Source organism: Triticum aestivum, chromosome 7B (assembly GCF_018294505.1).
Source record: "Triticum aestivum cultivar Chinese Spring chromosome 7B, IWGSC CS RefSeq v2.1, whole genome shotgun sequence".
Lineage (NCBI taxonomy): Eukaryota > Viridiplantae > Streptophyta > Magnoliopsida > Poales > Poaceae > Triticum > Triticum aestivum.
The window spans coordinates 663,107,423-663,179,511 of NC_057813.1; the positions used below are offsets into that span (position 1 = coordinate 663,107,423).

The following is a 72,089-nucleotide window of genomic DNA, read 5'->3' on the forward strand; positions in this document are numbered from 1 at the left end:
GTTGGATATCATGGAGCATACTGCCTCTGAGCCGGCGCTCCAATTTGATGTGCAATTATACTGATAGTGTCGATGACCCACTCCGACACACTAAAATCCAACTCCCTGATGACGAAGTCACAGAATCTGTGAAAAAGATGCTGAATGAACCGGAGCACCTCTGTGCTCAAACCGGTCTGCCTCCTTACTGCACCACCAACAAACCGCCAGCGGTAATATTTTAATTGCTCTATTGTTGAACCGGTTACTGCTTTATATGTTTAACATTTAATTACTGCTGATCCAGGGCGATAATCCGTTTTGGAGCAAGAAACTTCCTCAAGACAAAACGGAGAAGGCCGGACGGCCAACCCGACCCAAGACCAAGGTTATCAAGAAACCAGCTCAGAAGAGAAAAACCACCGCTTCATTCGACCCAGCCATTGATGATGATGTGGGTAATCCGGATCTTGAGGTAGAACTTGATTCACTTGGCTTGCTTTTTACACGCCTTATTGATGATGATGCTTGTCAGGATGACACTGAAGCCAGCAATGCGGGTTTCGTTGAGGTAACCATTCTCTCTTCCGATTCAGAAATCTTGCCTTTGCCAAAATTTCGCCGGGCAAACCGGAAAGTTAAATTTTCTCATCCTCTTGCTTATCTGGATTCCCAATTTCTTATGAAGACCCAGCAACACGAAGCTCGCCGCACAACCCGGCACAGTGGCCAGGTAGTTACCTCTACCGGTTTACCAAACAGTCCGGTTCGAAAACGCCGCTCCGAGGTCTCTGACCTTTTTATTGATTTAAATCGTAAAGCGGGTTTCTTCCGTCAACCTCTTAATCCATCCGACTCCGATTATCAGGTCACTTCTCATTCATCGTCTGGTGAATCGTCAGCCACTCAGCTACCACCTTTGAAAACAGTTGCTAGGTAAGTTAAACTGAACATATGCTTCCAGTATACCGCATAATGGCTTATGCTTTTTCTTGACTTTTTGTATTTCTTTCAGGGCTAAACCGAAACCAAGCAAGAAGGCCCGCCTGGATAAAGCGGCTGAAGAAGATGTGGCCCCAGAACATGACCAAGCGCCGGATCGTGAAATCTTTACTTCTGAAGATATCCCCAATGATCCTCCTTTGCAAGACGACGTTATTCCCGAAGAAGAGCTTGTTAATACTCCAGCCTCTGCCGATCCGCCTGCCAGATCCATCCAGATTGAGAAATCCCACACTCCTGCTGACCAAACGGCCGCACCAACACAAACTGGCGAGTCCAAAGATGATGATGTTGTGATTACCGGTGTGGGCCGCTCTGAACCCGGGAATCCTGTCAGCCTTACCAAGCATACCATCAAAGAGTATTTTTCCGCTTTGAACAAAGAAAAATGGGATGTTGAACTAGAGACATATGCTGCCCTGAGTGCCCGAGACCTTCACTTCGGCTATTTAAAACGGCTTTACACTAGCCGTGACTGTGAAGCTGGCCTGGTCAAAATGATGAGGGATAAATTTGAGGTAACTTACTTCTTTCCTTGCTGCCATTACCTTCATCCTTCTAGCCCCAAGGGCCGGTTTGTAACGTTGGTCAAACCGGGACTTGATCCTGAACATTCTTGAAACCGATCGGTATAGCCCGCAAGAACCGGTCTAACTTAGCATAAGTAAATCGGGGCTCCAATAGAGAACTGTCCTTAGAACATAACTTGATCAAATAGCCATTAGCCCCCAAGTGCCAAGTTGAATACTTGTATTGAGCTTGGGACTTTGTGATTGAGTAATATATAAAAATTGAAGGTGCATTAGCCCCCAAGTGTCAGGCATATAACTTTGTTATGTGGTTGATACTTCAACTCCTTGGATCGCCTGTGCAAAGCTTAAACGCTGTCTGTGTGCAGGCTGAGGTGAAAATCAAGGAGGACCGAGTTGCCGATTTGCAGGAGGCCTTGAAAACCCAGTAGGCTGAAACAGACAAGGCAAAGCAAGAATTAACCAGCGCTTTGAGCACTGCTGAATGACTGAAAGAAGGCTTCAAGAAAGAGCGGGCTGACTGGGCCACTGAGAAGGCTGGTTTAACCAAAAGAGCGGAAAACGCTGAAGCTGCCCTTAAACCGGTGGTGGATGAACTGACGGCCGTACAGCGGCAAATACACTCCATGACTGCTGCAATCTTTGGTAAGCTCCTTGTAACTTCTGTGATAATTTAAACCTGCTGTAGCATAAATCCGGTTTGAGACCATTCCAATATTGTTGTAGGCACACATATTGGGCACTTAGGAAATGATCTGCGGAAGAAATTGAAAGCTGCCTACACCTTGGTGGAACAATTGTATACCGTAGCCCAACGGATCATCACCACAGCTTCTCACAACAACCCGGCACCCTCGTTAATCCAGGACACTCTTAGCAAGTTGTCAATGCTTCCAGCCCGGATTGAGGAGCTGAAAAAATCCGCTGCCCGAACCGGAGCCATCAATGCCTTAATCCGGGCAAAGGCATGGGTGCCAGATTTTTATCTTGCGGAAGCAGCTCAAGGCTATCCCAGCCTGAAATAAGATGGCTCTGAATTCAATGAAGAGGATTTAAGGGCAATAAACCGTGCAGTGCGCCCTCTGGCTTGCCAACTAGCTGAAGAGGCAGATTTGACGCATTATCAAGCGCAATATAACGAGCAAAACAAGCGAGTGCCTGCCCCAACTGTTGAAGCGGAGAATCTGATCCCTCCAATCCGTAAGAACACTTATGCCCCTGATATTGAACCGTCTTCCCTGATCCATGAAGAGGCTGTTTTCCAAGCTTTAATGGGAATCGACTAGACCACTGTTGATTTCCAGCCAATGGGTAGAGACGAGGAAGCTGAAGCGGCGGAGGATGAGGAGCAGGCTTGAACCAGAAACTGGTTTGGAAAGCTGTTTGTGACATCTTCCGAAAAGAACAATGATCTTATTTGAGTACCGTGCTGCTCTGTAATAGGATAGTTAATGCTTCTAACTGGAATATGCCTTCGTGCATAAGTACTGAAGCTTTCGTTTGAAGAACTCCAATTCATATTTCCTGCAATCAGAAAAATTTGAACTTCGGTGGCGGTTATACCGCCAGCCAGTTTATGATCCTGATATGTGTATCAGTAATATAACAAATATATGATACATAAATACCTGCCATGTTTGGGTATGAAGCTGGCTTAGCCAAGCCTGAAGCGGCGGTTTTATAAACCATTACCGTCGAAAGAAAAAGGGTGGGAGAAAATAGCTCCCATATAAATCGTACTGAATCAATATGAGCCCCCTTGTTACTCCATGATTTTAACAGGAAAATGGTAAACCGGGCATACTCCTCCGGATTAAAGGGGAATCAAACCCATCGGCTGAATCGGAAAAAAGGTGTTTGTCGACATAAAAGAAATCCGACAAAAACAAAAGAAAAAACAAACCATGAAAATAACATGGAAGCAAAGGGAATGATAAAAAACCATTTGCAAAAATATGCTGTACTGAGCTGATCAGATGGTATTACCATGGTCGGACAGGATCAAGGCCCCCAATAGGAGTGACAATTATTCAAGTCACCCAGGTCCCGAAATGATTCGTGGCATATATGCCAGATCAAGAGGCGTGGCAATGGTTCGGGTTCGACCATGCCCCCAAGTGATTTTGTGGCCTTAGGCCGACCAAGAGGCGTGACTGGTTCAGACTTGACCATGTCCCCAAATGATCTGGTGGTTGTCGCCTATCAAAGGGTGTTCGTTGGTTTGGACACGACCAAGGCCCCCAGTGATATATAAAAAACAAATGTCAAGGGGTAAACCGGAGGCCGCTTTAAACAGAACCACTCCGTGTAACCTCGCATGATGAGAAAGACAGAGACCCCGCTTTGGCTGAGGCTTTGGTTTGATATATCAAAGATAATCTATACATTGTCATGATATGTACATAGATAGAGCCGATGGCTCAAGTATAGTAAGGACGAAGATGAGCTATATTCCACGGCCTGTTGGTCTCCTCCTCTGATGTACGTGAGTCTTGATGCCCTCGAATATCAATCAGATAGTACGACCCGTTGTGCAAATTCTTGCTGACCATGAAAGGTCCCTCCCAAGGTGGGGATAACTTGTGCATATCCGTTTGATATTGGATGAGTCGAAGCACCAAATCTCCTTCTTGAAAAGTTCTGGTTCTAACCCGGCGACTGTGATAGCGACGAAGATCTTGCTGGTAAATCGCTGAACGGGCAGCCGCTATATCATGCTCCTCATCCAATAGGTCCAAAGCGTCTTGCCGTGCTGTCTCATTGTCTGCTTCAACATAAGCTGCCACACGAGGCGAATCGTGCCGGATGTCACTAGGGAGAACTGCCTCTGCTCCATAGACCATGAAAAATGGCATGTATCCTGTGGACCGGTTTGGCGTAGTATTGATACTCCATAATACAGATGGTAGCTCTTCAACCCAACATCCTGGTGTTCTTTGCAATGGGACCATAAGCCGGGGTTTGATGCCTCGCAGTATTTCCTGATTAGCTCGTTCTTCCTGTCCATTGGACTGGGGGTGTACCACTGACGACACGTCAAGTCGGATGTGCTCATGTTCACAGAACTCCTTCATAGCGCCCTTGGATAAATTGGTACCATTGTCAGTAATGATACTGTGTGGAAAACCAAACCGGAAAATCACCTTCTTGATGAACTGCACCGCTGTTGCTGCATCACACTTGCTGACAGGCTCCGCTTCAACCCACTTGGTAAATTTGTCAACTGCCACCAAAAGGTGGGTTTTCTTATCCTTAGATCTTTTAAAAGGCCCAACCATATCCAGCCCCCAAGTTGCAAACGGCCATGTTATTGGGATCATCCTCAATTCTTGAGCCGGCACATGAGCACGCCTTGAAAATTTCTGACATCCATCACACCGTTTAACCAAATCCTCCGCGTTAGCATGCGCTGTCAACCAGTAGAACCCGTGACGAAACGCCTTTGCCAACAGAGACTTTGAACCGGCGTGGTGTCCACAATCCCCTTCATGGATTTCTCTTAAGATTTCACAGCCTTCCTCAGGAGAAACACAACATTGAAACGCCCCTGATACACTGCAATGATGTAATTCAGCATTGACAATCGTCATAGACTTGGATCGCCGGACTATCTGCCTGGCCAGAATCTCATCCTCTGGTAACTCCCCCCGGTTCATGTACGCAAGATAAGGAACTGTCCAATCCGGAATAACATGCAGGGCTGCCACCAATTGAGCCTCCGGATCAGGGATAGCCAAATCCACCTCACCTGGGAGCTTGACTGACGGGTTGTGCAACACGTCCAAAAAGACGTTAGGCGGGACCGGTTTACGCTGAGAGCCCAACCGGCTTAAAGCATCCGCTGCTTCATTCTTCCGACGGTCCACATGATCCACTTGATAACCCTTGAAACAACCTGCAATATTATGCACTTCCCGACGATATGCATCCATGAGCGGATCCTTAGAATCCCAAGTGCCAGACACCTGTTGAGCCACTAGGTCCGAGTCACCAAAGCACTTAACCCGGCTTAAATTCATCTCTTTAGCCATCCGGAGACCATGGAGCAAGGCTTCGTACTCAGCTGCATTATTAGTACAAGGGAACATTAAGCGGAGAACATAACAAAACTTATCACCTCATGGGGAAGTTAATACGACTCCAGCCCCCGAGCCTTCCAATTGCCTGGATCCGTCAAAATGAATAGTCCAATATGTGTGATCCGGCTTCTCCTCTGGTGCTTGTAACTCCGTCCAGTCATTGATGAAATCAACAAGTGCTTGAGACTTCACTGCCGTCCGAGGCACGTACTTCAGTCCGTGTGGCCCAAGCTCTATAGCCCACTTGGCAATCCGGCCAGTCGCCTCCCGGTTCTGTATAATATCACCCAAGGGAGCTGAACTGACCACTGTGATGGGGTGCCCTTGAAAATACTTCTTCAACTTCTGACTGGCCATAAAAACACCATAGACCAGCTTCTGCCAATGCGGATACCTTTGCTTGGATTCAATAAGCACCTCGCTGATATAAATAAACCGGCCGCTGAACCGGATATTCCTTGCCTGCCTCTTTGCGTTCCACCACAATAGCCACGCTAACTGCCCGAGCATTGGCCGCTACGTATAATAATAGTGGCTCCTTGTCGACCGGAGCTGCAAGAAGAGGCGGATTGGCTAACTGCCGCTTCAGGTCCTCAAATGCTTCATCAGCAGCCGGACTCCAAATGAAATGGTCTGTCTTCCTCAGCATTTGGTACAAAGGAATGGCCTTCTCTCCGAGGCGGCTGATAAACCGGCTTAGTGCAGCGATCCGGCCCGCCAAACACTGAACATCGTTGATACATTTTGGTTTAGCTAGGGATGTAATAGCCGTAATCTTCTCCTGGTTAGCCTTGATTCCTCTGTTAGACACCAGGAAACCCAGTAACTTTCCTGCCGGAACACCAAAGACACACTTGGCCGGATTAAGCATCATCTTGTAAACTCGCAAGTTGTCAAAGGTCTCCTTCAAATCATCCACCAGCGTCTCCTTCTGTCTTGACTTCACTACAATATCATCCACATAGGCGTGCACATTGCGGCCGATCTGTTTATGCAGGCAATTCTGTATACACCGTTGATAGGTGGCTTGGGCACTCTTGAGCCCGAAGGGCATAGATACATAGCAGAAGGCTCCAAAGGGAGTAATAAATGTTGTTTTCTCCTGGTCCTTAACCGCCATCTTGATCTGATGATATCCAGAGTATGCATCCAAAAAACTCAAACACTCACAACCCGCCGTGGCATCAATGATCTGGTCAATACGGGGGAGGGCAAAAGGATCTGCCGGACAGGCTTTGTTAAGATCTGTGTAATCCACACACATACGCCAAGTGCCGTTTTTCTTAAGAACCAGCACCGGATTAGCAAGCCACTCTGGATGGAACACCTCTATAATAAAACCAGCTGCTAAAAGCCTGGCCACTTCCTCTCCAATGGCTTTGCGTCTTTCTTCGTTAAACCGGCGAAGGAACTGTTTCACCGGTTTATACTTAGGATCCACATTAAGAGTGTGCTCAGCGAGTTCCCTCGGTACGTCTGGCATGTCAGACGGCTTCCATGAAAAAATGTCCCGATTCTCACGGATGAACTCGATGAGCGCGCTTTCCTATTTGGGATCCAGGTTGGCACTGATAGTGAACTGCTTGGACGAATCGCCGGGCACGAAGTCAACAAGCTTGGTCTCAGCTGCCGATTTGAACTTCAGATCTGAATCATGCTCTGTAGTTGGCTTCTTTAAAGGGCTCATATCCGCCGGATCAACATTGTCCTTATAATACTTCAACTCCTCCGTGGCACAGACTGACTCTGCATAAGCCGCATCACCTTCCTCACATTCCAAAGCGACCCTACGGCTCCCATGAACCGTTATGGTCCCCTTGTAACCCGGCATCTTGAGCTGCAAGTAGATATAACAAGGCCGCACCATGAACTTGGCGTAAGCCGGCCGGCCAAACAAGGCGTGATACGGGCTCCGGATCTTCACCACCTCAAATGTTAGTTTTTCCGACCGGGAGTCGTGCTCGTCCCCAAAGGCCACATCCAGGGCTATCTTACCAACAGGATATGCAGATTTGCCAGGCACCACACCATGGAACACCGTATTCGACGGTCTGAGATCTTTGTCTGTTAAACCCATGCGGCGGAATGTCTCATAGTACAATATGTTAATACTGCTTCCTCCATCCATGAGTACCTTGGTGAATTTATAACCCCCCACCTGAGGGTCTACCACTAATGCTAGCTGGCCCGGATTATCAACCCGGGGCGGGTGATCCTCTCTGCTCCACACGATAGGCTGCTCCGACCAGCGCAAGTAACATGGTAAGGCCGGTTCAACAGAATTCACCGCTCGCCTGTGGAGTTTTCGGTCGCGTTTATCCAAACTTGTTGTGAAAACATGATACTGCCCATTGTTCAACTATTTTGGCTAGCTCCGATAACCCGACTGCTGCTGCTGCTGCTGGCTGTTCTAATTATTCTGGTGATTGTGACCGCCCTAATTGCGACCTGAACCGGAAGCTCCATCATGATCCGGCCCGTGGAAACCGGATCCTGAACCGCCACCTGATCCGTGATCATACCGGAAAGCATTAGAGTTTTTGAACTCCTGCATGATATAACAATCTTTCCAAAGATGGTTAGCCGGCGCCTCCTTCGTCCCGTGCTTCGGGCAAGGCTGATTCAACAAATAGTTCAAACGGCTTGCGTTAGGATTGGGAGCCCCATTACAATTTGCCGCTTTACCTCTGCGCCGCTGCCCCCTGTCCTGTGCATTAGTGTTGGCCACAAAGTCCATGCTGCCATCCGCCTTGCGCTTGCCTCCGTTTCCATGACCCGCTAGTTTGTACTGCTGCTGTTTGGAGTTGCTATTCTTCTTTCCCTTCCCTGCTTCATCATCATTAGGCTCGGGATCCTTGGTACTGTCCGAATCGGCATACTTCACTAAAGCGGCCATGAGGGTTCCCATGTCATTACAGAACCGCTTCATGCGTCCTAACTTCAATTTTAGAGGCTCAAACCGGCAGTTGCCTTCCAGAGTTAAGATCGCAGAGTCAACATTAATCCTGTCAGACGAGTGCAAAATTTCCGAAACGCGGCGCACCCAACGGGTCGTTGATTCTCCTTCCTCCTGGACACAAGCCGCCAGGTCTACTATGGACTTGGGCTGCTTACATGTATCCTTGAAATTCTGTATAAACCGGGCCCGCAACTGGGCCCATGAGCTGATAGAATTGGGTGGTAGGCTCTTTAACCAAGTACGAGCCGTGCCCTCAAGCATCATGGTGAAGTATTTTGCACATGCGGCCTCATCCACGTCCAGCATTTCCATGGCCATCTCATAACTCTCTACCCATGCTTCAGGGGGTAAATCAGCGGTGTAATTCGGCACCTTGCGTGGACCCTTGAAATCTTTGGGCAGGCGCACATTACGTAAAGCAGGGATCAAGCAAGGCACTCCCAAAGCGGATGTGACTCCTAGTCCGGCGAAGGTGGTAGAACGAACCGGCGTAAGTTGACCCGCATTATCCTGGGCTGCTAACTCGGCCTCCCTTTGTGCTCGGGCCCGGTCCACCACATCCTGCGCGTCGCGGACACCGCCTGTTGGGCTATCGCCACAGGCTGCTTCACGGCCTCGCGCATTGCTCGATACGGCGGTTCATTCAAGCGCCTGCTATAACTCTGGCTTGGACGGGGTGTAGAGTGGATCCGATCACGGCTGTATGAATATGCTTCCTGCTGAATCAGCGCAGTCCGGAGAAGCTCCTTAACCCGGCGCGTCTCTATCGCTTGCGGAGAATCCCCTTCAACTGGGATGGCCTCTAACCGTGTAGCGGCCGCAACAAGGTTGTCCATAGGATTCGAATAATGACCCGGGGGCGTCTGGACCGGCGGAGGAACCACAATGTTTTGGTGAGGAGGTTCCATCAGGCGAGGTTGGACCGTCGCCCCTGGTCCTGGTGCCTCAATCCGGTTTGTCTCCGGGTACTGCGGCGGATTACTGGGTCCAGCTCCTGGAGTGTGAAAGAGATTTCAGGGGTCAAACCCTAACGGCAGGCGTGATCTGTGCTTTCGCTTCAAAACCTCATGTGATGCGTTCTGGTCAAGCATGAGTTTATAGGCCTAGGCGTCCAAAGCGGCCCGCTCTGCAGCCATCCGGTCTTTTTCTGCTGCCAGATCCGCTTTGGCTTGCATGATCTGCTCTCTCACCTTTGCAATTTCTGCATTATGGGCCTCCTGATCCGCCGGATTGTCCTCTGCCATAAGCGCGGCTAGTGCATCAAACAGCTCAGATAGAACTTGAATCGGCGGGCGCATAAAGCCTCCTGACCCTGCTGCTGCTGCCGCTGCTAATCCGGAGAGCATTGCTGCGGCGGTCGAAGAGTGATTCGCCGCCTGTGTGCCGGCCATGAATATTCCAACCCAGTTGACCTGGCCCGGGGGGTCCGGAATACTATCGCCATCGGAACAGCCCCTAATCTGGTCGTCTTGCAACTGGTACAGCGATTCGGTCTCTCCGGTCGAGGACTCGTCATCGGAATAGACGACGGTCTCGCTATCGTGTTCTGATTCGTCCTCACGCTCTCCTTCGTGGACGACTCCAACGAAGACACGCTTCACGGCCGGTTTAGCCCAGGTAGATCTCGCACGCTGAGCCGTCTCGATGAGGTAGGTGCAGATGTCCGGCTCTGGCCCAGGCTCACCGATTTTGCCAATGAAAACGTGTATGCCACCAAAGGGGACCCGGTACCCGTACTCGATCGAATCGGCCTCGGGACCCCATCCTGCGTCGTCGATGTAGATCCTGCCCCGACGACTCTTGGTCATCCGGCCCACAACATAGCCTTCGAGTCCCTTGAGCTTGCCCTCCAAGATCGTCAAACCATCATGCGATAGCCCCACGGTGGGCGCCAACTGTCGTGGATTTGTCACGGCAGATGTCCTAGTGAAAGGACTTAGTCGTGGAGCCATCGCCACGGGTTTACTTGAAGGGGTTAAAGCGGACACAAAGACACGAGGGTTTTATACTAGTTCGGCCCCTTCGATGAAGGTAAAAGCCTACGTCTAGTTGTGATGGAATTGATATGATCTCGATGGCTAGGGAGCAAACAAGCTTCGCCTAGGCTCGAGTTGTGGTTGTCCCTGAACCGCCGCCGGGTCGTACCCTTATATACACGGGTGACGCCTGTCGGTCCATAGAGTCCCGACCGGTTCATACTCGTATCCCGGTTGGTATCTTTCTATTCCTAACTTACAATACAAGTCACACATCAGGTCGGTTTACGGCTACAGATTCTAAACCGACTATAGGCCTTGGGCCTTCATCTGCTTATACCATTAATGAAATTAACCCGGCCCAAGTAGGCCGGTTTATGCCTAGTGGTAATATCCCCAACAGTAACCTATCTTGTTGTCAGTCAAGGTGATCATGGATGTCCACACGGGACCACGAATATATATATATATAGGCTTGTCACCAATAACCATGTGAGGGAGTGTACCATTCATAGACAACCACTACATGCATAGGTATAGAGGTGATGCGTGCATGCATGTTTGAATACATTTTCACAACATTGATGTGGCTCGTGCGTCGAAAATCGTACACTCTCCCCACAAAGAGTGAGATCAGTTCATCACGTGTCATTGTACTAGCCACTTCGACTCGATGGGAGGGATTCATGCATACACATGCATGCGATATATGTACCGTATTTACAAGCAAAATAATAACCCCCTCCTAATTAAGTCAAATTAACCACTCTTGTTGTTAGGTAAAAAGTAGTGATGGACCAAGTGGGCCCACAAATGGAAAGCATTGATATCGCTGATAACCGCTTAAGTGGGTGTGAGAGGACAACCACCATCGCTTTGCAAGTGGGACAAACATATGTTGAACATAATACATAAAATGCACAACTTTGATGTGCCACACATGTCTCAAAAACCGTAAACCATGCACCCACACAGAGCGAGTTTCATGAAGCGTACTACATATTATGGTGCCCTTCCCCCTATTCGACGCATACTATATGCTGCTACCATAATACAACCCAAAAAGAATCCTCATCAATGCTGAAATTAATAACCTCTCCCGATGTAGCTAGGTGAAAGTGATACACATATGCATCGACGATGGCCTCATGGGCCCATAGATGGAAGCGCCACAAGTGAGTGTCCTAGGTAGGATAACCACCACCTGCATGCATGTGGCACAAAGAGGTGTTTTGTGATGTTTGAATAGCCATTTTATCAATTTTGATGTGGCACGTGCCTCGGAAACCGAAAAGTCCTGACACTGAGTGAGGTGTACTTGCTCACGGACGCGCATGTATAGTGTATATAGTATATATATATATACACACACATATATGCTAGTCCCCTCCTACCTCTTCGATCAAATTAACCTCACTACCGGTTGTTCGTCAAAGTGATGGATGACGACCTTGCAGGCCCACAGAAAGCGTCATACGTGAGTATCGATTGTCATGTAGGACAACCATCGACTGCATGTGGCCAAAACATGTATGTATGAAAGGGTTGTGTAATGTTTTAAATTATGAGTTCACGACTCTGATGTGGCACCGACCTGCCTAAGAAAACGGCCAACCCACCCGATGGCTCACAACTTGTAGTGTACTGCGAGCCACTCGCCACCCCCAGACGCACACACCCACACACACACCACGAATCCACTGCAACTACGGTGCATGTTAAATTAATTATCATGCGGTGGACATATATATGTTACCAAAGGAGGGACATTTTAATTTAAAAAAAACAGAGATCATTAAGATGTTTTAGTACATTAATTGGTTGATTTGCTATGCGTATAATGTGCAAAAATCAAATTCGAGCTACATGCACACGTGACAGTGCACCTAAATGGATTGCAAAAACACATGTGTCTCACTGAGTGCATGTTTACTCCCCGTGCAACAAATTTCAAACAATGAGAATCTTGATTTTTAAATTCTAGTACATCCAAAACTTATTTGAAGTTCATGGAACCTATCGTGTTGTCATATGGACACCAATGCAAAGTTGCATTGTACTTTTTTGGTCAAATTTGAGACCAGTTTTCATGTAATCTTTATCTAATTTAAAACAGGAGATTATTAATAATTGGGAACCAATATCCCAAATGGACTATTTATTAGAACCGTGAGTCAACAATGGATACATGTCATTCTTCGGTTAAGCCAAAAATAAAGCGGCATCATTAATCATCCAAATAGAAAAACAATATACGTGCCACCACGCGCCCCGTGTACCATGCGAGCAGACGTGAGTTGACGGGATGCATGCGAGCAGTCCGCCATGCGGGTAGACCGGGAGGCGTGCGTGCAGGTGTGTGAATTGACGGAGGCATGCTCGCTGCGCAGTTTCATCAGGAGGCGTGCGAGTAGTTGTGTGAAACGACGGTAGGCATGCCAGCAGTCCGGTGTGCAAGCTCATCAGGACGCGAGCCAGCAGTTTGACCGCGGCCCGCCTCTCTCCCACTACTCCATATTAATGGTGCACCCGAGTGGCTGCAACCCCCATCCTCGCCGCACACATAATACCCTCTCTCCGCTTGCATGCTCGACGCCGCTCTCAGTCATCAAAGCCATCAGTGTATGAGGATGCCGCCAAAGCGCCCCATCGGAGGGAGTGGCGACGTTGGGGCTGCTAAAGGACCGGAGCATGGCGTGGAGATTGAGACAGAGGTTGCCGTCGTAGACGGCTCGAGCTTCCACAGCCGGAGGCGGAGTTCCACACCGGCTCTGATGACAACTCGGGCAACGACTCTGACGACCACTCCAGCGACGACGGATAACTGGTTAGGCATCTATACCAATTTATGTGTCAAATAGATCCTAGGGTTTCTCTGGTTACTCCTGCCTCCCCCTTTTTCGAATAGAAATCCTATGGTTATGTTCTCCCAATCCATGAAATCTGAGTAAGTTTCGTTAGATCCATGTAGTGTATTGATTGTTTGAATGGTACAAGTGATAAGTGATTAGTTGTTTCATCTATGGAAATGATTTCTGCTAGTAATCCGACTAGGGTTAGTGTTCGTGCTAATAATTCCTAGCCAGGACTTGACAATTGATTTTGAATGACCTAAATATGTTTGTGCCATTATTTTCTTCAAGATTGGTTTGTACATAGACGAATACGCTTAAAAATTTAACCATAATCTCTCGATATGTATAAATAAATAGCCATAAATTCCTAGTCCTACTTCACGGCATGTAATCGTTGATTTGATGCCAATTTTTGGCAACTGCCAAATGTTCGCTAGAGATTAGTTTGTAACCATTAATTTGACGCCATATATTTTTAACTATTTTTATAGGCGCTGTCTGACGATGTGGACAGCGAGGATGCAGATGTCCATAGGAGGTACAAGAGGCAAATCTTGAGGGAGCTTTATGCGGGAATGCATAATAGGCATATTAGGACCTGGAACGGCGGCTATCGATGCCCATTCTGCAACCACAAGCTTGATGACGTGTATCAAAGTGTTGTGGCGCATGCAAGAGGGCGGGCCGTTGGCACCTTCAAAAAGACACTACAAGAAATATGTCAACTAGTGACCTTCTGTCAGTGACCCTGGAAGAATTGGTCATAGATCTATGACCATTTGAGACCAATTGGTCAAAAGCTGTTCAGGGGGCTCCAAACCCTAAACCATTGTGACCATTTTGGTCAGAAAGGTCATAATTTCCTTACATGAAATGGTCATAAAGCAAACAGCGTTGGTTCGCTGCCTTATTTCTAGTTGTTAACGACCAATATAGATGGTCATAGCCTTGTAAATTGTGGTGGGTTGTGATGACTAGGCGCCATCTCGTCAGTTTTGCCTATGTGTCATGTCCATGTATCAATTTTTGCCCTAGGTTGTGAAGCAACCTATATTTCAATTATTCCAAAAATTCCCAAAAAAGTCTTATAAATTGTTTGGATCATATCTTCATCAAATATGTCAAAAACCTTCCTTGCCTAGTTCAAAATATTTCAACAATATTCATGTTCCTATTTTGTTCAAAGCAGCACTTTGTGAAGGAAGTGTTATTTATATACTCTTGATTTCCCTAAAAATTTGTGAAGACATTCTTCTTAGTATATGATCATCCTCAGCCAAAACTCACGCCCGTTGGCCATGTGCATTTCCCGTACCGCTAATCAAACACTTGGCTGCTAATTCATCTTTGAGCATAGTTCGGTCTCCTCATGAGAATCTTATGTTGTAATTTTGTTCCTAGCACCTACCTGGGGAGTGCCCAACCCACTAGACATGCCTAGGCCGCCCAGAACGCATGGCAACGCCACGGTCACGCGGTGACCATGCGGCGGGCATGCGAGCTTATGCGCTCTAGAGTTGGGGCCCTCGGCCACCGTCCAAACCTCGATGTCTCATCATCAAACCATGTATTTATGATTAAATAGATACTTATTTACCTAGAAATGGTTTTTGGAAAAAATGAAGACCAAACTATGAGGCAGCTGTAGTTCAAATTTGACCCGCTTCCTACTGAATCAGCAGGAATTTGTCTTTTTCACCAGAGGTGGATCAAAACTTTTGACACCCAACCATTTTGTCAATTGTGCATTAAATATGGCCTAGTATTTTATAAAATTGATTAGGTCCAATTTTGCAACAAATATATGGTAGGTCCTTCACAAAAAAACTCATTTCAGGCACTCGGAAAATGGAAAATGTATTTTCCGTGAAAAGAAAATGAAAACTCCCTTAGGAAAATTGTTTGGAATTCCAAGATGCACCCTTGTGCACAATATGAGATCATTTGAACAAACTATGCCATGAATGTGGCCATAAGATTGATCATTTGGCTTGAAAGCCATGAATCTTCACGCATGATAGCTCATTTCTGAGAACACTTTTGTAAAATAATTTCTGTATTACAAGTTTATTATTTTTCCTGGAAACTTGGTCACATATAATGACACAATGCGAAGGTTTTCCAATTTTTTGATTTTTTATGCCCGTTTCAAAATGCGGTCAAAACGGCGGGCTTGACCGTTCCTAGATAGTGGTTGAATCTTGGAAATTTTTTTGTGTTTCTTTGATTAAATAGATACTTATGTACCTATAAATGATTTTTGAAAAAAATTAAGAGCAAACTATGAGGCAGTCGCAGTTCAAATTGACCCGCTTCCAGCTGAATCGATAGAAATTTGTCTTTTTCACAAGAGGTGGATGAAAGCTTTTGAAACCCAACCATTTGGTCAATTGTGCATTAAATATGTCCTAGTATTTTAGAAATTTTATTTGGTACAATTTTGCAACAAATATTTGGTAGGCCCTTCACAAAAAAACTCATTTTGGGCACTCGAAAAATGGAAAATGAAATTTCCGTCCAAAGAAAATGAAAACTTACTGAGGCAACATTGTTTGTCATTTCAATATGCACCCTTGTGCACAATATGAGATCATTTGAACAAACTATGCCATGAATGTGACCATAAGATTGATCATTTGGCTTGAAAGCCATGAATCTTCACACTTGATAGCTCGTTTCTGAGAACACTTTTTTAAAATAATTGCCGTATTACAAGTTTATAATTTTTTCTGGTAACTTGGTCACATATAATGATACAATGCGAAGGTTTTCCAATTTTTTTCATTTTTTTGAATTTTTTATGCCCGTTTCAAAATGCGGTCAAAATGGTGGGAATGACCGTTCCTAGCTAGTGGTTGAATCTTGGAATTTTTTTGGTGTTTCTCTGATTAAATAGATACTTATGTACCTAGAAATGATTTTTGGAAAAAATAAAAAGCAAACTACGAGGCAACTACAGTTCAAATTTGACCCGCTTCCTCCTAAATCGGCGAAAATTTGTCGTTTTCACCAGAGGTGGATCAAGGCTTTTGACACCAAACCATTTGGTCAATTGTGCATTAAATATGGCCTAGTATTTTAGAAAATTGATTTGGTCCATTTTTACAACAATTATTTGGTAGTTCCTTCACAAAAAAACCTCATTTCGGGCACTCGAAAAATGAAAAAATGAATTTTCCGTGCAAAGAAAATGAAAACTCCCTTAGGCAACATTGTTTCGAATTCCAATATTCACCGTTGTGCATAATATGAGTTTATTTGAACAAACTATGCCATGAATGTGGCCATAAGATTGATCATTTGGCTTGAAAGCCATGAATCTTCACACTTGATAACTCGTTTCCGATAACACTTTTTTAAATTAATTGTCGTATTACAAGTTTATTATTTTTCCTGGTAACTTGGTCACATATAATGACGCAATGCGAAGGTTTTCCAACTTTTTGATTTTTTCTGAATTGTTTACGCCCGTTTCAAAATGCGGTCAAAACAGCGGGAATGACCGTTCCTAGTTAGTGGTTGAATCTTGGAATTTTTTTGGTGTTTCTCTGATTAAATATATACTTTTGTACCTAGAAATGATTTTTGGAAAAAATAAATAGCAAACTATGAGGCAGCCGCAGTTCTAATTTGACCCGCTTCCTGCTGAATCGGCGGAAATTTGTGTTTTTCACTAGAGGTGATCAAAACTTTTGACACCCAACCATTTGGTCAATTGTGCATTAAGTATGGCCTAGTATTTTATAAAAATGATTTGGTCCAATTTTGCAAGAATTATTTGGTAGGTTCTTCACAAAAAAAACCTTATTTTGGGCACTCGAAAGATGGAAAATGATTTTTGTGTGCAATGCAAATGAAGACAACAATATTATCATTGTTTGAAATCCTAAGATACACATATGAACACAATATTGCGTCATTTAAACATACAACATGAAGCTAATATGTTGAGTTTTTACCCGAAATAAGAGGGTGAAAATATAAAAGAAACAAAAGAGAAACAACACAATTACATAAGCTAGACTCTGATTGGTGGAACCACCTGTCACACGGATCGATGACATGGCAGACATCCTACCATCCATTGCTAGAAATCCCGCCATCCATCCATCCATCCATCTGAAGAAACCCACCGCACCAAACCCTACCCAGATCAACTCACTCAGCTCTCCTCCCTTCCTTCCGCCCGCCGCCTCCTTCTCTCTCCCCGATCCAGATTGACATCGCCACCCCTCTCTAACCCTAGCTTCCCGTCACCGGCGGCGGCGCCTTCCCTCCCTCGCCCTCTCCTCCTTCCCTCCTCACGGCCGCCTCCACCACGCCACAAACCCCGGTGACGGCCTTATGTAGATCCCATCCTGCTCCACGTCGCCGCTCTCCCGGCCATCTCTCCGTTCCCCCATAGCCACACCTCATCCTCCTCCCCCTCCCCCGGTCCCGTCCCGAGCCCCGCTGCCCGACGCCACCTCATCACCTTAAGCTGCCGCAGCCCATGCTTTCACCCGCCCTCCGCCTCCGCGGTAGCCTGCTCTTTCTACATCGACCGGATCCTGCTGCCCAGCAGCTTCTCGCATCCACTCTCGACCTCCTCCCGGGATAAGGACAAGGAGGAGAGCCTCCCGCCCGCGCCACCGGCGTCGTGGGTGGAGAGGTGGCTCTCGGCCGGTGGGGCGGGGAATTTCACCAGGTTGGTTGTCCTCGACTCGACCTGTCATGGTTAATCGCGACCCCTCGTGGCCTCTTCTCTTCTAATTGGTCCTCTAGTTGTCCTGTGGTTGCAGTGTGTTTGAGGCCGAGCTCGCCGACACCGTCCCGGTGGTCAAGGCATACATCGGCGGCATGAGGATCCTCGGGACATTGTGCGTGGGCAACAAGAACGGCCTTCTTCTACCACACACCACCAACGACCAAGGTAAGAAAGAAAGAGGTCCTTCATTGTCCAATGAGTCAGCAGCGACCTGACTTGACATGGGTTTCAAATGCCTGCCTTAGAGCTCCAGCACCTCAAGAATAGCCTGCCTGATGAGGTGGTCGTCCAGTGTGTTGACGAGCGGCTCTCCGCCCTCGGCAACTACGTCGTGGGTGGAGAGATGGTATGCTTATTTCTATCGACATCACCATCTCTGAATACCAATGCATAGAGATTTGATCAACTGCTCTGAAGGGCCAGCTCAGTAGAGATTATAGCATGTTTGTTAGGAACAGAGCAACTTTTATTACCTTGTTACTTGTATGCCTTACCAAGCACAGTACCAGCTTACTCAAAGAGCTCCTTTGAACCATGCTTCGTAGGTCGATCATGAAAGAGGCGATGTCGGGGGACCTCCCTAGCTTGAAAATGCTGGCGCTCTTCGGATGCGGAGCTGTCCTCCTCATGGGGGCTGGTTGCACGGTGAATGATCTTCTCGACTGCGACATCGATAACAAGGTGATTCTGCTTTTTCTTTTTTCCTGGTTGGAGACAATACTTCAGATCTTGCGTGTTAGTAAAAATACCCTTCGGATTCTTGCAACCGTGAACAAAGGGATCAGCTCCAATTTTAAATCTTTCAATATGGCATATGCTTATAGCTTACCATTTGGATCAGGAATGTACCAAATTAAGTGCCAAATGTCCTGGCCATAGTATATCAGTAGCAGCTAAAACTAACAGCACAGTGGAACCATGGAATGAAATAATCACTAACCATGGTTCCAGACAAGTTGATGTATGATGTGCTGGCTGAGATGTGCATGATCTGGGTGATGAAGAAAATCGTTCGGATTCCCACTGATTTTTCATGATTGTTACAACCAGCTACTTCTGACAGATCATGCCATATCTTGGACTACATATGTACTCCTTTATTATTGAGCAAATACTTTCCTTTGATTTTTTGCAAACCTCTTAGCAGTACTTTTTGTATCCTCTTTTTTGTGTTCTGCTGGCTGATGAGATGTGCATTACCTGGGTGATGAAGAAAATTGACGGGTCACGCCATCTCCTGAAGTACATTTGCAGATTTTTACTACTTTAGACTGACTGTACATGCATTCCTTCATTGGTTATGAACCTTATTGCTCATTGTGTTATGTTGGGTTGAACTACATGATTCCGGGTGATGAAGAAAATCATTTGGATTCCCACTGATATTTCATGATTAGTGTAACCAGCTACTTCTGATGGATGATGGCATCTCCTGTATTACATTTGCACTGCTTTATGACTGGCTGTACATGCACTCCATGTGTTGGTCGCAACCTTGTTGCTCTTTGTGTTATATTGGGTCTTTTGCATTCTTCTGCGTGATGAAGAAAATCGTTCGGATTCCCACTGATACTTCATGATTATCACAACCAGCTACTTCTGACAGACCATGCGATTTTGTGCTCTTTAAGAGATTTTGCTCTGTTTTGGGTTTTAATCCATTCAATAGTTTGCTGGTGTTTATTTTCCTTTGAGCCTGTGATGTTATCAAAATATTTGCTACTCTTAATGGGTTTATCCCACTTGATGATCTTAACCACCAAGATCTCTGAGGCTCTTAGTTCTAGTCTAATGTTATCAGTACAGTACATCCGTTGTTGCCAGTTTTTGTTCATTATGAACTGATGTTTGTGCATACCATTTCTCATCACTCTCTGGCCTGGTATTCAGGAGCTGGAGGAAAAGAGGAAGGAGAAGGCCAAGATCTCCTACGACAGGAGAAAGCAACTGGCGAAGCTCCGCGTCAAGGCCGAGAAGGCAGCCGAAGAGAAGTTAGGATCTCAGCTGGAGATCCTGGCCCCTATCAAATACTAAATCTATCATGCGCCATCAGTTTTGGGAAACCTCTGTCGTATTTTAAGTAGTTTGGTAACTCTCATAGTATAATCTGGTTGGTAAACCTTTGTTATGCATGCAGTTCTGCGACACTCATTTGAAATTTTCTACATGGTGAACTATTTCATTTATCAAATGTGTGCATTTGGAAATTCTAGTGAACGTCGTTTTTCTCTTTGCTACGGCCTTTGCAGTCCCTTGTTATGAACTATCTGGGAAATTTTTAAGCATGTTTTACCTTTGTACATGTTGTTTTGGGCCATCACAGTTGTCTCTAAACCAAGTTGGTAAAGTCTACTGTCACTGCGGCAAGTTCCATCAACTGAGCGGGTCTAGTAATGTGTTTTTGCTGGGTATTCCTCGGTTTGAGCTCTGCATGTTTAATGTATGTCATTTGTGTGTGTTTGATGTTGATGTTGCTTGTGGTTTTGCAGGGTTCTGAGGCTGCAGCCTGGGCACAGGTACTGCCTCCTCGGCCAGCCCTCCAAGGAGGTCGGATGGAACTATGCTCACACCATCAGGTTGAGCTATTTCATTGTGCTATTTCTTGCTGTTTCTTCAGTGCTCACTAGTTGCTAGTGTTAGACTGCTACCAGTGGGTTAAGATTAGTCTTCGGTGCTCACTAGTTTCTAGTGTAATCATTTTATGAAAGTTCAATCTGATTTGCTACGCATCAGTGTGTGCCGGCCGGCTACATGCAACGCTGTATGGTCTTCTGACCGCTGAGCTAGGAAGTTGTAGACGTGATCGGCAGTAGCTAATTACAAAGAGTAGAAATCCGTATCCTATTTTAATTAGTGTGGTGCATGCTATTGAAAGGATCCTGACATGTGGTTAGTTATGCTTGTGAACCAAGCTGCACGTTATGTACTGCCATCATATAAATGCCTGCCATGTTCTTCATCTCCCCTCCCTATGATTCCTCTTGCTTGCGTTTTGTTTTGTGTCTCAAATCTGTAAAAGCAGCCGCCGCCACCACTGTCGCTGCCGCTGTTGCAGGTGGAACAGGAAGAAGCCCTCATGGCTGCTGCACATCCAAAGTGGCGAGCGCCACCCCATTTTTTTGGTACTGTGAAGTGTTAGTTGGTACTGTGAAGTGTTAGTTGATGGTTGATTAGTCTGTTAATCCAAGTATTCTTACATGCTGTGAATATATACTGCTATCCTATTTTTTGTGTGAAAATTGTACTAGTTATCTGCAATACAAGCTAGACATGAACCAGCTCTTGCTACTAAAGGAACATAGTATAAATTTAGACCTCATGTGTGATGCTATAAATCTAGACATATTACTTTTGTGATCTGAGAAGTTGATGCCATATTTAAGGTTTTGGAGATGTACTATTGTTTATTTACTTATGTGATCAGCACCCCAATCCCAGGGTCCTCTATTTGGAGCAGCAAATCAAAGCTTGTTTGTTGCAGTTTGTTCTATACACTTCCTTTTGTAACATCAACAAATAAAATTAGTTGTTTGCATCAGATTTGATCATTCTCACTTATTAGTTGAGTTCTAAGTATGTAGTATCTTTAGTTCTCTTGTTATATTATAGTCAGAATTATACCGTGTGACTGAATCATGTGTTATTTAGTTGGCTAAGCAGTATCTTTAGTTTTCTGATGATTGTTCAACTCTCAATTCTGAATAAATAAGTAGCTAACTCTATTGTTTCTTTCTTTCTTCAGGGCTGTGACTTGATGGTCATGCTGCTGTTTTGCTCTGCTTGATAATTCCAATCAGATCATTGTCAACACTATCATCGTCAGGTCTTGATTCCCTTTATTCTTTCCTGCCTTGTGATGTTAGTCCGTGTGGGCTTACTAGTATTGTTATATGCCATCAGTTGAATGGATGGTCGTGGTAGTAGAATAGTACAATACTTTTCTTCAGGTGAATGTGTTACAGTGACGTTCATTGCATGACATGCACTTGTACCAATATAACATCCTGGTACCTGTAGGTTAGTATTGTTGCTGCCTAACATGAGCTTGAATGTTGTAGTGGAAGTGTAGAACAATAGGTTAACGTATTGCTGTCAAGTTGTTGGAATTTTTGCTATGCCTTGCTTAATGTTTAATGAACTGAAGCATTTGGGCATGTACCTATAATTGTCTCAATATTTTTTATTGGCAATAATTTAACTCCCAATGTATCTCACTAATAGTTTATGTACATCAGGATCTAATGTTGTTGAGGATGTTGGTGCTATGAAAGAAGATCAAGGAAGTCTCGAGATGCGCACCACAGTATTAGTTGATGTTGCTAGTTTGCCACCATGTTTTGAATATTTGATGTCGTTGATCTTGCTAGTTTGCCACCGTTTATATGTTGTTGGACATGCAAACATGTATGTGATGCTGTGAATATTTGAGCGAATGATTCTATATTTAATAACTTAATAGAGAATTATTTATTTTTTCTGTTGAAATGTGTAAAATTGAAATCTGTGAATGAAAAAGACCAAACACGTTCTACTGGACCAAGTAATATTTCGGGTTTAAAAAGGCTATGGTCCAAACAATAGTGGACTAGAATGTTGTGCAACGGAATACAAAATGGCCTAGGCCCGGAAAATAAAAAGGTTGAATAGTAGGGCTTGGCCCATATAGATGACAGAAATTAATAAGAAAAAATATATTAAAAGGCTGAATTGTTGGGCTCGGCCCATCTAAAACACCAAATTGGACCGGGCCGATTCTAATTTACGACCTTTCAATTGGTCACAATTTTGCCATGTCGGATTGCCACGTTGGATCCGATGTGGCCTGGGCAGACAGCCAGTGACCAAAACAAAAGGTCATGGGTTCAACGACCTTCTGTTTTGGTCGTAAACGTCTACGACCTTATCCCGAAGAAGGTCGTTAATTTCAGTTTACGACCGCCAGCTTTTGACCTTCTATTTTTGGTCACAAAAAGGTCGCAAATGAAAAACACTGACCTTTTAGTGACCAATAGTGATGGTCGCAAGTTGACATATTTCTTGTAGTGGGAAGTATGCTCGCAGGGTGGAGCACGACGCGTACGCTGAGTACCTGGAGAAGTTTCGGGATCGTGCCGGCTTATGAGATGAGATGTGGGATCGAACTATATATGTACGCTTGAGCATGCTTAATGACGGTTGAACTATGCTTGTGTACATGGACGCGTATTATCTATGTCTGAGTATGTTTAATCTATGTTTACTTATGTCTAACTGTGGGATATGGATGCAATCAGTTCGGTTGATGGAATCTACCTCCATCCTCATTTATTGGTCCCCTTTGTAATTTGTGTTAAATGTTGACCAAAGATTTAACTGACAAAATGTTAGTGCAGGTCAGCCAAAATTATATCGTTGGATGCTCTAGGACCTTGAAGTATGTCTAGAAGGGGGTGATTAGACTACTTGACCAATTAAAAACTTAACATTTTCCCATTTTTAGTCTTTGGCAGATTTTAGCTATCTTAGCACAAGTCAAGCAATCTTCACATAATTCAAGCAAGCATGCAAAGAGTATATGATTAGCGGAAAGTAAAGCATGCAACATGCAAGAATGTAAAGGGTAGGGTTTGGAGAATTCAAACGCAATTGGAGACATGGATGTTTTTGTCGTGGTTCCGATAGGTGGTGCTATCGTACATCCATGTTGATGGAGACTTCAACCCACGAAGGGTAACGGTTGCGTGAGTCCACGGAGGGCTCCACCCAAGAAGGGTCCACGAAGAAGCAACCTTGTCTATCCCACCATGGTCGTCGCCCACGAAGGACTTGCCTCACTAGTGGTAGATCTTCACGAAATAGGCGATCTCCTTGCCCTTACAAACTCCATGGTTCAACTCCACAATCTTGTCGGAGGCTCCCAAGTGACACCTAGCCAATCTAAGAGACACCACTCTCCAAGAAGTAACAAATGGTGTGTTGATGATGAACTCCTTGCTCTTGTGCTTCAAATGATAGTCTCCCCAACACTCAACTCTCTCTCATAGGATTTGTATCTGGTGGAAAGAAGATTTGAGTGGAAAGCAACTTGGGGAAGGCTAGAGATCAAGATTCATATGGTAGGAATGGAATATCTTGGCCTCAACACATGAGTAGGTGGTTCTCTCTCAGAAATGGTAAGTTGGAAGTGTAGGTTTGTTCTGATGGCTATCTCCATGAATGAAGAGGAGGTGGAGGGATATATATAGCCTCCACACAAAATCTAACCATTACACACAATTTACCAATCTCGGTGGGACCGAATCAACAAACTCGGTCGGACCGATTTAGTAAACCTAGTGACCGTTAGGGTTTTCGGTGGGTCCGACATGCAAATCGGTAGGACCAATATGGTTAGGGTTAGGGCATAACGTAATCTCGGTGAGACGATTACACAAACTCGGTGAGACCGATTTTGGTAATAAGCTAACCAGAGAGTTGGTCAGGTAAACTCGGTGGGACCGATTCGCTCATTTCGGTGAGACCGAAATGTTACAAAAAGGAAACAAAGAGTTTACATTGCAATCTCGGTGGGACCGATCGCTCACTTCGGTTAGACTGAAACATTACGAAGGGAAACAGAGAGATTACAATCCCATCTCGGTGAGACCGAGATCCCTATCGGTGAGACCGATTTGCCTAGGGTCTGTGGCAGTGGCTATGACATCTGAACTCGGTGGCGCCGGATAGAAAGAATCGGTGGGGCCATGTTTTACTTTTGGTTTAGGTCATATGTGGATATGAGAAAGTAGTTGAGGGTTTTTGGAGCATATCACTAAGCACTGTGGAGCAAGAAACTCGTTAAGCAACACCTCATCCCTCCTTGATAGTATTGGCTTTTCCTATAGACTCAATGTGATCTTGGATAACTAAAATATAAAATGTAGAGTCTTGAGATTTTGATCTTGAGCCAATCCTTTTATCCTTAGTATTTTGAGGGATCCACTTTCCTCATCCATGTCATGCCATTCATTGAGCTTTTCCTGAAATATTTGTCTTGGAATAGTATTAGCTCAATGAGCTATATGTTGTTAGGAATTACCAAAACCACCTAGGGATAGTTGCGCTTTCAGATGCGTATTTGAATATAGTGTTCAATCATATAATTTTTGGTGACATGCATAAACATTTCTTAGTCAAATATTTGGTCGAAATTTGGTACAAATTACAAAGGGGACCAATTAACCAGGACGGAGGTAGTACATCAATAACACATAGTTCCCAAAATTGGAACCGTGTGCAGTGACTTTCATTTTGCATGTTGCTTCAATCACACACGGTTCCCAAAATTGGAAGTGTGTGCAATGGCTTTCGTTTTGCTTCTTGCGTCAATCACACACGGTTGGCTCTAGCAAACCGTTGCCTCCGAAATTCTTTGTGGGACAGAAAACCCTCACCACCCAATTCAAAAAAGAAAAAAGAAAACCCTCGCCATCCCCACGTCCGTCACCCCCGCCCACCACCCCATGCCTCTGGTCCCCATTCACACCTGCACAAACTCCTCCGCGTCTATGCATGGCACCGCCTATCGCGGCGGTAACCACTTAGCTTGCCGCATGCCGCCGCTGCCAGGCTGCCGGCAAAAACCACTGCATTTTTCCACTTCCGCTTGCCGCCGCCTATCGCCATCGACTTTCTTGACGCTGCTCGCGGTCGACCCAGCTCCGCTCGGTTAGGGAATCTGCTGTACTGAGGGTTTTTTCTCATGGACGACAAGGTAACTAATTTAATGAGATATTATCTCATCTCTCATCCCAGTTCATTTGCCTCCTTTAATCACCCGGCGGAACTCACCATGAATTCATTTTTATTCGTGCTGATTTGAGGGTTTTCTTTCATTCATAGAGTGTACAGTGCGCCAACACATCAGGACCTTGCTACCTCCGCCAGAGATTCCATATCACTGTACCAGATGACTTGAGCATGTGCGCGATATGTTCAATCTCACCCTAAATCGGTTTACATGGCCTACTTTCCTGAAGATATTCTAAATATTGCTACATTTGGATAAAAGGGGCCACATGCACCATATACGTCAAAGGGGATTTTCCCCCTCTTCTTTCTATATTAGGCAAATTAATGATGTATTGTTCTTTCAATTACTCTCATATTTCTATGACATCATGTTTACCCTATCTGTTTAATTATAGATTTTGTCCTTCGATTTAAACTGTTGTATAGTTCTTTCAATTTGGGCCCATATTTGCATATTACCATATTTTCTTTAACAATCTTACCATTTTCTGTAGCGCATCCCTTGCTATGCAACAGACTATGTAGTGCAAAAATTTTCCCTTTACATAGATCAAGGCTGCACGAATGTCATACTACACACAAACCATGGATTTACAATCGTTGCTATTGTATTACTTGATGAACATGGTGACTCCTATTTTGGCGCTGGCTTTTGGAAAGAAATTTCTAAGTTTTATGTACTGAAAGCTGGCACTAAATTGGACTGCACATAAAAGGGCCTGGTCATGAGATATATGCTAACTTCCCCGACAAAATCATCTGTCCTGAGTTTGTTCGAAGTAAGTCATCTTTTCAACTATCTGCATGTTGACTTACCCAGCAATGTTAAATGAATTGTGTAGTATTTAAGAAACCAATTGTTATTCCCTTTTCTTACTATATTCCTACCTAATAACTTCTAGTTACCAATACACTTTTCTATTGCCTGTTTTAACTAAATATTCCCTGTACTCTCATTTCTATCAGAAAGCGCCGCTGACAAGGAGACTCCGGAGGTGGAGAACGGGCCTGCCAACAAGCGGAGGCGGGGCAAGCTAGAACCGCAAGCAACTCCAGCAGGCCTAGACTTCATCAGTAGCCTCCCCGATGGTATGTTGACATTCATCATCTTCCTCCTCCCAATCAAATGTGGGGTGCAGACAACCATCCTTTCCTGGCGGTGGCACCCCCTATGGAACTTCACCCCTCTCGACCTCATCGACACCCACGAGCTCTGCCATGGCTATCGCAAAAGCTTGGATGCATTCTCCAAGATCCTCGGCAGTCACCCTGGCCCAATCAGATGCCTTAGAATGGGCAAGTTCCGTTCCAATGGCAGGCACTGAGCCAAGCTTGATGACTGGTTCGGATCCCCTGCCCTAGATCAGCTCGAGGAGCTCACTTTTGATGATGGGCATATGTGCTCGCTGCCAACGTCCGCGCTCCGCCTCGCGCCCACGCTGTGCGTCGCCAAGTTCAGGAACTGCCTCCCCCCTTAATGACGCACCCGCTCTTATTCTACCACGAGTGAAGCACCTCGAGCTCGTCGTCGTCTTCCTCTCAAACGGTGACTTGGAGCGCCTACTCCGTGGCTATACTACACTCGAGTACCTTCGTCTTCATGCGCTCAATGGGTTGAGTACATTCCACATCACCTCCATGACTCTCCGGACTATTTATGTGTGTTGCTGTTCGGCAGGAAGACATCACAAGATGTGTACCACGATAAGGTCATTGAGGACACACTTGCACTTGAGAGATTACTTGTATTGATCAAGTAGGTCCAACAAGAATCAATGTCATTTCTGTGCCGAAATTGACAGTGCTGGGCTACTCGTCTGACCAATACTCCAAACTTGTTATTCGATCCACACCTGTTCAGGTACAACAGCCGCCTTCTACTTCTCCTTCTACAAATTAACATTATTTCTAATTTTGAAGATGTTTGTTCGTCTATCATTCAGAAAATGATTCCAACAAGCCTGACCGCAAAACTGCGGACAGTGTTGGTCTTGGCACTAGAATCTATCGGCCCCAACCTGGAGCAAGTTGTCACTTTCCTGAGATGCTTTCCGTGCCTGGAGAAGCTATATATCGAGGTGATGTTCCTTTCCTGTTAAATGTTAACCATAAGGGAGTTCAATTTGTGACACCTTTTTCCAAGTTTACAATGACAATGTACTACGATTTCTAAAGGATTCTTTTGGAGGATTTCAGTACATACATGTCTCCTTTTCCAAGTTTACAATGACAATGCTTGATCCATGTGGTTACAATCCATATGCATTTCTCCTTCAGATTCATCTGTACTAGTTTTCTTAGGGAACTTTTCATCCACTCCAACATCTTGTGAAGATGGAAGATGGCATGTTAATGCCCATGTTAATCATGTCAGGTCAAAGATGGCATGTTAGTGCATTTTACAAATCCTGCAAACCAAATAGGCATGTAGTAGTGTTCAAAACTGCATCTACGCACTAACACATTTTCTTCTTTTGCAGATGAGATTAGGCCCAGTGGTGGATAATGTGATAGAATATAACACTCACGTTGAATGCCTAGATCTGCATCTCTCAGAAATTACTTTGAACTCCTACCGAGGGACCTTCTCGGAGATTATATTCGTCAGGTTCTTTGTTGTCAGAGCAAGGGTGCTTAACGTAATGAGGTTTGCCCTACATTTATTTCAGAAAAATGAATGGTTTGTTGATCAGCGCCGGCGCCGGTGTCAGAATGGAATAGGCACCAAAAATGCTGAATTTCATTTTGGAACTTCAGATGACAAAGTAATCGGAACTCATTGTGTCAACCCCATACATGACTTCTCAGTGGCTGACCCCTTTGCAAAAGTTGTGAGGTTTTGAAACCATACTTAGAAGTGGTAATATTAGTTTGAACCTCTCTGATATCCATGTTCAGCGGATCAGCACAAGCGTTTGTAGCTGATGACCTGAATTTCATTTCTAATATCAGTTTGAACTTTGTAATCTTCGAATTTGAGCCATATAACTCTGGAATTTGAACCTTGTAATATTTCGAGCCTTTGTGGTACAATCGCTGAAATGGCATCGTATGAGACTCGTACATTGGTAGCACTATTTTGAACTTAATATGCAATGGTCTTAGATTTGATTTTATTAACGATTCTTGAATCTGTTTACCTTGTTGATCTCACAGCACACGATCTGTATAGCTAACTCGATTGCGATCTTGGACATTATTGCACACAGTTGGTTTCTTCCACCGTATGCCATGTATGGCGCAGAATTAATTATCACACACTCGAGTGTCCATCATCACCCTTCTGTGTAACTTTGACCTCATCACCCACGGGTAAACTTATGATCGAAGTCATTCAACACACTTCATTTTTACAAAGCCTTTTGCCAATAAACGCCCACGATTTGTCCCTCTTCTAGCCGACAGGTGGCAAACCAAGCCGGGCGGGAAGCTTGTGCGGTAAACTGTGCGGTAGCGTAGGAACAGGCTCACCGACAATACATTTCGCGCCTCTTCAAGCGCATGCGTGGTCAAACTGCGGTGTGGTGTTGTCAAGCATGCACTGGAATCCTCACTACGGTGCGGTGTTGTCAAGTGTGCACTGGAATCCTCCGCTATGAAAGTCGTGATGATTAGGCCGGCTAGCCCCCATTTTTTATAGCGACTATTTAACCCTTGTGTCTCTTCAACCTTTTGATCGTGCCCCACCATTGCAAGAAGCACACCCACCACGACAAATTCTTAGAGAGTAGCATGCGCGGCTCCAATGGCGCTCTGAGCGGCTGCCGACGACGAGCAGCAGTTCACCATCCATGTCATGGTGGACACCCATCGAAGGTTCGAGGAGCTCTCGGTGGTGTACACCAACCACCCAGTCTGGGTGGAGCACTCCATCCGCATCATGGAGTTGTTGCTTGCCGACGAGAAGTACAAGGTGGTCGGGTTCGACATCGAGCACACCTGCGCTCGTGCTGGGTCTCGTCCCAAGGTCTTTGTTCCCCATATGTGCGTGGGCCACCACGTCCTTGTCTACCACTACTGCCTGGCCACAAGGCCTTGTGAGCGTTTACCAGGTTTGCCAACAGCCCCCACTACATGTTTGCTACGGTCGACATCACCAACGATGTCAAGGTGCTCAAGAATTCGGGCATCGCCTGCCAGAATCTTGTCGACATCCAGGGCCAATACAAGATCTTTGGTAGCAAGGAGCATGAGAAGGACTCACTAGTTCACCTTGCCGAGGCCATCATCGACACCTACTACAGAGACATGAAGGATTCCTGCAACATCGACAAGCGTGCCTAGCACTTGGCCTAGATGAAGAAACTCAACATAGATCATATCGTGTACACGGCCAAGGAGGCGTACACATGCTACGACATGTACAAGCGGATCGTTGACATGAGGAAGTGCCTCCTTCCCCAAAACGGCGAGGGATCCAGCCGGAAGCAGAGCAATGGCAAGTGACACGTCTCTGTCTAATCAATAATTTTTGATTGTTCCATCCCAATATTCTACAACTTTCATATACTTTTGGCAACTTTTTATAATATTTTTTGGGACTAACATATTAATCCAGTGCCCAGTGCCAGTTCCTGTCTGTTGCATGTTTTATGTTTCGCAGAAACCCCATATCAAACGGAGTCCAAATGGGTAAAAACGGACGGAGAATTATTTTGGAATATTTGTGATTTTTGGGAAGTAAAATCAACGTGAAACGGTGCCCGAGGTGGCCATGAGACAGGGGCCCACGCCCACTCCAGGTGGGTGCGCCCCCAACCCTCATGGGCCCTGTCGGTGTCAAAACCGGCGGATCTCGGGTAGGGGGTCCCGAACTGTGCGTCTAGGCAGATGGTAACAGGAGACGAGGGACACGATGTTTTTACCCAGGTTCGGGCCCTCTTGATGGAGGTAAAGCCCTACGTCCTGCTTGATTAATATTGATGATGTGGGCTACAAGAGTAGATCTACCACGACATCAAGGAGGCTAAACCCTAGAAGCTAGCCTATGGTATGATTGTTGTTCGTCCTATGGACTAAAGCCATCCGGTTTATATAGACACCGGAGAGGGCTAGGGTTACACAGAGTCGGTTACAAAGGTAGGAGATCTACATATCCGTATCGCCAAGCTTGCCTTCCACGCCAAGGAAAGTCCCATCCGGACACGGGACGAAGTCTTCAATCTTGTATCTTCATAGTCTTGGAGTCCGGTCGATGATGATAGTTCGGCTATCCGGACACCCCCTAGTCCGGGACTCCCTCAGTAGCCCCTGAACCAGGCTTCAATGACGACGAGTCCGGCGCGCATATTGTGTTCGGCATTGCAAGGCGGGTTCCTCCTCCTAATGATTTATATAAGATTGTGAACACCAGGATATTGTCCGGCTCTGCAAAAATAAATTCCACATACCACCGTAGAGAGAATAATATTACACAAGATCAATCTGCTGACGTATTCTGTGGCGTGACGTCACACCGCTTCCAAGCCTTTACTCGAATTGTTTTTATTGTTCCACCTCAGCGCGTTTAGCGAGGTGGTTTCCTTGGCACGTCTTGTCGAAGCAGAGATCATGTTCCCCTTATTCCGGGATTCCCATCAATACGGATGTGGGTAACCCAACCGCGCCATCAATCGCGACGCTTGGGGGATAAGCGAGTTTTACCGGGCCGGTGGGGACACATGTTTTTGTCCGCCCATATAAGGGGATAAAGATCCAACCCTTTTCCCTGCGCCTTCTTCCTCCTTAGCTTATCCATCTCCGCGAACCCGAGCTCCAGCGCCCAAGCCCGCACATCCCACCTCAACCTTCTCCGATCATGTCCGGAGTGGGAGGCAAATGGATGGCCTCCTCCGTTACGGAGGCGCACATCAAGAAGCTGCGCGACGCCGGATATCTATCCAGCGATATTGTGCACCGGCTCCCCAACGAGGGAGAGATCATCCCCACCCCTAGGCCCCATGAGAGGGTAGTTTTCCTTCCCCATTTCCTCCGCAGACTGGGCTTCCCACTTCATCCCTTTGTCCGGGGACTCATGTTCTATTACGGCCTAGATTTCCATGATCTGGCCCCGAATTTTATCCTCAACATCTCGGCGTTCATCGTCGTGTGTGAGGCCTTCCTCTGCATCCAGCCCCACTTCGGCTTGTGGGTCAAGACCTTCAGTGTCAAGCCGAAGGTTGTGAAGGGCAGCCAAGCGGAATGCGGAGGCGCCATGGTGGGCAGGATGTCCCATGTTACATGGCTCGAGAGCACTTTCGTGGAAACCATCAAGGGGTGGCAATCGGGGTGGTTCTATATCACCGAGCCGCGTGACCCTGAATGGGCAGCGGCCCCCGAATTCAGATCCGGCATCCCTACACGGCTCACCTCCTGGAAAGAGAGTGGCCTGATCTGGGGGGATTTGGATGAGCTGACCAGACTCCAAGCCTGTATCCAGAAGCTGGTGGACAAGAAGCTCAAGCTTGTCAACATAGTCCAGGCCATGCTCATCCGTCGGATTCTCTCGTGCCAAAGACGGGGTTTCAACATGTGGGAGTTCGATCCGGCGCAGCACCAGACCCTGAGCGGGCTCTTCGACACTACGTACGAAGATGTCTGGAAGGTGCTGTTCCAGGGCGCCGAAGCTCCCGCATCCGCTACCGAAGATCGCGGATTCCGCTCGCAGCGCCCGGCTGACGAGGTAAATGATTTTGTCCTTTAAGGGACGCGTGTTTTCTATAGTTTGATTCTACACGGGATCTAATCTCCCTTTCCTTTGACAGGATTGGCTGAGGAAGGCCGCACAGGCTATCTGTCCGGCCCCATTGCCAGAGGACCCAGCGGACGCCTGTTTGACGGGGCTGCTGGCTCCGGCACCCCATGTGGTGCCGGAGAAGAAGGCCAAGAAGAAGGCCACGGGGACTCAGAAGAGTTCCCGTTTTCAGGTGCTATCGGATGACAAATCCGAGGCCGACTCCTCTCACCAAGGTGAGGAGGAGAAGAAGAAAGCCTCTTCCCTAGCGGGGGGAGAGAAGAAAAGGAAGGTCTCCCCAACAAGGGAGGCCGAAGGGTCCAAGAAGGGAAAAACTCTTCCCCCGGACCGCTCCGCCAACGCTAGTGACGATGACGAGGACTGGCCTCCAAGGGCCAAGCCCCTGGCGAGATCGTAAGTATCCGGACTCCCGAATAACTTCAAGGTTTTCGTTTTCCGCCACATTATGTCTTTCTAATGCCGCATACAACCCTGCAGTCCGCCTAAGGATGATCTCCCCACTTCGTCGAGTGGGTCCTTAGGGGCGTCGGATATGGATTCTCTTCCGACTGCCTCCACCCCCCGTGATGCGGACGATGCCGGGGTGGGATCCCAGGAAGGGACCCACCAGGAGGAGAGGGCCCCAGAGGTGTCGCAGGACAACCTCCCGGACTTTGCACCGGACTCGGCCCCGGAACCCACAGTGGCTCCGGAGTCCGGCGGGCGACCCCTTCGCAAGAAGGGCAAGACCGTGACATCGGCTGCCTCCGTCCAACCGGAGGTGCCGGATAATTTGCTGGAGGCGCTCAATGGCGCCTCCATCGAAGAGGAACACCGCACTATTATGAGTGTGGTGATTCAGAAGGTGCAGCTCGCCAAGACGGGCTGACCGAAGCCTGCAACAGCCTTCTAACAGGCTTTGAGGTAAGAATTTCAATATATGTAAAATGGTACTTTGAAGGAAAACCTCGAGAGGTCCGAGAACGAGCTCGGCCGTGCCAAGAAGAAGCTCGAGGACAAGGAAGGTGAGTAACACCTTTTTAGAATTGTACCTTATAGAAAAGGATTTTGGTTGCAAAAAGAATGACAAGGATAACGTGGGTATTGCAGGGGCCACTAACGAGGTGGCGACCCTGAAAGAGGCGGTGGCCGCGGCCGAATGCAATGCGGCTGCGGAGCGCACCGAGCGAGAGAAGCAGGAGGCGCGGGTGGCGGAGGTACAGCAAGAGCTCCAGGATCTCGTGCAGAAATATGAGAGCCTGGACCGTGACTCGAAGACTCGAGAGTCTGAGCTTGCAACGGCTCTTGAGAGTGCCAAAGCCGCTAAGGCCGAAGCCTACAAGGCCCTCCAGGAGATCGAGGTGGTAAAGAAAATAGCAGCGGGTAAGGCATTTTTCATGCAAAGTAAGCATGTGAGTGTTAATTACCTATCGCTTATCCGAATTCGGAGCTCTCCAGGAGCGTTCACAGATCTTCCCCGCAGCGTGTCCGATGCTGCCGCATTCTACCGGGCCGAGGAGGGGAGCTCAACGGAGAAGGTCTTCTGGACTCAGTATGCTGAGGCCGGACATCCGGTGCCCCTTAGCGACCAGCTGAAGCAGCTGGTCGAGCTCCACAAGGTGGCCGAACAGGCCATGAAGGGCCTCATAGTTTGACTGTGGCCTAAGGAGGCTATGCCTGGGAGCTACTTCGGCCTGGTGCGGCGGCTGGTGGATGCGTGCCCGTGGGTTAAAGTTATCAAGCACTCCGCCTGTATCGAGGGTGCGCGTCGGGCCCTTGCCCGCGCAAAGGTGCATTGGGGCAAGATGGATGCCCAGAAGCTTGTGACGGACCCGCCACCAGAGGGCAAGGAGCATCGCACGCCCGAGATGTATTATAGGAGTGTGCTGAAGGGCGCCCGCATTATTGCGTGTGAGTGCTCCAAAGAAGAAGTTTTTGAGTAGACTCGTGTTTTGTTATCCTGTGCGCTGAAAACTACGTTCATATGCACGAAGCAACACTTGTTAATTTAAAATATTACCTTCTGTGCGGCTGTTTATCAAATCTGAGAGATGGCAAGTCGTCGGCTTCAGCCCCCATGCCACGAGTGCTGGGGGGTTCGGGATAAATTTGGGCACTCTTGTTCCCATATGTGGGTCCATCGAGGGAGGCGCTCAACACAACGAACAAGGCAACCGGACTTATAATGCTTGAACACTCTCACTTAGCCATAGAATTCTATAATTTTAAATTTCGGCGAAGCCCCTAGTTTTCGGAAGGCCGAATTTGGGGCGCTATCCACGCCTTGGCCGGACAGAATCCGGCTCCTCGCTCGAAGCGGCATAAGTCTTTAGGGACTTGCAAAGAACCTCTCGAACAGCGACCAGCTCTCGCCTCATCATGACGGTCAGTTTTAGCTTTCTCCACTAAGGCGTTAACCCATCTCAACTGGGGCGCGATCGCAGTGGTTCTCCCAGTGCTACCTTAGCCGATAAAACGGAACGTAAGGTACCAAAACATGGGAGCTGGGCAAACCCAACTATTGACCCAAGAACATGATTCGGAGCCGATGCATATAATGCTATAAGTTCGGGGTGCCGCACTTGTGAAAGTGTTCGGACTTATCACACCATAACGCGGGAAACATAAGCCCCTGGTGTATTTAGCCGTACCAAAACTTACGGATGCAACATGTCATAGATGAACATATGTGTAAGAAAGAAATGCAATTGGAAGCAAAAATGTGCTGCATTGCTTTATTCAATAAAAACTTTTGTAAGTGCAGGACGATACAAGTGGTGCGGTAAGCAAGGGATGGGACTGTTTAACATGTCCCCCTCCAGGGGTAGGCTACGGTATAATGCATAAAACAGATTTAATGCTCATAATGGAGACCACCTGGATTTTCGTTGTAGCCTTTCTCCTTCCCTGACTGTTGCATCGTGGGTTCGGCATATCTGCTGCCGGACAGGGCTCTGACGAACGGAGTCCTGTAGGTAAAAAATAAAAGGAAAAGAAAAAGAAACGACACACTTAAGTTCCCCTGGTGCGGTTGAGCCGCAGTCTGGGCTTATCGTGGTCGAGCCCCTTGCCCCATGCCCATGGTATCTTCAGAGCGTAATGGAGTACGCGAAGGGTCTGTCTTAATGTTTTACAGGGGATGGGGTTGGGGCCGCACTGCTATGCGTGCTCGGAACATGCCAAGTGGTCGTGTTGTAGGTTACTCCGGGCACGCTTAGCTGTGTTCGACCGCTTGGCAGCCGGACTCGAGATTGCCTTAAAAGGCTGCTTTGTACTTCTGCCGCGAGAGCCGCTGTATGTTCCTCCGTTCGGAGGAAGAGTTCAGTGTTTCCATTGACCGTGATGACTCCTCTAGGGCCTGGCATCTTGAGCTTGAGGTATGCGTAGTGCGGCACCGTGTTGAACTTTGTGAACGCGGTATGTCCGAGCAAGGCATGATAGCCGCTGCGGAACGGGACTATGTCGAAGATTAACTCCTCGCTTCGGAAGTTATCCGGGGATCCGAAGACCACTTCCAGTGTAACTGAGCCTGTACAATTGGTTTCTACACCTGGTATGACGCCTTTAAAGGTTGTCTTGGTAGGTTTAATCCTTGAGGGGTCTATGCCCTTTTTGCGCACTGTGTCCTAATAAAGCAGGTTTAGGCTGCTGCCGCCGTCCATCAGAACTCTGGTGAGATGAAATCCATCGACGATTGGGTCTAGAACCAATGCGGCGAACCCACCATGGTGAATGCTGGTGGGGTGGTCCCTTCGGTCAAAGGTGATCGGGCAAGAGGACCATGGATTGAACTTCGGGGCAACTGGCTCCATCGCGTATACATCCCTGAGTGCATGCTTCCGCTCCCTTTTGGGTATGTGCGTGGCATATATCATATTCACCGTCCGCACCTGTGGGGGGAAACCCTTCTGTCCTCTATTGTTCGGCGGTCGGGTCTCTTCCTCGTCGTCGCTATGTAGCCCCTTGTCGCTGTTTTCGGCAATTAACTTGTCTGCCTGCTTAAACACCCAACGGTCCCTATTGGTGTGGTTGGCTGGCTTTTCAGGGGTTCCATGTATCTGGCACAAGCGGTCGAGAATTCGGTCCAAATTGGACGGACCCTGAGTTGTTCTTTTGAATGGCTTTTTCCGTTGACCGGGTTTAGAGCCTCTGAATCCGGCATTAACTGCCGTATCCTCACTGTTATCGCCGTTAATGCGGCGTTTGTTTTTTTGCGACGTGACCTGCCACTACGGTCCTTGATATCCGGACTGCCAGAATTTTTGTTGAGGTTGTTGTTGTGTGCTAGCCAGCTGTCCTCACCCGCACAAAAGTGGGTCATGAGTGATGTAAGGGCTGCCATGGATTTCGGCTTTTCCTGTCCTAGGTGCCGGGCAAGCCACTCGTCGCGGATGTTATGCTTGAAGGCCGCGAGGGCCTCGGCATCCGGACAGTCGACGATTTGGTTTTTCTTGGTTAAGAACCGTGTCCAGAATTGTCTGGCCGAATCGTCTGGCTGCTGAATTATGTGGCTTAGGTCATCAGCGTCTGGTGGTCGCACATAAGTGCCCTGGAAGTTATCGAGGAATGCGGCTTCCAGTTCCTCCCAACTCCCAATTGACTCTGCTGGCAAGCTGTTGAGCCAATGTCGGGCTGGTCCTTTAAGCTTGAGGGGGAGGTATTTGATGGCGTGAAGATCGTCACCACGGGCCATGTTGATGTGAAGGAGATAGTCTTCAATCCAAACTGCGGGGTCTGTTGTGCCATCGTAGGATTCAATATTGAAGGGTTTAAACCCTTCTAGGATTTGGTGATCCATTACCTCATCTGTGAAGCACACTGGGTGTGCGGCGCCTCTGTACTGGGCGATATCGCGACGGAGGTCAAAAGAGCTTTATCTGTTGTGTTCGGCCCGGCCGGACATACTGTGTCCAGGGTGACGGTGATCGTCACGTATCGTGGGGCACCCACGTGATCCATAGATCGATCTTGATTGTCTTGCCTTATCCTCCAATATGTCTCGCAGGTCCGGAGTGTTCCCCTGTGGCCTTGTGCTTTTCGAGCGATGCCGGGGTATGGGTCTAGTGAAGGGCCTTGAGGCCTCTCTGTCGCGACCATGGGGTGGTCGATCAGCTGTATTGTCTGCTGGTGAAGCGGGATCATATGCCTCCTCCTCTAATCGGGGGAGCAGCTTACGTTTGGGGTAGCTTTTGGAGGGACGTTCGAGTTCATGCTCTTCGGCCGCGAGGACTTCGGTCCATCTGTCGGCTAGCAGATCTTGATCAGCTCTAAGCTGCTGCTGCTTTTTCTTGAGGCTGTTTGCCGTGGCCATAAGCCTGCGTTTGAAACGCTCCTGTTCGACGGGATCCTCAGGCACGACGAATTCGTCGTCGTTGAGGCTTGCCTCGTCTCCGGAGGGAGGCATATAGTCCTCTACCTCTTCTTCGGCCGCTCTCTCATGAGGGCTGGCGTCCCCCTCCTCCTACGCTGGATCTTGCTGGAGTGGGTTGTCTTTGGCGCTATCCGGTGTATTATTGTCTCCGGTGCCGGAATCTTCGTTCTTGCTATGGCGGGATTTAGAGCGGGGCCGCTGACGCCGGTGCTTGGGCTGTTTCTTGGAGGGGTCATCCTCCGCTATTCCTTCGCCGTTCCCATCCTTTGGGATGTCCACCATGTATATGTCATATGAAGAGGTGGCTTTCCAGTGCGCGGTGGGCGCTGGTTCTTGGTCGTCTCCGGCATCGTCGTCCATACTGTCGATGTCCTCAGAGTCGTAATCTAGCATGTCGGTTAGATCGTCGATAGTGGCTACCAAGTGGGTGGTGGGTGGGCTCTGAATTTCTTCGTCGTCCGCATCCCAACCGTCCTGGCCGCAGTCCAGCCAGGCTTCTCCTGATAACAAGAGGTACTTTAGCGAACTCAAGATGTCGCCAAAAGGTGAGTGTCGAAAGATGTCCGCCGCGGTGAACTCCATGATCGGCGCCCAATCGGATTCGACTGGAGGGGGCGCGGGAGGTCCGGAGTCCGGCAAGGAGTCCGGCACCTCGGAGTCACGAGCTTCATGGGGGACAAGATCGGTGTTCGGCTCTATCGCCGTAGAGGTTGCAGCCCCCGAGGCGGTGTCTAGCCATCCATCCTTGGTCTGCGCAGCCGGCTCCGAGTCGAAGATCGGAGCGGGCTCGAGTGCGGCCTCCAGGGTACTGTCCGGCTGCAGAGCTAAATCATGCCCATCGTGACAGTACGGCATGCTTGGCTGTGGCTCGAATCCGTCGAGGATCAAGTCCCCGCGGATGTCAGCCGTGAAGTTTAAACTTCCAAATCTGACCTGACGGCCAGGGGCGTAGCCTTCGATCTGCTCCAGCTAGCCAAGCGAATTGGCCCACAGTGCAAAGCCGCCGAATATGAAGATCTGTCCGGGGAGGAAGGTCTCACCCTGGACTGCATCGTCGTTGATGATCAAAGAAGCCATCGAGCCTATCGGTGATGACACAGAGGAACTCTCAATGAAAGCACCAATGTCGGTGTCAAAACCAGGGGATCTCGGGTAGGGGGTCCCGAACTGTGCGTCTAGGCAGATGGTAACAGGAGACGAGGGACATGATGTTTTTACCCAGGTTCGGGCCCTCTTGATAGAGGTAAAACCCTATGTCCTGCTTGATTAATATTGATGATGTGGGTTACAAGAGTAGATCTACCACGAGATCAAGGAGGCTAAACCCTAGAAGCTAGCCTATGGTATGATTGTTGTTCGTCCTATGGACTAAAGCCATCCGGTTTATATAGACACCGAAGAGGGCTAGGGTTACACAGAGTCGGTTACAAAGGTAGGATATCTACATATCCGTATCGCCAAGCTTGCCTTCCATGCCAAGGAAAGTCCCATCCGGACACGGGACGAAGTCTTCAATCTTGTATCTTCATAGTCTTGGAGTCTGGTCGATGATGATAGTTCGGCTATCCGGACACCCCCTAGTCTGGGACTCCCTCAGGCCCCTCGTAAGGCGGTTGATGCCCTTCTTTGGCCGCAAGAAAGCTAATTTTTGGAAAAAGATCTGGGCGAAGGTTTCAATCTAATCGGAGTTACGGATCTCCGGATATAAAAGAAACGTTGCCAGGGCAGAATTCCGGAACGCAGAAACAGAGAGAGACAGAGAGATAGATCCAATCTCGGAGGGGCTCTCGCCCCTCCCACGCCATGGGAGCCAAGGACTAGAGGGGAAACCCTTCTCCCATCTAGGGAGAAGGTCAAGGAAGAAGAAGAAGAAGGGGGGCTCTCTCCCCCTTGCTTCCGGTGGCGCCGGAGCGCTGCCGGGGGCCATCATCATCACCGCGATCTTCACCAACACCTCCACCATATTCACCAACATCTCCATCACCTTCCCCCATCTATATTCAGCGGTCCACTCTCCCGCAACCCAGTGTACCCTCTACTTGAACATGGTGCTTTATGCTTCATATTATTATCCAATGATGTGTTGCCATCCTATGATGTCTGAGTAGATTTTCGTTGTCCTATCGGTGATTGATGAATTGCTATGATTGATTTGAGTTGCATGTTTTATTATTGGTGTTGTCCTATTGTGCCCTCCATGTCGCGCAAGCGTGAGGGATTCCCGCTGCAGGGTTTGCAATATGTTCATGATTTGCTTATGGTGGGTGGCGTGAGTGACAGAAGCACAGACCCAAGTAAGTAGGTTGTTTGCGTATGGGATAAAGGGGACTTGATACTTTGCTATGGTTGGGTTTTACCTTAATGATCTTTAGTAGTTGCGGATGCTTGCTAGAGTTCCAATCATAAGTTCATATGATCCAAGAAGATAAAGTATGTTAGCTTATGCCTCTCCCTCAAATAGAATTGCAATAGTGATTACCGGTCTAGTAACATAGTCAATTGCTTAGGGACATTTTCACAACTCCTACCACCACTTTTCCACACTCTCTATATTTACTTTATTGCTTCTTTATCTAAAGAGCCCCTACTTTCTATTTACGTGTTCTTTATTATCTTGCAAACCTTTCCAACAAAACCTACAAAGTACTTCTAGTTTCATACTTGTTCTAGGTAAAGCAAACATCAAGCGTGCGTAGAGTCGTATCAGTGGCACATAGGACTTGAGAGAATATTTGTTCTACCTTTAGCTCCTTGTTGGGTTCGACACTCTTACTTATCGAAAGAGGCTACAATTATCCCCTATACTTGTGGGTTATCAAGACCTTTTTCCGGCGCCGTTGCTGCGGAGTCATAGCGTGGGGTGAATATTCTCGTGTGTGTTTTTTGCTTTATCGCTAAGTAATTTTTATTTGCTGTTCTAAGTTGTTCTCTATCTTTAGTTATGGATATGGAACACGAAATACCAAAAAAAATTAGGTGTACTTGCTACTCATGGAGATGGGGAACCTCCTAAAACCCTCGATGCTCGTTATGTTCAAGATATTATGTACTACTTTGATAATCCTGAGAAAACCCCATTCAATTATGTTATGGGAGACAAGTTGGATCGACGTGAATACTTTAGGGATTATCGCTTCACACAAAAAGGGAAACTATTATGGGATCAAATTCATATATTACGTTTGTATGCTCGTCAACTATGCTTGATACATGATTATACTTGTTGCTCTGAAACGTATGCCCTGCATCGCACACAGAACCAAAATGTATGATTATACTTCATCGCAAACAGTTAATTGAACTGAAACGTATGCCCTGCATCGCACACGGAACCAAAATCTGAACCATGTTTGATGCATACATCATCCCAAACATTTTGGACATTTTTGACGGTTCTCTGACACTACCGTTTGCGATTATTGCATCGCACACAGTTTCTCCAAGGGTCTCTAATCATAGTGTTGCATTAGCAGCATCCCGCAGTAGTGGGAGCTCTATGACATTTCTAATATTATATGTGGATGACATATTGTTGATTGGAAATGATGTAGAATTTCTGAATAGCATAAAAGGATACTTGAATAAAAGTTTTTCAATGGAAGACCTCAGTAAAGCTACTTATGTATTGGGCATCAAGATCTATAGAGATAGATCGAGACGCTTAATAGGACTTTCACAAAGCACACACCTTGACAAGATTTTGAAGGAGTTCAAAATGGATCAGTCAAAGAAGAAGTTCTAGCCTATAGTCTAAAGTGTAAAGTTGAGTAAGACTCAAAACCCGACCATAGCAGAAAATAGAAAGAGAATGAAAGTCATTCCCTATGCCTCAGCCATAGGTTCTAGGAAGTATGCTATGCTATGTACCAGACCTATTGTGTACCTTATCATGAGTTTGGCAACGGGGTACGATAGTGATCCAGGAGTGGATCACTAGACAACGGTCAAAATTATCCTTAGAGGTCTAGGTAAATGTTTCTCGGTTATGGAGATGATAAAGAGTTCATCATAAAGAGTTACATCAATGCAAGCTTTTACACCGATCCGGATGACTCTGAGTCTCAATCTAGATACATATTGAGAGTGGGAGCGACTAGCTAGAGTAGCTCCATGCAGAGCATTGTAGACACAGAAAATTTGCAAAATACATACGACTCTGAATATGGTAGACTCATTGATAAACTTCTCTCACAAGCAAAAAATGATCACACCTTAGTACTCTTTGGGTGTTAATCACATAGCGATGTGAACTAGATTATTGACTCTAGTAGACCCTTTGGTTGTTGGTCACATGGCGATGTGTACTATGGGTGTTAATCATATACAGATGTGAACTATTGGTATTAAATCACATGGCGATGTGAACTAGATTATTGACTCTAGTGCAAGTGGGACACTGAAGGAAATATGCCCTAGAGGCAATAATAAAGTTGATATTTTATATTTCCTTATTCATGATAAATGTTTATTATTCATGCTAGAATTGTATTAATCGGGAACTTGATACATGTGTGAATACATAGACAAAACACCGTGTCCCTAGTATGCCTCTACTTGACTAGCTCGTTGATCAAAGATGGTTAAGTTTCCTAGCCATGGACATTGATGTCTACTACGCAACCTTCTTCTTGTAGACGTTGTTGGGCCTCCAAGTGTAGAGGTTTATAGGACAGTAGCAAATTTCCCTCAAGTGGATGACCTAAGGTTTATCAATCCATGGGAGGCGTAAGATGAAGATGGTCTCTCTCAAACAACCCTACAACCAAATAAGAAAGAGTCTCTTGTGTCCCCAACACACCCAATACAATGGTAAATTGTGTAGGTGCACTAGTTCGACAAAGAGACGGTGATACAAGTGCAATATGGATGGTAGATATAGGTTTTTGTAATCTGGAAATATAAAAACAGCAAGGTAGCAAGTAAAAATGAGCGAAAACAGTATTGCAATGCTTTGAAACAAGGCCTAGGGTTCATACTTTTACTAGTGCAAGTTCTTTCAACAATAATAACATAATTGGATCATATAACTATCCCTTGCAACAAAGAGTCACTCCACAGTCACTAATAGCGGAGAACAAACGAAGAGATTATTGTAGGGTAGGAAACCACCTCAAAGGTATTCTTTCCGATCAATCCATTGGGCTATTCCTATAAGTGTCACAAACAGACCTAGAGTTCGTAGTAAAATAACACCTTAAGACACATATCAACCAAAACCCTAATGTCACCTAGATACTCCAATGTCACCACAAGTATCTGCGGGTATGATTATATGATATGCATCACACAATCTCAGATTCATCTATTCAAACCAACACAAAGAACTTCAAAGAGTGCACCAAACTTTCTACTAGAGAGTCAAGACAAAAACGTGTGCCAACCCCTATGCATAGATTCCCAAGGTCACGGAACCCGCAAGTTGATCACCAAAACATACATCAAGTCACTAGTAGAAAAAGGGTCAAATCTGAGACACATTAGTACCGGTTTGCATATGAGCCGGCACTAATGTGTCCATTAGTGCCGGTTCAAATGACTAGGCGGGAGGAGATCTTTAGTACCGGTTCAATGCGAATATTTAGTACCGGTTCGTGCCATGGACCTGTACTAAAGGTGCTGGCCGGGCAGCATCATCTTTAGTACCGGTTCGTGGCACGAACCGATAGTAAAGAGGTTGTGGCAGGGCTATTTTTAGTCCCACCTCGCTCCCCTAGCAAGATTTTGACCACCTTAAATATGTTACTTCTCAAACTATCACAAGCATTTGGTCTTCATTGAACTATATGTGTAGGATCTGTGGCTGCAATAGGAGTCTTCGCCGGTTCTTAAATCGGTGGTAGATTCCTATTGACAAATTAGATTCTATACAATAAGATCATTGATGATCAATGTATTTTTTATGTACTTCTTTCTAGCAGTAGCGCGTTTTGGCTGAAAGGCGGTACTGATCAATGTATTTTTTTCTGCATTCAGATGCACAATTTAAATATGTTACTTCTCAAACTATCACAAGCATTTGGTCTTCAGTGAACTCTGTGTGTATAATTTGTGGACACAATATGAGTCTTCACCGGTTTCTAAACCGTTGAGGACTCATATTGACAATTCAGATTGTACACAAAAAGATCATTGATAATCAATGTATTTTTGAGGTATATTTTTACATGTTTACGCCCTCACTCTCTCCACTCACTCGGTCTTCCCCTAAATTCCCCGCAACGTCATCAATTTCCAACACGTTCTGACATCATTTGCCGTTTTTCAGTAATCGATTTGTTTAGATCAGAGCTAAATGACCGTGAAACTGAAAATCACAGCAAAAAAACTACTCAGAAATAAAGCAGAAAAGAAAAAAACTGTATAAAAAAATTACTCCAAAATAAATAGAAGAAAATAAATAAATAGAAGAAACTAAATACAGCAAAGAAAACTACTCAGAAATAAATAGAAGAAAATAAATAATGCAGAAAAGAAAAAACTATATAAAGCAAAAATATTCACAAAGAAACTAAATACAACAAAGAAAACTACTCAGTAATAAATAGAAGAAAAAAATAAAGCAGAAAAGAAAAAACTATATAAAAAAGTACTCCAAAATAAATAGAAGAAAATAAATAATGCAGAAAAGGAAAAAACTATATAAAAAAGAGTTGGGGCGCTGCCCGGTGGGCCTGCCAGACCTAGGGTCTGCAAATTCAGGCCTAGAAGGGCCGGCAGGCTCATAGGGCAGCGTGCCCTAGTTAGGCCCAGAAGCCTGCTATATAGAGGAGTTTGAAAGAGCAGCTGCAGCTGGGTTTATCAACTAGTGCAGCTGCCCTTCGCTCGGCGAGGTGGGACTAAACATAGTACACCGCAGATGGTAGCGCACAACCATTAGTACCGGTTGGTGGCTCCAACCGGTACTAATGGGTTGTCCTTTAGTACTGGTTGGAGCCACCAACCGGTACTAAAGGCCCTCATTTCCCGCCGCTTGGCCTGGCCAAAATTGGCCTTTAGTACCGGTTGGAGCCACCAATCGGTAATAAAGGCCCCTCCTATATATACGGCACTTACGAAAAATCAGTTCCATCGACACTTCTTCTCCACTTCTCTCGCGCAACGACATCTATCGCCGACGCCACCGCGCCGCCGCGCCGTCGCCCCCACCGCCCTCGATCGCCGCCCGCGTGCACGTTGTCGCCGTCCCCGCCGCCCGTCGTCGCCGTCCCCGTCGTCGCCGCCCCCGCCGCCCGTCGGCACCGCCCGCGCCGCCCGTCGTCGTCGCCCCCGCCGCCCGTACGCCCGCTCGATCGTACCCACACACACACATACAGACACTACACTACACACACACACACACACTACACACACATGTACGTACACAGATACACACACACACTACACACACATGTACGTACACACATACACACACAGAGAGTACTATACACACACACACACAAACATTTTTTTACTTATTTTCTGTTTTCTATTGTTTAGATGAATTAATTAATATAACTAGTTTTTTTTAGAATGTTAGAATGTTAATGTTAGCTGAATTAGAACTAGTTTATTTTTAGTAAGAAAATTTAGGTATATGAGATTATTTGAACTAGTTGATTTAATATAAATAGTTTATTTTTAGTAAATGCTTAGTTGAACTAGTTGAATTAATAGAACTAGTTTATTTTTAGTAAGAAAATTTAGGTACATGAGATTATTTGAACTATTTAAAATTTAGGTATATGAGATTTTAATAGAACTAGTTTATTTTAGTAAATGCTTAGTTGAATTAGTTGAATTAACAGAAGTAGTTGAACTAGTTTATTTTTAGTAAGAAAATTTAGGTATATGAGATTATTTGAACTAGTTGAATTAATATAACTAGTTTATTTTTAGTAAATGCTTAGTTGAACTAGTTGAATTAATAGAACAAGTTTATTTTTAGTAAGAAAATTTAGGTATATGAGATTATTTGAACTAGTTAAAATTTAGTATATGAGATTTTAATAGAACTAGTTTATTTTAGTAAATGCTTAGTTGAATTAGTTGAATTAACAGAACTAGTTGAACTAGTTTATTTTTAGTAAGAAAATTTAGGTATATGAGATTATTTGAACTAGTTGAATTAATATAACTAGTTTATTTGTAGTAAATGCTTAGTTAAACTAGTTGAATTAATAGAACTAGTTTATTTTTAGTAAGAAAATTTAGGTATATGAGATTATTTGAACTAGTTAAAATTTAGGTATATGAGATTTAATAGAACTAGTTTATTTTAGTAAATTCTTAGTTGAACTAGTTGAATTAATAGAATAAGTTTATTTTTAGTAAATGTTTAGTTGAATTAGTTGAATTAACAGAACTAGTTGAATTAATAGAAGTAGTTGAATTAGTTGAATTAATTGAATTAGTAAGTGTTTAATGTTTCGCCTATATGAACATAGGAAATGTCGTCTGACGACGAAAAAGATTTCATTATGTGCGAATACTGTGAAGACTAGCGCGGCATGTGCGACAGAAATTTCCTTGTTGATGAGACCTTCGAATTCGATACAATAAGTCACAACGACAAGTCTGTTTTCGTAATTAAGAATGACTTATATATGTTTCATTTGTCTGACTTATAATTTTTAATTTTCACTATTCTACTAGCGCATCCCCTGCCATGCAAGAATTTTTGTCTTGGATAAGATAGGTTTCAATGCTATGGAAAATATGGAGGTAAAGTGAGTTTACTTGAAAACTGAGCATGGTTATACTTTCAACGTCAAAGTATACAATGCAAACACGTACACCTATTTTGAATGCAAAACTTGGCAAGCACTATTCAAGGCTTATGCATTTGAGCCTGATATGGTTATCACCTTTGATATTCGTCCGGAAGATGATATTGAAGGTAATAGAGACATATGGGTCGATGTGCAGACGCCTTCAGTTGTACCAGTATGTGAGTTCTTCTCAACTATAAGTGTCTTTAATATTGCTTATTCAAAAATAATTGACAACTAATTTCTATTGACAGCTTATTTCCATTCGAGCAAACATGGCTGGCGCTTGGTAGACAGGACCTACTACTGTCCCGGAGCTGAACTAAATGGCGAGGAGATAAGTCATTATGTTTCATGGCTTGAGGATCTTCATACTGTCAAGATAAATTTTTTTCCTACACTTAGAAATGTTAGTACTCAAAACGTGCGACCAATAGTGATCGTATTGAACTACGGTCACATCTATTTAGGAATGATGGTAAGATTTTTACTATTTGTCCTCAGTGCATCTTTTGCATACATAATTTTTTTGCTAAACTTTCATTGCTAAGTATATTAATTAAGTACTATATGATGTTCTTCAACAGGGACTCCCGATGACAGTTGTGCCTCAGGGGATCGAGACTAAAGGTCGCATGTCAATTGTTAGCTTACGGCTAAGATATCCTACATTGCACATGAGTGCATTCAGGATTTCTAGAAGTGATGAATGCTTAATAGTGAAAGATTGGAGGAAAATTGTTAACGATCACAAAGAAGTACTAGGGGGCAGCAATGAGAAGCGCAGCCCACGATTAGGAGTCAGGGTTCATCTGCATGCTCCAGTATGATGAATCAGGAGAGTTATACATGTTTTATGCTATTTTACCTGAGAGAGAGTAGTAGGAGTGATTTAGCTAGTTCATGCTCTTAGTACTTGTCGTTTCATGTCCGTGTTCTTTGTTCTGAACTTAATCTCAAAGAGTGATTTGCTTTTGTGGTGTTATGAACGTTTATAATATCATGACAATCATGTTGAACTCGATGATATTTTTGCTTCTGGTACAAGTGAATGTTTCTTCTTTAAGCTAGTGTTGGTGGTGATTAGATAGCGGTAATGACTATGATGATTAAATAGTGATAATGATGACTACAATGATTTTTAGCTAGCTAGCTAGAGTATATATACTCATGTTGATGATATGATGCAAGAGTTTTTATATTAATATGATGATGATGAGTTATTATATCATTTAAGGAAAGAAACCGCAGATTAGTTTCAGCTGGATGGATCCTACCTAAGTGATCAAGTATATGCCATATCCATATATATTATACTTGATCACCTAATTAGGTGATCAAGTATAATATGGATACGGCATATATACTTGATCACTTAATTAGCTAGTAGCTAGATCCAATGCATCCAGTCGAAACTAATCTGCGGTACTTTCACCTAATGATTTAACAACTCATTATAATGTAAAACAATGACTAAATTAAATTGAAAACACAAAATTAAAGGAAAAATTAAAAAAACACCCAAACATTTAGTACCGGTTGGTGTTACCAACCGGTAATAATGTCCTACACGCACTCGGGCCTGGCTCGTGATACTAAAGGGGGGGTACCTTTAGTCCCCACTCTTTAGTGCGGGTTGGCGAACCGGCACTAAAGGCTGGTTCTGCACTAGTGAGTGAATCAATAGAATACCCCATTGTCACCACGGGTATCCCACGCAAGACATACATCAAGTGTTCTCAAATCCTTAAAGACTCAATCGATAAGATAAATTCAAAGGGAAAACTCAATCCATTACAAGAAGGTAGAGGGGAGAAGCATCATAAGATCCAACTATAATAGCAAAGCTCATGGTACATCAAGATTGTGCCATATCAAGAACACGAGAGAGAGAGAGAGAGAGAGAGAGAGAGAGAGAGAGAGATCAAACACATAGCTACGGGTACATACCCTCAGCCCCGAGGGTGAACTACTCCCTCCTCATCATGGAGAGTACCAGGATGATGAAGATGACCACCAGTGATGGATACCCCCTCCAGCAAGGTGCCGGAACAGGGTCCCGATTGGTTTTTAGTGGCTACAGAGGCTTGCGGCGGCGGAACTCCCGATCTAGGTTATGTTCTGGAGGTTTGGGGATTTATAGGAGAGGTTGGCGTTGAGAACAAGTCAGGCGCCCCACAGGGAGTTCATGAGGCAGGGGGCATGCCCTAGGGGGCGCCCTCCATCCTCGTGGGGCCCATGGGACTCCCCTCTGGTAACTCTTTGTTCCAGTATTTTTTATATTTTCTAGAAAAAATCTCCGTTGATTTTCAATGCATTCTGAGAATTTTTATTTCTGCACAAAAACAACACCACGGTAGTTCTGCTGAAATCAGCATCAGTCCGGGTTAGTTCTAACCAAATCATACCAAAATCATGTAAAAATGTTATAAACATGGCATGAATACATCAAAAATTATAAATACGTTGGAGACGTATCAACATCCCCAAGATTAATTCCTGCTCGTCCTCGAGTAGGTAATGATAAAAACAGAATTTTTGATGTGGAATGCTACCTAACATATTTATCAATGTAATCTTCTCTATTGTGGCAAGAATATTCAGATCCATAAGATTCAAAACAAAATTTTAATATTTACATGAAAATAATAATAGTTCAAGCATACTGACAAAGCAATTATGTCTTCTCAAAATAACATGGCCAAAGAAATCTCATCCCTACAAAATCATATAGTTCTGCTATGCTCCATCTTCGTCACACAAAATATTCAAATCATGCACAACCCCGGTTTCAGCCAAGAAATTGTTTCATACTTTAGTATTCTCAAACTTTTTCAACTTTCACGCAATACATGAGCGTGCATGGACATAGCACTATAGGTGGAATAGAATAGTGGTTGTGGAGAAGACAAAAAAGGAGATAGTCTCACATCAACTAGGCGTATCAACGGGCTATGAAGATGCCCATTGATAGATATCAATGAGAGTGGGTAGGGATTGCCATGCAACAGATGCACTAGAGCTATAAATGTATGAAAGCTCAAAAAATAAACTAAGTGGGTGTGCATCCAACTTGCTTGCTCATGAAGACCTAAGGCATTTGAGGAAGCCCATCATTGGAATATACAAGACAAGTTCTATAATGAAGAAATCCCACTAGTATACGAAGGTGAAAAAACAAGAGACTCTCTATCATGAAGACCATGGTGCTACTTTGAATCACAAATGTGGTAAAAGGATAGTAGCATTGCCCCTTCTCTCTTTTTCTCTCATTTTTTTGTTTTTTATTGACTTCTTTGGCCTATTTTTTTGATTGGCTTCTTTGGCCTTTTTTTATTTCCTCACATGGGACAATGCTCTAATAATGATGATCTTCACACTTTTATTTACTTACAACTCAAGAATTACAACTCGATACTTAGAACAAAATATGACTCTATATGAATGCCTCCGGCGGTGTACTGGGATGTGCGATGAATCAAGAGTGACATGTATGAAATAATTATGAAAGATGGCTGCGCCACAAATATGATGTCAACTACATGATCATGCAAAGCAATATGACAATGATGGAGCGTGTCATAATAAATGGAATGGTGGACAGTTGCATGGAAATATATCTCGGAATGGCTATGGAAATGCCATAATAGGTAGGTATGGTGGCTGTTTTGAGGAAGGTATGGTGGGTGTATGGTACCGGCGAAAGTTGTGTGGCACAAGAGAAGCTAGCAATGATGGAAGGGTGAGAGTGCGTATAATCCATGGAGTCAATGTTAGTCATAAAGAACTCACATACTTATTGCAAAAATCTATAAGTCATCAAAACCAAGCACTACACGCATGCTCCTAGGGGAAGGGTTGGTAGGAGTTAACCATCGCGCAATCCCGACCTCCACACAAAGGATGACAATCAAAGAAATACTTCATGCTCCAAATTTGTTACACAACGGTTCACCATATGTGCATGCTACGGGACTCACAAACCTCAACACAAGTGTTTCTCAAATTCACAATTACTCCACTAGCATGACTTTAATATCACCATCTTCATATCTCAAAACAATCATAAAGAATCAAACTTCTCATAGTATTCAATGCACTTTATATGAAAGTTTTTATTATATCCCCCTTCGATGCCTATCATATTAGGACTAAATTTATAACCAAAGCAAATGACCATGATGTTCTAAAAGACTCTCAAAATAATATAAGTGAAGCATGAGAGTTCATCAATTTCTTCAAAATAAGACCACTACCGTGCTCTAAAAAGATATAAGTGAAGCACTAGAGTAAATGACAAAAAAACTCCAAAAGATATAAGTGAAGATTAATAAGTAGTCGAATAATTATGTAACTATGTGAAGACTCTCTAACATTTAAGCCGATCTTAAGTACTTTATTCAAACAACAAGCAAAATAAAATAAAATAAAATTACGCTCCAGGCAAAACGCATATCATGTGGTGAATAAAAATATAGCCTCAAGTGAAGTTACCGATGAACGAAGACGAAAGAGGGGATGCCTTCCGGGGCATCCCCAAGATTAGGCTTTTGGTTGTCCTTGAATATTACCTTGGGGTGCCTTGGGCATCCCCAATTTTAGGCTCTTGCCACTCCTTATTATGTAGTCCATCGAATATTTACCCAAAACTTGAAAACTTCACAACACAAAACTCAACAGAAAACTCGTAAGCTCCGTTAGTATAAGAAAATAAATCACCACTTTTGGTACTGTTGTAAACTCATTCTAAATTCATATTGGTGTTGTATCTACTGTATTCCAACTTCTCCATGGTTCATACCCTCCGATACTACTCATAGATTCATCAAAATAAGCCAACAACACATAGAAAACAGAATCTGTCAAAAACAGAACAGTCTTTAGTAATCTGTAACTCTTGAATACTTACGTAGCTCCCAAAATTAAGACAAATTAGGATAACCTGAGCAATTTGTGTAGAAATCCACAGAAAAAAGAATCGTATCAAAAGCATGTTTCTGTGAATTATTAAAACTAATTTACTGGGTGCAAAAGTTTCTGATTTTCAGCAGGATCAACACAACTATCACCGTAAGCTATCCCAGAGGTCTTACTTGGCACTTTATTAACAAAAGCTATAAAACATGATTACTACAGTAGCTTAATCATGTGAACACACAAAAATATTAGGTAATGGTGTTGGGTTGTCTCCCAACAAGCGCTTTTCTTTAATGCCTTTTAGCTAGGCATGATGATCCCAACAAGATAAGAATTGAAACACAAAGAGAGCATCATGTAGAATATGACTAGCACATTTAAGCCTAACCCACTTCCTATGCATAGGGATTTTGTGAGCAAACAACTTATGGGAACAAGAATCAATTAGCATAGGAAAGCAAAACAAGTATAACTTCAATATTTTCAACACATAGAGAGGAAACTTGATATTATTGCAATTCCTACAAGAATATATTCCTCCCTCATAATAATTTTCAGTAGCATCATGAATGAACTCAACAATATAACTATCACATAAAGCACTCTTTTCATGATGCATAAGCATAGAATTTTTATTACTCTCCACATAGGCAAATTTCTTCTCATGAATAGTAGTGGGAGCAAACTCAACAAAATAACTATCATGTGATGCATAATCCAATTGAAAATTAAAATCATGATGACAATTTTCATGGTTATCACAATTATTTATAGCATGCAAGTCATCACAATAATAATCATAGATAGCAACTTTGTTCTCATAATCAATTGGAACCTCTTCCGAAATAGTGGATTCATCACTAAATAAAGTCATGACCTCTCCAAATCCACTTTCATAATTATCACAATAAGATTCAACACCCTCCAAAATAGTGGGATCATTACTTCCTAAAGTTGACACTCTTCCAAACCCACTTCCATCAGTATAATCATCATAAATAGGAGGCATGCTATCATCATAATAAATTTGCTCATCAAAACTTGGGGGACTAGAAATATCATCTTCGTCAAACATAGGATCCCCAAGATTATGATTTTGCATATCATTAGCATCATGGATATTCAAAGTATTCAAACTAACAACATTGCAATCATGCTCATCATTCAAAGATTTAGTGCCAAACATTTTAATGCATTCTTCTTCTAAAACTTGAGCACAATTTTCGTTTCCATCATTTTCACGAAAGATATTAAAAAAATGAAGCATATGAGGCAACCTCAATTCCATTTTTTTGTAGTTTTTTTATAAACTAAACTAGTGATAAAACAAGAAACTAAAAGATTCGATTGCAAGATCTAAAGATATACCTTCAAGGACTAACCTCCCCGGCAACGGCGCCAGAAAAGAGCTCGATGTCTACTACGCAACCTTCTTCTTGTAGACATTGTTGGGCCTCCAATTGCAGACGTTTGTAGGACAATAGCAAATTTCCCTCAAGTGGATGACTTAAGGTTTATCAATTTGTGGGAGGCGTAGGATAAAGATGGTCTCTCTCAAACAACCCTACAACCAAATAACAAAGAGTCTCTTGTGTCCCCAACACACCCAATATAATGGTAAATTGTATAGGTGCACTAGTTCGGTGAAGAGATGGTGATACAAGTGCAACATGGATGGTAGACATAGGTTTTTGTAATCTGAAAGTATAAAACCAGCAAGCTAGCAAGTAGTAAAAGTGAGTGAAAATGGTATTGCAATGCTACGAAAGAATGCCTAGGGTTCATACTTTCACTAGTGCAAGTTCTCTCAACAATAATAAAATAATTGGATCATATAACTATCCCTCAACATGCAACAAAGAGTTACTCCAAAGTCACTAATAGCAGAGAACAAACAAAGAGATTATTGCAGGGTAGGAAACCACCTCAAAGTTATTCCTTCCGATCAATCCATTGGGCTACTCCTATAAGTGTCACAAACAGCCCTAGAGTTTGTAGTAAAATAACACCTTAAGACACATATCAACCAAAACCCTAATGTCACCTAGATACTCCAATGTCACCACAAGTATCCGCGGGTATGATTATACGATATGCACCACACAATCTCAGATTCATCTATTCGGACCAACACAAAGAACTTCAAAGAGTGCCCCAAAGTTTCTACCGGAGAGTCAAGACAAAAAAGTGTGCCAACCCCTATGCATAGATTCCCAAGGTCACGGAATCCGCAAGTTGATCACCAAAACATACATCAAGTGAATCAATGGAATACCCCATTGTCACCACGGGTATCCCATGCAAGAAATACATCAAGTGTTCTCAAATCCTTAAAGACTCAATTCGATAAGATAACTTCAAATGGAAAACTCAATCCATTACAAGAAGGTAGAGGGGGAGAAGCATCATAAGATCCAACTATCACTACTAGGGAAAAGCCTAGCAGTAGCGCTCGTTTTTGGCCTATCAGTAGCGCGGGTAACCGCGCTACTGATACGGTGCTACAACTAAAGCTTAGCAGTAGCGCCTACTAGCACGCGCTACTGCTATATCTACTTAGTAGTAGCGCTTTCCTAAACAACCGCTACTGGTAATTACTAGTAGCGCTTTCCAAAACAACCGCTACTACTATTATTCTGTATTCTATTTCTTTTAAATTTTAGGTCGTATTCATACATCTTTATACAATTTTTCATATAGTAGCAATTTAGAGATTGTTTTTACATTATAATGAGTTATTAAATCACTAGGTAAAAGAACCTTGGATTAGTTTCAAGTGCATGGATCCAAAGTAACCAATGGTCACTTTGGATCCATCCATTTGAAACTAATCTGCAGTTCTTTCACCCAATGACATAATATAATGTATCATCATCATCATCATCATCATCATCATATCATTAACAACTTATCATCATAATATATCATTGTCATATAACTCTTCATCATCATCATTTTCGTCCATGAGACATCATATAACAACTTGGTCACTAGTTATAATAACAACTCATCATCATCATAGTACTCACAATCACTACTCCTACTCAGCATCACCATCAAGTCTAAGACATTGTAGTACATAATAAAAGCTTCTCATCATCATCATAGTCATATATAATCAACACTAACTAATTTTTCTCAATACTTAGGACCTACTCCTCTCTCCTAGCTAAAATACCATAAAACAGATAAACCGGTCCTTCTCCATAATGGAGAATGGACATAAACCTCTCTCCAACTTGTGGCTTGTGCACATTCATTTTTTCTCCAATTATTTGTGTGTGTGCATTCATCACTTTGCTCCATTCTTTGATTTTGAGCCTTCCATCATTTGAAGAAATCGAGTATGCAGTATGGTAAGCCTTTGAAGAAGTTGGTCGTAAGATAACCATATGCATATCACCTTCGGTAAATAGCATGTCAGACACAACCTACTTCAGGAGCCGCTGTTCAAAAATGTAATAGTAACATATATAGTTAGCAATGTAGTTTACTTAAGAATAATGTATGCAATGAAGTTACCATCATTAAAAAAATCTTACCAAGGTTTTGGCAATGAAGTTACCATCAAGCAATTTATGGACTAGTAGCACATATCTAGTATAATTTGGGCTAATAGAGTGACTGGTTTTGAAGGTCTCAACATCTTCTATGAATAAGACAAAATAACCTTTCTCCTCACAATTAAGCTTGGAGTCATAGTTGTAGTATGTGTTGTCTACTACCTTCTGAGTATTTCTTGAAGATAAGAAATAAGCTGACAATTATAAATAAATAAGTTTAGTATCGATGAACAACAAATATTTTTAAATTAATAACATAAATTACTGAACTTAACAAATTAGTTTGACAAACTCACATCTAGGCAAAACTGGAGGCATATCCACATCCACCCAGATGTCGATATTATCATCATCATCATAATTTTCGGGACGAATATCAAATCTTATTCGCATTCCCTCCTCAAATCCATATGCCTTGCAGAGAGCTTCCCAATTAGAGCAACCGAAAGGGGAGCGATCGACTGCATTGTACAACTTAACCAGAAACTCATAACCATGTTTGGTTCTTAAGTGAGCCCTCCTCGTCTCCACATTCTCAAAGTCATCTAAACCAAAACCAAGCTTCTCCAATACATATGGTCTAGCATGGCACGGGATGTACTAATCGAATTGAAAAAAATCCATAAATTACACATTGAACGAAAGAAGCACAAGTGATGATATTAATTATGATGAAATGCTTGTCGTTGCGTACCGTACAAACATCAAAGGTCTCTTTCACCTTCATGATGAAAAACCTATATTTTGCAGGTGAGGAAACCTGTCGCAAAAAACCCGGTCATCAAAGCAGTACCCGCACTCCAGGATCCCATCGTCATCAGACATCTCATGTATTCAAAATTCAAATATTATAACTTGACGGCAAAACCCAAAAAATCTGGCATGACCTTTGCTAAAAAAGGACATATTGAGCGCCTGAAATTTGCCATAACGGAAATTAATCAACACTCCGGCAAAACATAGGCTACTTATCGATGGTCATTTCATTTCAATGGTTCAAAATATGAACAAAAACATTTCAAAATATCTTATATATAATCCTAACACTAAATAAACTAGTTTTATTAAGTACTTTACTAAATAAACTAGTTTTATTAACTACTTACTAAATAAACTAGTTCTATTAAGCACTAACTATAAATAAACTAGTTCTATTAAGCACTTACTAAATAAACTAGTTCTATTAAGCACTTAATATAAATAAGCTAGTTATATTAATCACTTACTAAATAAACTATTTCTATTAAACACTTGCTAAAAATCCTACTACCCTAGTTCTACCCTAAATTTTCTTACTTCTATTTTATTCAAAACACCTAAAATAGTCAAAAAAATATTCTATTAAAAAACCTACATTCTACAATGTCTACATTCTAAAATCTACATTTAAATTACCTACAATTTGCAAGAACAGAGAGAAGGGAGGGAGGGAGGAGAGAGGAGGGGGAGGGGGCGGCCGGAGGAGGAGGGGGGTGGCCGAAGGAGGAGGAGGGAGGGGCGATGGGATAGGGCTGCTGGCGGAGGAGGGGGGAGGGAGGAGGGGGCGGCCGGAGGAGGAGGGAGGAGGGGGTGGCCGGAGGTGGAGTGAGGAGGGCGCGGTGGGAGGAGGAGGGAGGAGGGCGCGGTGGGAGGTGGAGGGAGGGAAGGAAGGAGTACCTCGATGGCGGACGGACGACGGCGGTGGCGGCGGATGACGGGTATCGGCGCGGGCGAGAGTGGCTGAGAGGGAGAGTGAGTGAGAGAGGGTCGGCCGCGTGGGGAGGATAAGGTAGGGTTAGCAGTAGCGCGGGTCCGAGAAAAGCGCTACAGCTAAGGAGAATAGCAGTAGCGCTGGGCGAGGATACGTGCTACTGCTAAGTGGGGCTAGCCATGTGCATCCAGTTCAAACATAGCAGCAGCGCTTTTTTCTAGTACGCGCTACTGCTAAAGTTATAGCAGTAGTGCAGCTTATTTACATGCGCTGCTACTAAGTAGCGGTAGCGCATGATTTGGTCCAGTGCTACTGCTAAGATGATGTGTATAAGGTTTTCCCTAGTAGTGTATAATAGCAAAGCTCGCGATACATCAAGATCATGCCATATCAAGAACATGAGAGAGAGAGAGAGAGAGATCAAACACATAGCTACTGGTACATACCCTCAGCCCCGAGGGTGAACTACTCCCTCCTCGTCATGGAGAGCGCCGAGATGATGAAGATAACCACCGGTGATGGATCCCCCCTTTGGTAGGGTGCTGAAACAGGGTCCCGATTGGTTTTTTGTGGCTACAGAGGCTTGCGGCGGCGGAACTCCCAATTTAGGCTATGTTCTGGAGGTTTGGGGATTTATAGGAGAGGTTGGCGTCGAGAACAAGTCAGGGGGCCCCACAGGGAGTCCACGAGGCAGGGGCGCGCCCAGGTGGGGAGGGGGCGCTCTCCACCCTCGTGGGGCCCACAAGACTCCCCTCCGGTAACTCTTCGTTCTAGTATTTTTTATATTTTCCACAAAAATCTCCGTTGATTTCAGCGCATTCCAAGAACTTCTATTTCTGCACAAAAACAACACCACGGTTGTTCTGCTGAAATCAACGTCAGTCCGGGTTAGTTCTAACCAAATCATACCAAAATCATGTAAAAATATTATAAACATGGCATGAATACATCAAAAATTATAGATACGTTGGAGACATATCAGACATGTGTTTTCATTTGATGAACGGGATCACATCATTAGAAGAATGATATGATGGACAAGACCCATCCATTAGCTTTCTTCGTGTGCTATCAAATATATATTCCTCCGACTATGAGATTATGCAACTCCCGGACACCAGAGGAACGCCTTGTGTGCTATCAAACATCACAACGTAACTAGGTGATTATAAAGATGCTCTACAGGTATCTCTGAAGGTGTTTGTTGGGTTGGCATAGATCGAGATTAGGATTTGTCACTCCGAGTATCGGAGAGGTATCTCTGGGCCCTCTTGGTAATGCACATCATATGAAGCCTTTCAAGCAATGTCACTAATGAGTTAGTTACAGGATGATGCATTACAGAATGAGTAAAGAGACTTGCCGGTAACGAGATTGAACTAGGTATGAAGATACCAATGATTGAATCTCGGGCAAGTAACATATCGATGACAAAGGGAATAACATCTGTTGACATAGCGGTTCGACCGTTAAAGATCTTCGTAGAATATGTGGGAACCAATATGAGCATCCAGGTTCCGCTATTGGTTTTTGACCAGAGAGGTGTCTCGCTCATGTCTACATATTTCTTGAACCCGTAGGGTCCACGCGCTTAACGCTCAATGATGATATGTATTATATGAGTTATGTTTTTTGGTGACCGAAGGTTGTTCTGAGTCCCGGATGAGATCATGGACATGACAAAGAGTCTCGAAATGGTTGAGAGGTAAAGATTGATATATTGGAAGGTAGTATATTCAGACACCGGAAGGGTTCCGAAATGTATCGGGTACATATCGGAGTACCAGAGGGGTTACCGGAACCCCCCGGGGAAAGATATGGGCCATATGGGCCATAGGAGGGAGGCACACCAACCCACAAAGAGGTGGCGCGCCCCCTACCAGGGAGGTGTCCGAATTGGACAAGGGGAGGGGGTGGCGCCCCCCTTTTCCTTCTCCCTCTCCCTCTCCTTCCCCCTTTCCCCCTCCAGTAAAAGGAAGGGGGGTGAATCCTAGTAGGACCCCAAGTAGGACTCCTCCTACTTGGGGGCGCGCCTAGGGCCGGCCTCCTCTCCCTCCCTCCTTTATATACGGAGAGTGCTCCTAGAACACACATCAATTGTTCCAAGCCGTGTGCGGCACCCACTTCCATAGTTTACGCCTCCGGTCATATCCTCGCGGTGCTTAGGCGAAGCCCTGTGCGGATCACATCACCATCACCGTCACCACGCCGTCGTGCTAACGGAACTCATCTACTCCTTCGACCCTCTACTGGATCAAGAGCTCGAGGGACGTCATCACACTGAACGTGTGCAGAACTCGGAGGTGTCGTACGTTCGGTATTCGATCGGTCAAAACGAGAAGACGTTCGAGTACATCAACCGCGTTAAGCAAACGCTTCCTCTTTCGGTCTACGAGGGTACGTGGACACACTCTCCCCTCTCGTTGCTATGCATCTCCTAGATAGATCTTGCATGAGAGTAGGATTTTTTTTGAAATTGCATGCTACGTTTCCCAACAATAAGACCAAAGGTAGCCAGGGAAAGTAGCATCCAAATGGTGGTCATTCTAGCAACGGGTGAATAGGTGTCAAAGTAATATTCGCCTTCTTTCTAGGTGTAGCCCTTACCACAAGTCGTGCCTTGTACTTATAAATAGTACCATTAGGCCATAACTTCTTTTTGAATATCCACTTATAGCCCACACGTTTACAACCATAGGGTCGTTCTGTTAGCTCCTGAGTTCCATTAGAAAGAATTGAGTCCATCTCATTATGAACAACTTCTTTCCAATCATTGACATTAGGAGATGCAACCTATGCAATAGACTTGGGAGTGTTGTCCACAAGCTTAAGGTATACAATGAAATCATTACCCAAGGATTTTGCAACCCTTTGTCTCTTGCTCCTCACAAGAGCTGCATTGTTATCCTTCTCAAGGACTTCCTCATGTGATTGTTCAAAATACTCATCAGATGCACTAGATTCAGGATTTATCTTAGAAGAAAATCTAGGGATTCTATGCATATCTTTCATAGGGAATATATTCTAAAAAAATGTTACATCATGAGATTCCATTATATATCAACATGTGTATCAGGTTCCTCAGATTTAATCACTAAAAATCTATATGCAATGCTCCGTTGAGTGACCTAGAAAGACATAATCCATTGTCTTTGGTTCGACTTTGTGTTTCTGGTTTCGGAGCTTGTCTACCGCCGTGAATATCATTTTCACGGAGGTCTCACGAGTGATCTCGTAGCACCGGGGAGGTCGTACGATACGTCTCCATGTGGGGCGATCATAGACCCCTTGGGCCTGCCCTTGAAGATTTTGGTTTAACCAAGAAAGACGACCCCTCAAAATGTATGTATACATTGAAGAAATTGGTGCGCCCTTTGAAGAAGTGAAGAATTTGAAGCTTGAAGACTTTGTTTCATAGTTTCTTTCTTCTTTATTGAAGTCAATAGATAATACCATATTGTTAAAGGGGTTCTAGGTGATACATAGGCATATTTCCGAAGTGATGCTCAAACTCAAACCTAGCTATTTCTTCGAGTGAAGACTTTGGAAATCTCTTGCAGTGCAGTCGAGTTCTTCTGTTCAATAACAAAACTGGTCTGACTGAAGAGTTAGGAATTCACCAGTGCGATCCTCCTATCGTGAGGAATTTGAGAGTTCAAATCTTCGACCATTGTTGCACGAGTGCCAGCTGTTGAGAGATCCTTATCCTGACAACGGTCTTGTCTGATGGGCATGATGGTTAAATCATGTTGGGTTGCCCATGGCTATAAATAGCCACCCCGCAACCATTTGTGGGTTGTCTGCTCATAATGATTGATTGACAAATGTCATCTAGAGAAACCACCCATCCTCCGATTAATTTGAGAGAAACCTAAGTGAGGAAAAATCCAAACAACCAGAGCCCAAAAGTGATTGAGCATCACTAAAGAATTTGTTTTGTGTGATCCGACACTTGTTATCTTTGAAGACTGTGATCTTCTAGATGGTTAGGCGTCATGTTCTGAGCAACCAAGAGAAAATTGTGGTGTGCCATAGAACGAGTCAGTGAAGGATTTGAAAATTTACCTTGAAGACTTACAACGAGTAATTGGGCGAGGTCTAAGTGACCATAGCTCAAGGGTAATAAGGTGAAGACTAAGTGTCTTGTGAGTTGAATCTCAAGGCTCCCTAAATAGACGTACAATTGTCAACGTAATTGGAACTGGTCAAACAAATCAAGTGTCTTCATCGAGCAATCCGGTTCTATTTCCTCTACCCTTTAATTTCCGTATCTGTGTGTTGAAGAAATTGCCCTCCTTCTCTTGAAGAATTTCACTGAAGACTTTATGTGCTTGCATGTTTGTATGCCTTACTTCTCGCTATGCATGTTCAATTTCGTCATGATGACTTTGTGACTACTCTGATTTGCATGCATAAGTATAGCAACTTCTCTGTTTAGATATTCGTCACTCTGTTATTCTTCAGAAAACTCGTGTTTTTGAAGAATCTGTTAAAATCTCCCAATCACCCCCTCTGGTCGATAATTTGCACTTTCAAACAGGCCGGTAAGTAGTATATATAGGAGCACCAGAAGCGGTATCATGTCACAATCACGATCTCAAATTGACTTGGTTTCCCAGTCAAACTTACCGGACAAGGAAACAATCAACTTATCTGTCAAGACACGAACAAAAATAAAAATGGCAAAAGGAAGTTGCCCCCGTGTAAGGCAACCCACTATATAAGGAGGTCTCAAACTTCCTCAACTTTTGGGGTGGTACTAAACTTTGGAGCCACCTCTTGCTATTTTACACATGGGCCAAAATTATTAATGGGCCAAGCCAATTTATTTATAACATAAGATATGAGTAGAAACGGGGCTTGATCTTATGAAATAGGGCCTAACGGATGAGCGCGGAGTTTTGGCTATGGAGAGCATATGCTCCCTGGTGATCAATAAATTTAAAACAAAGAGTAAATATACTTTAAAAATTCTGATTTTTTTGTAGATGTTCATGTTAGTGTAACAAGTGTGCTTGACAATTTTCATGCGAAATGGGCCGTGAAAAAACAAAATTAAATGTTACATTTGAAGGTAACATTTCTCATTTGACATGTTTTTTCGCACAGGTCAAAATGCTTAAGATTTCCTCCTAAAACTTTGTAGGTACCATTTGGGTGTGACAATGAAAACATAAAAAACAACTTTTTTACCTTAGCAAAATACAGCTTTGGCACACAGGAGCATATACTCCTTAGAGCCAAAAGCAATATCGGCTAATAGATGAAATATTATAAGGATAAGGTCAAGCAGGGTGTTTTAGCCCTAGATTTAGATCAGGATGGGGTGTTTTTTGGTCAACCCTAATGGCCTCTTTGATTTGTAGGATGTAAAATGCAAGAATATGAGCAATACAAGATTGGAATGTCATGCTCATTCTCAAATCCTACAAGATTTTGAGTCTGTTTGGTTATCACATGAAACTTTAAGGATATTTTTTAAAAGGTTTGAGTAGATGCTAGATTTTCTATGGAATTTAGTATACATATAAATGTAGTACAAATGATTCATCAGGGAAAAATTATATAGCAAATCAAATGAACAACATAAAAAATTCCTAAGATTTGTAATCCTTCATCGAAAGACCTAAAATTATATACTAGATCGAGTTTTTCCTGGCAGTTCTTGAGGATAAAGAAATATGATTACGCTAGAGTTGATCATGTGTCATTTTATAAAACGAAAAGTGTTGTTTTAAACTGGCTGATAACAACGAAACGCAAACCGCGTCCACTCCGTGACACGTGCCCGTGTGGGCCGTCAACCGATTCCCTGCCAGGTTCAAGCCTTATCATCGAATAGATCTTTTCTCCTCCACACCTTTCTTCACTTTGCTCTTCGTTTCTTCCTCCCCTTTCCCGATCTCTCGGTCGTGTAGCTCGAGAGGAGAGGGCTCCATGGAGACACGACCATACGCCTCTAGCAGTTGCATCCTCACCATAGAGAACACCGCCCGTTGTTGCGAACAGAAAGGGGCGACGCCGGCCACCCCCGTGCACCATCACCATGGTGTTGCACGTAAGGAGGAGCCCGGAAGCTGGCATCGCTCGTCACCGGCCACCCCCGCGCACCATCACCGCGGTGTTGCACATAAGGAGAAGCCTAGATGATGACACCGCTCGTCACCGGTGTTGCAGTGCAACATGGGGAGGCCGAAGGCGGGCGTCGCTCATTGCCGGGGGGAGCTGTGCTCCAGTGGATATCGCCACAGCGGCGGAGTGGGGGTGCAGCACAAAGAGGCGCCGGTACCCCATGGAGCTCGCCGCCGGCGGTGCTGTAATGGAGCTCTCTCCAGCGGCTGCCGTCCCTGTGTTGCAGTGCTCATTGACGGCTGCCAAAGCTCAAGTGCAGCGCTCCATGCACCAATGTAGCTCGCCAACGGCTCTCGGAGTTCTAGTGCAGTGCTCAGTGCTCCAATGGAGCTCTCGGCGTGAACTCGAAGTTGCAGTGCAACGCTCGATGCTCAAATGGAGCTCTCGTCGACGGCTCCCGGTGCTATGTTGCAGCGCTCGTCATCGGTTGAAGCTACAGTGCAACGCTTGATGCCGGCGGCTCCTGGTGTTGTGTTGTAGTGCTCACCGACGGCTCCTGTGTTGCAACGCAGTGCTTGCCGGTGGCTGCGCGTTGCTGCCTTTGTACGGCTAGATAGGGATCAAAGCGGGGGGCGGCTGATGGGTGTGGGAGAATGATGCGTGCATTGATTTTTCTTAAAGGACTAGCAAATGGGCCCGTGCGTTGCAACGGAAGAAAAGAATACCACACGCTCTTAATGTACAAAAAATGGTCTATAATCTAAGTATTTGTAGCTACGGCCCAAACAAAGATGGTCTTCCCCTACAAAAGCACAAGTTCAAGATTCCACATGTCTTCTATTTAAACCCGGTTTGCATGTAGATTTAATACGTACAAAGAAACGGGCAAGTGATCTTCAATTTCATCTCCAATCCTGATTTTGCTGAGATGTTCATCCACAATCCAGATAAAGTACCGATATGAAAGAAAGACGGATAATGTACTGTTGATTAAGATTGCACCCTAGATAATATTTTTTTAATGGTTAACAGGTAAATAACATCATATTCAGATTATATACATTTTTTAATCAAATTCCATATATAACATGTTAAATTTGGAGTTACGGTTTAGAAGATATAAGTATTTAAAAAAACACTAGCAAATATGCCCGTTTGTTGCAACGGGAGACAAAAAATTTATGGCTAACCAAATAAGTATGACTCAATATTCTGATATATTAGCGTACTCTATTTTAATATAGTGGTTCATCATGTTGCCATTTTTTTCTCACCCTAGGCGATGATGGTCGCGATGTTTACGTGATCACAATGCACTCGACGTGGTAAATCCCAAGGCTATGAGTTTGCATGCCACAGTTGTCACTATGTTGCGCAAGGAAACATTTAAAGCTTTGAAAACAAATCTCATTGACCACGAACTACTCCCAACGCCAAGACATATAAAGACTTTCAAAAAACTAATCAAATCCTAGACATAAAATACTTTTGAATCAGTGAACAGTTTTACGAATCGACAAACACTTTTTTTAATTTTTGATTTTCTCAAAAAAATCATGAACATTAGTTTTGTTTACAATTTTTTTCGAATGCACGAACCGGTTTCATATTCATTAACATTTTTTGACTCAACAAACATTTTTTGAATCGATGAACTTTTTTTAAAATTGGGGAACAAAACTTAAAAAACAAATATTTATTATTATTATTGTGAACATTTTCTAAAATTTCATGGACATTTTTTTCCGATTCCCGAATATGTTTTGAATACACGATCATTTTTTTCAAAATCATGAATATGGTTTTATTTCCCGACCATTTTTTACAAATTGTGATTTTTTTATAATTTTGCAAACAGTTTTGCAAAACCACCAACATTTTTTGAATCTGCAAACTTTTTATGATTTTATAAACATTTTTGAATTCATATATATTTTATGTTTTTTATCAAACTATTTTTTTTTGAAAACTCGCAACTTTTAGAATATTAAAATCTGGAATTAACTTAAAGTAGAAAGAAGAAAGAAAACAGAATGAGAAAAGAAAAGAGAAAAAAATAAATTGGAAAAAAAACCAGAGGAGTGAAGCCCGGCACATGGGCCGGCCCATGAACGCATACATGAGTACGACATGCGTAAGAAAAGAAAGATAAAAATTGTGAAAGTTGTCTCAATTTTTTTTGTGAAAGTTGGGGATCTAACCCTGGTCTCACCAATAAAGGAGTGATTGGCCAACCACTCTGCTGCTCATCGTTCTGTGGCCTCTACTCGTCGCGCCTCTATAAAAAAAGAAGGAGGCGTCGATTTTTGGTCCGAAAAATCGAATCGTTTTTCCACCTGCAGGTGGCATTGGTGGGTAATTTTAACCAATTTAAAAGGTAATTTTAATGACGTGGCATTGGTGGGTAATTTTAACCAATTTGAAAGGTAATTTTAATGACGGACGACCAGAAGCGATAGCCGATTTATTAGTATATATATATATATATATATATATATATATATATACATATATATATATATATATAGGTAAAGATAAAGATTTGATATGTACTGCGGGTTTAATGTCAGTAACATCGGGGTATTCTATAAAATAGATGAGATAAACAGATCAAACGGACCAGCCGGTTATTTGTAGCCGTCGCATTTATAAAATCACTCCATTTATAAACTCACATGTTTTTGTTTCCTTCTAAAATGGCTCGCACTGCTTGCTCCATGCCCCACCCCAGCACAATCCAGTCCCACTCCTAGTCCCCATCTCCCCCGCCGCCGCCGCAGCCTACCCACTCCAGCCGCCATTCCTTACCAAGAAACGTAGCCAGCGCTCGCGGAGGACGGTCGGCATGGATGAGCCGATGTCCAGGCTCACCCACGACCTACTCGCGGAGATCCTCTCTCGCGTGCCCTACAAATCGCTCTGCATCTGCAAGTGCGTCTGCCCGGCCTGGCGCGCCATCATCGCAGATCCGGAGAATCGGAAGAAGATTGTGCAGTCCCTGGCCGGTTTCTTCTACTACAGCTGGGACGAAGCCACGGCCGACTGTGCTGAGCCCCGCGGCTTGGCCGTCAACTACGCCGACCTGTCTGCCTTCCCTTGGGCGAGCGCCCCCAAGACCTCCCCACGCCTGCCACTGCCGCCCGACAGCGCAGACTGTTTCTTCACCATCAAGGATTCCTGCGATGGGCTGTTTCTTACCCGCATTCGGACGGGTACCCCGGAGCTACAATTTCGCTACATTGTCTCCAATCCAGCTACCAGTGAGTATACTCTGCTGCCCCACTCCGGCTACGATGGCAACTGGTGTGGCTCTTACTTGGGCTTCGACAGTGATGCCTCCTCTGAAGAGTTTCATGTGTTCCAGTTTGTGGAATGGGCAGATGAGCACTGGGATCCACCTATTCCGGTTGTGACAGGAGTCAACATTTACTCCTCAGAAACTGGTACATGGGTAGCAATGGAACCCAAATGGGACATCCAAGTTAGCTTGTGCGGTGGTCCACTTGGAGTTTTTCGTAAGGGGTGTTTGCACCTGCTCATACATAATGATGGGTTGGCAATAGTTGATGCACAAGGGCTAAAATGGAGGACCATCCCCGTGCCGAATTTCATCGATCCGAGTTTCTCTGGTTTCATCGGAAAATCTGCAGGACAACTGTTCTATATCAACTCTGATGATATTTATGGCTCGGCCCCTTTTCCAACTATATCCGTTTACGTTCTTAGTACTGGGATTTATAACTGGGATGTGTCTCATTTGGATGACGGATGCACGCATTGGATATTGCTGCACAAGCTTTCAAATGTGATTCCAAAGAAGAATTTTTGTCTCGGCCGGGGCCTCAAAGTCGTTGGAGTACACCCACATGCCAATATCATCTTTTTGGCCGATTGTAACAGTAATGAACTGCTGGCATATGATTTGGATCATCATGAAAGTACAGCTGTACTCCGCATTGAGCGTTACTGCCTGGGGCCATATGAACAATATTTCCCATATGTGCCACTGTTGTCCTGCCTACCATTGGATAAAAGAATACGGCTGACAACTCCCAGTTGATGAATGTTCTGCTGATTGAAAATGGGAAGCCATGGACGAGGTGCTATTGGCCGTTGCGTTTTCAAGTGAACTCTTCACAAAGATTCAAACGGAGATGTTGTATTGTTCATAGAAAATGCTACCTTTAGTTTCAGTTTGACCTGCATCGGTTTTCATTTCTAGTATTTGTCTCATTGGATGTTTCCCTCATGAATGTGTTAGTGCGATTTGCCGTATGCTCTGTGCCTTTTGATGGGCAACAAGTACGGATGTATGAGACATTTCCATGTGTACCTCTATTGGCTATGCCAGAATTATTTATCTTCTACTATGGATGTGTACGAGACACTTGGTATGAGTTGTAGAATGTTCTGTGCCTTTTGATCTGCAACAAGTATGAGCTATATGAGGCAGTGAGACACTAGTCTAGTGTGTTCTAATTTGATTTTTCTTTTCTTTGTAATGTTTTACTCGAGTGGCTAAGATTTTCTTGGTCTCTTGTTTTTTCTGGTTTGATGTTATATTCATAGAAGTTTGCATATGTGTGCATCATGTTATGTGATCATGCTAGCTCAAAAGGTTGAGAAAGGCCAGTGTCAGAAATGATCATAATCTCTTGATGATGCATGAACAATTTCCTGCTATAATCTATTCCCTATAACCCTAGCGTCATCGAACCTTAAGTGTGTAAACCCTACGGGTTCGGGAACCATGCAGACATGACCGAGATGTTCTCTGGTCAATAACCAACAGCGGGATCTGGATACCCATGTTGGCTCCCACATGTTCCACGGTGATCTCATCGGATGAACCACGATGTCAAGGACTCAATCAATCCCGTATATAATTCCCTTTGTCTAGCGGTATTGTACTTGCCCGAGATTCGATCGTCGGTATGCCGATACCTTGTTCAATATCGTTACCGGCAAGTTTCTTTACTCGTTTCGTAACACATCATCCCGTGATCAACCCCTTGGTCACATTGTGCACATTATGATGATGTCCTACCGAGTGGGCCCAGAGATACCTCTCCGTCAACCGGAGTGACAAATCCCAGTCTCGATTCGTGTCAACCCAACAGACACTTTCGGAGATATCCGTAGTGCACCTTTATAGCCACCCAGTTACGTTGTGACGTTTGGTACACCCAAAGCATTCCTACGGTATCCGGAAGTTGCACAATCTCATGGTCTAAGGAAATGATACTTGACATTAGAAAAGCTTTAGCATACGAACTACACGATCTTTGTGCTAGGCTTAGGATTGGGTCTTGTCCATCACATCATTCTCCTAATGATATGATCCCGTTATCAACGACATCCAATGTCCGTGGTCAGGAAACTGTAACCATCTATTGATCAACGAGCTAGTCAATTAGAGGCTTACTAGGGACATGGTGTTGTCTATGTACCCACACATGTATCTGAGTTTCCTATCAATACAATTATAGCATGGATAATAAACGATTATCATGAACAAGGAAATATAATAATAACTAATTTATTATTGCCTCTAGGGCATATTTCCAACAGTCTCCCACTTGCACTAGAGTCAATAATCTAGTTCACATCGCCATGTGATTAACACTGATAGGTCACATCGCCATGTGACCAACATCCAAAGAGTTTACCAGTGTCACTAAACTAGTTCAAATCACCATGTGATTAAGACTCAATGAGTTCTGGGGTTTGATCATGTTTTGCTTGTGAGAGAGGTTTTAGTCAACGGGTCTACAACATTCAGATCCGTATGTATTTCGCAAATCTCTAGGTCATATTGTAAATGCTGCTTCCACGCTCCATTTGGAGCTATTCCAAATGGTTGCTCCACTATACGTAACCGGTTTGCTACTCAGAGTCATTCGGATAGGTGTTTAAAGCTTGCATCGACGTAACCCTTTACGCCGAACTCTTCATCACCTCCATAATCGAGAAACATTTCCTTATTCCTCTAAGGATAATTTTGACCGTTGTCCAATGATCCGTTCCTGGATCATTCTTGTACCCCTTGACTGACTCCTGGCAAGGCACACTTCCGATGCGGTACACAGCATAGCATACTATAGAGCCTGCGTCTGAAGCATAGGGGACGACCTTTGTCCTTTCTCTCTCTTCTGCTGTGGTCGAGCTTTAACTCTTAACTTCATACCTTACAACTCAGGCAAGAACTCCTTCTTTGACTGATCCATCTTGAACACCTTCAAGATCATGTCAAGGTATGTGCTCATTTGAAAGTACCATTTAGCGTTTTTGATCTATCCTCATAGATCTTGATGCTCAATGTTCAAGCATCTTAATTCAGGTTTTCTATTGAAAACACTTTTCAAATAACCCTATATGCTTTCCAGAAATTCTACATCATTTCGGATCAACAATATGTCATTCACATATACTTATCAGAAATTCTATAGTGCTCCCACTCACTTCTTTGGAAATACAAGTTTCTCATAAACTTTGTATAAACCCAAAATCTTTGATCATCTTATCAAAGCGTACATTCCAATTCCGAGATGCTTACGCCAGTCCTTAGAAGGATTGCTGGAGCTTTGCATACTTGTTAGCGTCTTTCAGGATTGTCAAAACCTCCTGGTTGTATCACATACAACCTTTCCTCAAGAAAATTGTCGAGGAAACAATGTTTTGACATCCTATCTGCAAGATTTCATAAATAATGCAGTAACTGCTAATCTAATTCCAACAGACTCTTAGCATCGCTACGAGTGAGAAAGCCTCATTGTAGTCAACTGAAGGAAATATGCCCTAGAGGCAATAATAAAGTTATTATTTATTTCCTCATATCATGATAAATGTTTATTATTCATGCTAGAATTGTATTAACCGGAAACATGATACATGTGTGAATACATAGACAAACATATAGTCACTAGTATGCCTCTACTTGACTAGCTCATTAATCAAAGATGGTTATGTTTCCTAACCATAGACATGTGTTGTCATTTGATTAATGGGATCACATCATTAGGAGAATGATGTGATTGACATGACCCATTCCGTTAGCCTAGTACTTGATCGTTTAGTATATTGCTATTACTTTCTACATGACTTATACATGTTCCTGTAACTATGAGATTATGCAACTCCCGTTTACCGGAGGAACACTTTGGGTGCTACCAAACGTCACAACGTAACTGGGTGATTATAAAGGAGTACTACAGGTGTCTCCAAAGGTACATGTTGGGTTGGCGTATTTCGAGATTAGGTTTTGTCACTCCGATTGTCGGAGAGGTATCTCTGGGCCCTCTCGGTAATGCACATCACTATAAACCTTGCAAGCAGTGTAGCTAATGAGTTAGTTACGGAATGATGCATTACGTAACAAGTAAAGAGACTTGCCAGTAACGAGATTGAACTAGGTATTGGATACCGACGATCGAATCTCGGGCAAGTAACATACCGATGACAAAGGGAACAACGTATGTTGTTATGCGGTTTGACCGATAAAGATCTTCGTAGAATATGTAGGAGCCAATATGAGCATCCAGGTTCCGCTATTGGTTATTGACCGAGAATAGTTCTAGGTCATGTCTACATAGTTCTCGAACCCGTAGGGTCCGCACGCTTAACGTTACGATGACAGTTTTATTATGAGTTTATAAGTTTTGATGTACCAAAGGTTGTTCGGAGTCCCGGATGTGATCACGGACATGACGAGGAGTCTCGAAATGGTCGAGACATAAATATTGATATATTGGAAGCCTATATTTGGATATCGGAATAGTTCCGGGTGAAATCGGGATTTTACCGGAACACCGGGGGGTTACCGGAACCCTCCAGGGGGTTAATGGGACTTAGTGGGCCATGAGGGAGAAGAGGAGGGCCGGCCAGGGCAGGCCGCACGCCCCCTCCCCCCTAGTCCGAATAGGACAAGGAAGGGGGGGCGGCGCCCCCCTTTCCTCTTTCCCCTCCCCCCTTTCCTTCTCCACCAAGGCAAGAGGGGGGAGTCCTACTCCTGATGGGAGTAGGACTCCTCCAGGCGCACCCCTAGGGGGCCGGCCGCACCTCCCCCTCCATCCTTTATATACAGGGGCGGGGGGGCACCCTAGGACACAAAAGTTGATCTACGTGATCGTTCCTTAGCCGTGTGCGGTGCCCCCCTCCACCATATTCCACCTCGGTCATATCGTCGCAGAGTTTAGGCAAAGCCCTGCGCCGGTAGAACATCATCATCGTCCCCACGCCGTCATGCTGACGGAACTCATCCCCGACACTTTACTGGATCGGAGTCCGGGGATCGTCATCGAGCTGAACGTGTGCTGAACTCGGAGGTGCCGTACGTTCAGTACTTGGATCGGTCGGATCGTGAAGACGTACGACTACATCAACCGCGTTGTCATAACGCTTCCGCTTACGGTCTATGAGGGTACGTGGACATTACTCTCCCCTCTCGTTGCTATGCATCACCATGATCTTGCGTGTGCGTAGGAATTTTTTTTGAAATTACTACGTTCCCCAACAGTGGCATCCGAGCCAGGTTTTATGCGTAGATGTCATATGCACGAGTAGAACAAAAGTGAGTTGTGGGCGATACTAGTCATACTGCTTACCAGCATGTCATACTTTGGCTCAGCGGTATTGTGAGATGAAGCGGCCCGGACCGACATTACGCGTACGCTTACGCGAGACTGGTTTCACCATTACGAGCACTCGTGCTTAAAGGTGACTGGCGGGTGTCTGTCTCTCTCACTTTAGCTGAACCGAGTGTGGCTACGCCCGGTCCTTGCGAAGGTTAAAACAACATTAACTTGACGAACTATTGTTGTGGTTTTGATGCGTAGGTAAGAACGGTTCTTGCTAAGCCCGTAGCAGCCACGTAAAATTTGCAACAACAAAGTAGAGGACGTCTAACTTGTTTTTGCAGGGCATGTTGTGATGTGATATGGTCAAGACGTGATGCTATATTTTATTGTATGAGATGATCATGTTTTGTAACCGAAGTTATCGGCAACTGGCAGGAGCCATATGGTTGTCGCTTTATTGTATGAAATGCAAACGCCCTGTAATTGCTTTACTTTATCACTAAGCGGTAGCGATAGTCGTAGAAGCAATAGATGGCGTAACGAC

The 72,089-nt window shown here is 44.3% G+C and overlaps 1 non-coding gene and 3 pseudogenes across 1 annotated transcript; all 4 read left to right on the forward strand.

Annotated features, from left to right (window-relative positions):
- The first annotated feature begins 19,116 nt into the window (after positions 1–19,116).
- On the forward strand, positions 19,117–19,192 carry LOC123163358 (uncharacterized; annotated as a pseudogene).
- A 280-nt stretch (positions 19,193–19,472) lies between these two features.
- On the forward strand, positions 19,473–19,548 carry LOC123163363 (uncharacterized; annotated as a pseudogene).
- A 111-nt stretch (positions 19,549–19,659) lies between these two features.
- On the forward strand, positions 19,660–19,735 carry LOC123163362 (uncharacterized; annotated as a pseudogene).
- An 85-nt stretch (positions 19,736–19,820) lies between these two features.
- Positions 19,821–19,903, forward strand: LOC123163324 (small nucleolar RNA SNORD24). The gene has a single exon (XR_006481843.1). It is a non-coding gene; the product is annotated as a small nucleolar RNA SNORD24 (small nucleolar RNA).
- The last annotated feature ends 52,186 nt before the right edge of the window (positions 19,904–72,089 follow it).